General features: G+C 46.2%; 6 protein-coding genes across 7 annotated transcripts; 1 reads left to right on the top strand and 5 right to left on the bottom strand.

Moving 5' to 3' along the window:
• Nucleotides 1-6,863: 6,863 nt before the first annotated feature.
• Nucleotides 6,864-25,575, bottom strand: LOC123080939 (uncharacterized). Its single transcript, XM_044503888.1, has 10 exons — nt 19,469-25,575; nt 18,209-18,303; nt 17,503-17,606; nt 16,904-16,963; nt 16,640-16,730; nt 15,446-16,368; nt 12,433-13,038; nt 10,310-10,489; nt 9,530-9,592; nt 6,864-9,010 (listed from the first exon to the last, which is right to left on the bottom strand). Exons 1-10 carry the CDS (start codon nt 23,131-23,133, stop codon nt 7,094-7,096), a joined length of 7,704 nt encoding a protein of 2,567 aa, XP_044359823.1. The 5' UTR covers nt 23,134-25,575; the 3' UTR covers nt 6,864-7,093.
• Nucleotides 25,576-25,685: 110 nt separating this feature from the next.
• LOC123080937 (putative disease resistance protein RGA4) lies at nt 25,686-33,394 on the bottom strand. 2 transcript variants are annotated; one of them, XM_044503887.1, is made up of 6 exons: nt 33,146-33,394; nt 30,731-31,061; nt 27,194-30,665; nt 26,766-26,813; nt 26,312-26,487; nt 25,686-26,151 (listed from the first exon to the last, which is right to left on the bottom strand). In XM_044503887.1, exons 2-6 carry the CDS (start codon nt 30,953-30,955, stop codon nt 26,017-26,019), a joined length of 4,056 nt encoding a protein of 1,351 aa, XP_044359822.1. In that variant the 5' UTR covers nt 30,956-31,061; nt 33,146-33,394; the 3' UTR covers nt 25,686-26,016. The 2 variants fall into 2 exon arrangements, 1 of the variants encoding a protein (XP_044359822.1); XR_006438592.1 differs by lacking the exon at nt 26,312-26,487 and having other exon boundaries at nt 26,560-26,813; nt 27,194-31,061.
• Nucleotides 33,395-41,440: 8,046 nt separating this feature from the next.
• On the bottom strand, nt 41,441-42,931 carry LOC123075897 (uncharacterized). Its single transcript, XM_044498400.1, has 2 exons — nt 42,563-42,931; nt 41,441-42,384 (listed from the first exon to the last, which is right to left on the bottom strand). Exons 1-2 carry the CDS (start codon nt 42,846-42,848, stop codon nt 41,654-41,656), a joined length of 1,017 nt encoding a protein of 338 aa, XP_044354335.1. The 5' UTR covers nt 42,849-42,931; the 3' UTR covers nt 41,441-41,653.
• A 1,843-nt stretch (nt 42,932-44,774) lies between these two features.
• On the bottom strand, nt 44,775-46,253 carry LOC123075896 (uncharacterized). The gene is made up of 2 exons (XM_044498399.1): nt 45,936-46,253; nt 44,775-45,863 (listed from the first exon to the last, which is right to left on the bottom strand). The coding sequence occupies exons 1-2, from the start codon at nt 46,198-46,200 to the stop codon at nt 45,142-45,144; spliced, it is 987 nt and encodes a 328-aa protein (XP_044354334.1). The 5' UTR covers nt 46,201-46,253; the 3' UTR covers nt 44,775-45,141.
• Nucleotides 46,254-48,516: 2,263 nt separating this feature from the next.
• LOC123075895 (uncharacterized) lies at nt 48,517-49,800 on the bottom strand. Its single transcript, XM_044498398.1, has 2 exons — nt 49,479-49,800; nt 48,517-49,400 (listed from the first exon to the last, which is right to left on the bottom strand). Exons 1-2 carry the CDS (start codon nt 49,744-49,746, stop codon nt 48,679-48,681), a joined length of 990 nt encoding a protein of 329 aa, XP_044354333.1. The 5' UTR covers nt 49,747-49,800; the 3' UTR covers nt 48,517-48,678.
• Nucleotides 49,801-59,736: 9,936 nt separating this feature from the next.
• On the top strand, nt 59,737-60,357 carry LOC123075894 (uncharacterized). The gene has a single exon (XM_044498397.1). The coding sequence runs from the start codon at nt 59,786-59,788 to the stop codon at nt 60,164-60,166; it is 381 nt and encodes a 126-aa protein (XP_044354332.1). The 5' UTR covers nt 59,737-59,785; the 3' UTR covers nt 60,167-60,357.
• The last annotated feature ends 2,200 nt before the right edge of the window (nt 60,358-62,557 follow it).

The raw sequence follows: 62,557 nt of genomic DNA, 5'->3' as shown, positions 1-62,557 counted from the left end.
GCTACCCCGCTGCCAGGGCCTGCCGCCGCGCCCCGCACCAGTGCAAAGCACCGCCGTCCGCCGCCGCCCCGCACCAACAGCCTCCGAGCGGGATGAAGATGAGCCCCGCCGCCACCGGCGCCGGTGGGCTTTGCCCGGCAGCGTGGTCCGGCGGCGGCGAGGGAGAGAAGGGATGAGAGGGGGCCCGAAGCCGGCGGCTAGGTCCCCCCCCCCCCTCGCGTCGCCAAACGGGAGCGACGTGGGGAGGGGAGGGGATGACGCAAGTTTCTGTGACTCCCTTTCGGCTTAATTACAGCAGAAGAGGAAACAGCTAGTCTATTTAGTAGAGGCATCTATATATCTGAGTTCCAGCCGGTCTGTTCTAGGTATGTCAATGAATGTAGCTAACTGAAAGCGTGGCAATACGCATACTTCATACAAACATGTTGTTAGAAGAGGAAAGAGTTCCGCGAAGGAGCCGCCCGCAATTAACACCAAAAGAAAGGTCAGAATACGGCCCGTGCTTATAATCGAATCCAATGCCCAGCTGCTGCTTGGTACTCCCTCCGTTCGGAATTACTTGTCTCAGAAATGGATGTATCTAAAACTAAAATACGTCTAGATACATCCATTTCTACGATAAGTAATTCCGAACGGAAGGAGTAGATTCCTAGGGTGATGCATGGTGTCACATATCAAGTTATCGACAGCACACTTGTCTCAGTGGAAGGCATTTCTCCATGTATTGGGCTTCAGAAGACCAGGCTCTGTTTCAGAAATGATGTCACAGAAAATTGTTAAGTATATTAATGCAGATCAAAGTTTACATAGAAAAAAACGTGCACTGAAGAGATGAACAATTTATGTCGAATTAATATTTACTCCAGTTTTGGGTTGTAGTACTAGTCATGCTGTTATCCTTTTCTTTGGTGTGTGCTCTTACAGTTATCGAAGTACTTGATTAAATACACTCTCTACTCTAGTGTAGTAGTAAGTACTCCCTCCGTCGTAAGTGTCGTGATTTTAGTTCAAACTAGAACAAAATTAGAACTAAAATCACGACACTTTATTTGGGACGGGGAAGTAGTAACTAGTAAGTGTGCACGAAACACGACCCTCTTAATTGTACAGCAGTAGTGGTGGGTATCACCGAGATGACGCATATGAGTTCACTAAGCTAAGAGCATCTCCAGCCGTTAGCCCCCCGGGGCACCTAAAATCGCCGCCTGGGGGTGACCCGGCGAAAAAAATGGGCCTGGAGCGAGTTGGTCCCCAGCCGCCGCCCCCAGGGCCGGCCTCAGGCGCGGGAAAAAAAATTGTGTAGCAAATTTACGCAAAGTTCGGCTAAAACACGCCAAATTTCGGCAAACTTGAACTTATATTCGTGGATTTAAGTCGAATAGTCGCCATTACATATAAAAACTAATCAAAAAAAACTTGCTGAAGGCCGAGAAGTCGCCGTCGTCGCCGCCATCGTCGGCCTTCTCCTCCTTGACTCGGGTGCCCCTGCTGGACCCCTCCCCGGCTGGTGGCGGCGGCGGCGCGTCGTCGTCGTCGTCGCTGTCGTCGATGATGACGACTCCTCCTTCGTCGCGGCCTCGGCGGCGCTGCTCGAAGCGCCGCAGGGCGGCGCGCTGGCGCTCCATCGCCATCTTGATGGAGTCCTGGCCTGCCCATTCAAGGGCCGCGTCGTCGTCGAGCTCGACCTCGCCGTGCTCCGTCTTCACTGGCGCGAGCCCCGGCTCCGTCTTCACCGGCGCGAGCCCCGGCTCCGTCTTTGGCTTGACGAAGCGCGGAGGAGGAGCCGACAAGGAGGGGTGCCGGCCGCCCTCGTTGATGACGATGCCGGCGCTGCGAGTGCGCCGACCGAGCGGCGTCTCCGCCGCGGGCTCGGCCTTGACGCCGAGCAACGTCGGAGTGCCGAAGGAGTGGGAGGAGGAGCGGGAGGAGGAAGAGGAGGAGGACGCGCCAAACCTCCTTGGCGCCCATTGCCAGTCGTGTCGGCGGTGCGCCGGGGCGGCCGCCCTCGCCGGGGGGTACGCCAACGGCGGGTTGTTGCCGCCCTCGAGGTGCGTCAGCACGCCCTCAAGTGTGCGGCCGGGGGCGCCCCACCACAGGTGGCGCCCCTCGCTGTTCTTCACGCCGCCGACCACCGGCGCCCCGTTGGTGGACGCCAGCCGCTGCTGCTGGCGGCGCTCGAAGTACGCCGCCCAAGGCGCGTGGTTGTCGGCGGCATACTGGGGGAGGGAGAGCTCGGCGTCGGTGAGGGAGGCGCGCACGATCTCGACCTCGTCGGCGAAGTATGATGATTTGGCCACGGTGTCGGGCAACGGGGGAATGGGCACTCCCCCATTGCTGAGCCTCCAGCCCGTCGGCCCGGCGCGCATGTCCGGCGGCGCCGGGATGTTCGCCTGGAACAGGAGTCAGGACTCCTGTTCGCGGAGCGAACGGCGGCCGAAGCCGTTGGCCGCCGCCTCGTCTCCGGGGAAACGCTCGGCCATCGGGGAGATGGAGTGGCTGGGGAGAAGAGATCGGCGGCGGCGCTCGGGAGATGGAGTGGCTGGGGGAGAAGAGATCAGCGGCGGCGCTCGGGAGAGGGAGGGCTGGGGGAGAAGAGCTCGGCGGCGGCGCTCGGGAGAGGTGGAGAGGTGGCACTCATCACAGGCGAGCGAGGCCATATATAGCCGCGCCGCGTCCGTGTGTACGCGTCCGAGGGAGGGGAGGTGTCGGCGCGCCGCCCCGTGAACGCGCCGCCCGTGAGGAATCAATGGCAAAGCTGACCGGCGGCAGCCTTGCCATTGATTCCCCGCGGGAAACCGAGGTGTCGGGAGAAGACGAGGCGGGCGGTGTCGCTGACGCGGCTGGCCCGCGGCGCTTTTGCGCCAAAAACGATTCGCCCGGCGCCCCCGAGCGCCCCCAGCGCGCCGGGTTAGGGTTGGGTCCGCCGGCGCCAATTTCGGCCCGAGCCGGCGAAAAAAGGGCCCCTGAGGGGCGCGACTAGGCCGATTTTTTGGCGCCGGCGGCCGAAAAATCGCCTGGGGGGCCTTGTTGGGGGCGCGGCTGGAGATGCTCTAAATCACCAAAGCTAGAACAAACAGATCCAGCTTGAGTATTACTCCCTCCGTTCCTAAATATTCCCTCCGTCCAAAAATATTTGTCATCAAAATGGATAAAAGGAGATGTATCTAGACGTATTTTAGTTCTTTTTTTTAGAACGAAGGCTCAAGGGGAGCCCGACTTTGAATTAACAAAGCCATCAACCGGCCAGGATTACACAAGGCCACCAAGCAAGAGCGACCGAAAGATACAAGGGAGCTGACAGAGCAGTTTACAACGCAACGCACACTACTGCACACATAGATATACACATGAGAGATCTGCAAGTAATGTCGAAGCCCGTAGCACATCGGCACCAAGAGGCAGGGAGCAGAGTAGCGTCAAGGATCAGCCAAAGGCCTGCAAGAACTGCGTGCAGCCGGTTCGTGTGGTTGGGATCACGAAACCTGTCTTCCAACGCCGAAGAGGACCCCAATCCTCTCGCCTAGGCTCGAAGGCGCCGCACCGTCGGGTCGTTGGGCGCTCACCCGAGAGCAAGAGCAGGTGCCGGTCGAAACCCAGAGCAGGCAAATCACACCGTCCTCACCACATCGAAGGCACACCACTAGCTGCACTGGCACCTGCCCGGGGTCACCGAGAGCTGAAGGAAAACCACTGGGAGGATTGTCGAAGAAACAAGCTGCAAGGACCCAAGGTCGAAGCTTGGGAAGCCTCTACTTGGACTCGCAGCCGACGAGCACTCTCCTATCTCGGCACCACTCACCCGTAGAACCAGACAAACCCAAGGCGGCGCCTCCAAGGAGGGAACGACGTGCGGGACGCCGCCACCGCCCAACCCGAGACGAGTTTTGGGCTTTCACCCAGGATCTGGGACAGGGATGGATACGGGAGACCTCCGCGGTGCCTCAAAGGAAGAAAGGCGATGCGCGCACGCGCCCTCACTGCCGTGGTCGGAGATCCAACCAAGGGTTTCCCCCGGACTCGAGATATGCCACCGGCACCCCGCCAGCACCGGAACTGGCAGCAAAAGCTGCAGATCGGACATAGCCGGAGGGGAGGAGTGAGCAGAGGATGAGGAGGAGCTCGACCTTCAGATCTGGAGCGGAGAGACCGCGCCACGACCACCACCCGCCGGATCCGCGCCGCCCGAGCAGCCGACGACTCCGGCCGTCACATCCCGCGCACGCCGCATGTCGCAGAGGCTGCGCCGCCTCGCCGTCCGGGGCCGCTGCCCCGGTGTCCGGGGTCCTTCGCGCAGGAACGAAGCGACGAGAGGCCTCGCCGCCACCTTCACCGCCGTATTTTAGTTCTAGATACATCATTTTTTATCCATTTTGATGACAATATTTTCGGACGGAGGGAGTATTTGTCTTCTTAGAGATTTCAGCAAGTAACTACATACGGAGCAAAATGAGTAAACCTACACTCTAAAATATGTCTATATACATTCGTATGTGGTAGTTCATTTGAAATTTCTAAAAAGACAAATATTTTGGAAAGGAGAGAATAGTATATGTAGAAGGACAGGATGTCTGAATTTGTTGCTGAGATATCACAAATCAATAGAGAAGCAAACTGGCGCGTGCGTACCTTGATGACGGGCATCTAGAAATTTTGACACGAGGCTGCTTAGCCGTTGCTGCAGGCATGCAGGGAGACTCTTTATGTCAGGGCAGTTTTTAACGGCAAGATATTGGAGGGATGAGTATGCTTGCGGCCCGTCTGGTAGGGATGACAGGGTTTTGCATCGTGCAATGTGGAGGACCTCCAACAATGGCATCTCTCCTGATTGAAATTCTACTGATCTCAACTCAGCGCACCCATTAAATATTATTTCCTTGAGGGGCGGCGGAAGATTGAGGACCCCTGTTAAGCTGTCACACTCCCGTATGTCTATTTCTTCTAAACATGGGAAGAGGTTATGCTCCTCCCTGGTCATGGCTAATGACAATGACACCTCTGAATATGCAGGTGACCCTTGAATAATCAGTGATGCTGACTCTTCCTGCTGCAACCTGACTCTCCCCGCCACCGCGTCTCGTGGTGATGTTGGGGAAGCGTCAGGACCGCCGAATCTGATACCAAGTGTAAGGGTCGCGATCGCTCTACGAGAGGAAGCTAGGTTTCATGGCGAAATGGGGAATTCGATAGCGTGTTTATCCTCCCAACCTCCATCACTGCTACAGCTAGTTACAATCGGCCGAGGCCGCCGTCCAATTCCAAGCCAACTCTATCCGAACGTTACAAGTGGTATTTAAACTAGGACGTCCATTCCGGGCCGGCATTCCAGCTGGGCTTCGTCTTCACTCGAGTGGGCCGTGCCGCAGGCCCAGGAGATGGTTTGAACTCGAGTGGGTCTTCGCCTGTTGTCGCTGCTTCCTGATCAGGTGTCAGGGTGGACGCGGTCCAGGCCGGTCCGAGCCGTCGTTTGGACCGGCCGCCGGCGGTCCGGGCCGGACCGGACCAAGCAGCATCACGGTCCTGATTTCGGGGACCGGACCGGCGACGATGAAGCCCGGGGCGGACCGACCAACGGCCACCGGCGACGACTTGCCCGGGTGCGGCGGCGAGGTGTGCGACGTGCGTGGTTGCTCTGGCGAGGTGGGTTACATGCGTGAGCGCCGGCGGCAAGGTGTGCGCTGGGCGGCGCGGTTGTTATTCATGAACCGCAAGCGTTAGCCATTGTCATTGCCAACCATTAACCTGCAACACTCACGCCATCCACGCACGGGACGTGCCGATCTAAGCGGCATGCACGCATCACGCATGGGAGGTGCCCGATCTAATTAAACGGCATGCCCGCACAGGACGTGCAACTGGGGTGCGGCTTTTCAGTTTTCGCTCTCTTTATTCCTTGCGTAACAGCGTGCCTGATCTAAACACGCGTCATCCTCACACAGGATGTCCCCTATTACGGAGTACATGCAAGTAGTGTAGCGCGTGCATGAGCCCACGATTTTGTCTCTGCGGGCCTTGCCTTGATTAGTGGATCAATTTGGACGTGGAATAATGCCATGATTATCGGACCGGACCCCGCCTCTTTCGTTCTTTCTTGTTTTCTGTTCGACAGAACGAAAGGAAAGGAAAACTGGATCGAGGAGGGGCAAGGCAGTGCAGGAGGGGACGCAGCGTCGTGGATCTCACCGGCGCCACAGCAGGGCGTCGCCGGCGGCTGGGCGGAAAAAGCGCGTCACCTTCGGTCCGACCAAGGCAGGACCGGACCGATCAATTTTCGGTCCCCTTTTCACGGACCGGACCGGCCAGTTTTTTTGTCGGTCCAGTCCACAAGCGGGCCCAAAAGACCGCTTGCCCCGTGGTGTGATGCTGCTTGAGGCGCTGACACAGAGGGAGTAGTATAATACTACTCCGTCCTATCAAATAGTCTGCCTATCAGCTCGGGGTTTAAGCGACTAGACTTTGTTTCGGTACTGGCGAACACTTATTTGGTGCACCAAGTCTAATGGAATAGGAGCTATTCCTCTCAACAACAACAAAAATACTACTCCATCCCATAATGTAAGACGTTTTTTGACATATTTTGTTAGCTGAGCAGGACATGCATTACATTACATTACATACATACATACATACATACATAGAGCACACAAACATGAGTAGGTGCATTTGGGATGAGAAATGCTTGCAGTGCCAAGTGCCGGGTAAATGAAAGCATCAAAACTTTATCCAGACTACACTAGCTAGGTTGTACACGCGGAAACAAATCAAGGGAATGACACCTTGCACATGCAGTTGGCGATACAAAATGAGCCTTCCTAGCTAGGAAGTCTTGATTCATCCATGAAAGAAAAAAAATACTTTTTTTTTGAGTCGGAATGGCCTTCATTCCATTAACCAGAACGACCAGCCATGTCGCTCGCAATCAAAGCGTGTACAAAATCCGGCACCCCATCCGGCCAAAAGGCTGAGTATGCATGGCCCATACTCGCTCCGTGAGCAGCTAGAGAGCCAGCTACCTTATTACAGCCTCTTGGGCAAAAATAAAATATCAAACTGAGAAAAAAAAATACTTACTACACAAGACGAGAGTTGAATACAGCTACTTCTCATTCCACCTCTTCAAAACGGGCCTGTTTTGATTCTCTGCGAGCTGGCATCCCAGGTCTTCCCTGAACTCGGTCTCACGCCAGACTGACCTATGCAGCATAACTTCCTTGAGGCTTGGGAGATGCGGTAACCCAGAAAAGAGCCCATAACTGGGACGGCTCCAATCAAAATACTGCAGCAACTCAAGCTTAGGTGTTGCCCCTTCTTCAAATTTCACCGACTTGAGATTGTTTATCCAATGCAGCTGCAGCACCTTCAGGCTCGGGAATGCCTCCCGATGAAATCTTAAACGGACCTCTTGACCAACGAACGAGTGCTTCAATAGACGTAGGGAGGCCAGGTTTGATAGTTTCCCAAGGACTTTTACGGCTGCACCGTAATCCAATATCCTCGACCTCTCTAGCTTCAGCTTCACGAGATTTTTAAGCCCCCGGATCCACTCCGGCAGTTTAACCAGGTTGCCAAACAACTTGAGGCTCTGCAGGTTTTCTGGAGGTGAGGACAAGCCATCCAAGCAACCTGATAAACCTGCCTTTCCATATGATCGCAGTGACAATGACTCCAGGCTGCTGAGACCAGCAATTGCTGCACACAACTCCTGACCATTTGTCTTGTTGATGCCTGTCACTCCTAACTTGCGCAGCCGGGTGAGCTTTTTTATATCTTCAACAACAGCCTTCCCCACTGAGACGTCCACCATACGCAGTGTGCGCAGGGCCTTCAGTTTCCAAATTCCTCTTGGCACTTCAACACCACCTGGATGTCGTCCTGCTGCATAATAAGGTAATATGCCGCAGCAGAACGCAGTGCACATATCACGCCTGTTAGGTTGTGCTTGTGCATCGTCTTCACTTGCAAAATCACGACATGCCAAACAAAAGGCAACTAAATGCGAAGGCAAACTCATTCGCGACTGCTCATCTGCATCTTCATATATATCCTCATGTGTCTCTCCTATGCCACTAGCAAGAATGCGTTGCATCTTCACAAGCTTGATGATAGTCCTTGGTAGCTTTATTATGCCTGTACCCGAAATATCTAGTGTCAGGAGTTGTCTCAGGTTACCCAACGAATTTGGCAGGTAAAATATATCAGCATGTCCCCTTAAAGAAAGATATCTAAGATGTACAAGCTTCCCAATGTGCTCAAGATGATGATCAAATAGATCCCACTCGCCCTCCAAATCCAGCACTCGTAGCAACCTCATCTTATCAGAAATGTAAAACGGCCTCCAATTTCCAAACACTGTCAAAGATCGTACACAGGACAAGTCTACTATATTCTCAAACTCACACTGATCCCCCTTCCAGTTGCTGCTTACAGCAAGATGACGCACTGTGCCTTGGTTATTTAAACTGCAGTCTTCCTCCAACATGAAAAAAAGATTTTCCTCCATAGCCTTTGAGATGGCAATTTCACGAATGAGATCATGGACATGGCAAGAGTCAATTTCTTTCCTACAATAAACTGACCGTTGAGATGGCAGGATCATGCTCCTACTTATGAGGTCCATGAAGTAACCGTCCAATATTTCTTCCGCAGACTTACCACGCACCTCACTTGAGTAACCCTCTGCAAGCCACCGATGCACTAAGCGTCTTCGTGCAATCTGCTGATCTTCAAGAAAGATGGCTAGATACAAGAAACAAGCCTTGAGGTGATAGGGTAAACCATCATAGCTTTTCATAAGGACTGCTTTTATGATACCAAGTTTGGGATTCATCTCCAACTCAGAACTGATATGATCATTCAATTTTCTCCATTCAAAAGCAGTTTTTGGTTGGTTTGCCAAGAAGCCACCTATGGTGACTAGTGCAAGGGGAAGTCCTCTGCACTTCTTCAATATCAGTTTTGCATCTTCAACCAACTCTGGATATTGCTCGTCCAAATTGACGGTCTCTTTAAATACCTGAAATCCACATCAATCAAGTTATTTAGTACTTCTTTTTGGCGAGGAATCCAGGTTATTTAGTACTTCAGGAAAAAATCTTATATGCACTATTCTATAACACATATTTTACCTTACACTGTTGAATATATTGGAGTATGTAATATAAAGATGTGGAAGTGAGACATTGCTAGTTTTGTTAGCTAATAAGTTTCCCTGTCATCCATCTTCTTTATTTAGTACTCCCTCCGTAAAGAAATATAAGAGCGTTTAGATCACTCTCTAGATCTAGTGATCTAAACGCTCTTATATTTCTTCATGGAGGGAGTATATCATCATTATTATTCCTACAAAGATATTTCCTCCCATCAAGCAATGAACCCATCGCCTCGATCTGAATTTCACGCCAATATAGCCAAGCAAAGCAATGCCCTCTCCCATCATACTTCTACTTCTACAGTTGCACCTCTCCTCTGAAATGGTTACAGCTAATCGTATTCTTAAAAATTGGTTTCATCGGACATCAATTACCCTACTCACATTGATAGGGTTCTTTCTTATTTGCTCCACATAAGCAGCCATTAACTTGATATAGTCTAGCCTCTAGTTAATGGTGTTTATTTGTCATAATCATAAGGTTTCAGTGTTGTTACTACATGAGCAGCTCTTTTATGGTGCTCCTATTACACCTTAACAACTCATTCTACAGAATTTATTGATCCACGAGAGTGTTGACCATCTTCCCTTGGTTACTTGTACATGAGAAAGGAAAGGAAACAAGTGAGAAAGGTATAACAAGTGCTGGCTAACCCCATGTACACAGAATAATTGTGGAGGCATTCAAGGAGAGCACCATAGCAACAATATAATCAACAAAAGTGTTACCTGCCAGATTTCTTAGAGAAACGATTCGGGCCTCGTGTCGCTCCCGTGTGGACAACTCGGGTGCCGACTCAGCCCGCTAGGGTTAGGGTTTTGTTCCCCGCCTGTCAATGACTTGGTGTGCTAACACCCTGCATTTGGATCTGGCAGATCGGGCTTGGGCTCCGGGGCGGCGGCCCTTGGTAGTGAGGTCAAGGCACATTCAACGTGGCGTGCTACGGGTGGTGTTGTCTGGTTGATCCAGCCGTGAGGGTGGAGGGGCGGCCGCGAGGCATTGATTTAAGATGGCTGCGTGGTGGTGGTTTCCTACGGCCCGGCTGGCTGACGACAGGGCGATGGGGGTGCAGGTGTAATTGATGATGGTCTTTCTTTGGAAGCTTGGTGGCGTGCCGGCGTCGACTCCGAGAGTGGAAGTTCAACAAGGTGAGTGCCACCTACCTGCGCACTGTGCATTCTATTGACTACCAACCTTTCCAGCTTCTCTTGCGATGTTGGCATCGCGGCCTTATCCTTTGTTGGCCATGCTATTGGGCGGAGAGTGAAAACCCAGGCTGGGTCCTCCAGATCAGTAATAGGTTGCCACTGAGTTGGCACGAAACCAGCTCGGGCGGCCCTGCCCTGCTCGTTCGATGGGCATCACGGTGTTTCGCTCACGCGGCCCTCAATACCAGCTATCCTCCTTGCGCCTCAATCGTTGCTTCATGGACGCAGCGAGCCTCCGGAAGCTCCAACTCCCAAAAACACAAGATCAGGGAGACCTTGCAACTGCAAGCCGCTAGTAGTTGCCTTGTGTTTTCTAGATTCTAGTGCTATGTTGTAGTGTGTTGCCTGCTGTGGTTTGCTCAAAGGTGAGTTGTTGTGGTGGTGCAAGACGTGAGAGGGGGTGTTGAAGTGTATATGTGTATTGCCTAGCCCTTTCCATCAGTTTGGAATTTTGATTGCGTTGGCTAGTGCATGTAGCTTAACACTTGTAGGTTGTTGTTATGACATCATGTATCCTTCTCGCCGTGTCCGGGCTGCGTCTCTGGACCAATCTAGGGTTTACTTTGTGTAATCCTACTCTGCCAGTGGGGCTTTCATTAATATAAATCTAGACAACATGCCTACTGAAAACTCCTTGAAAACCAAACTTCTGAACGTAAAAATAAATGTAACCAGTCACATGCCCTGGTGTATTTCGTTCAACTGCATATGCAGGACACAAAACATGCCTTAGCTTTCTTAGAAGTACGTTTGTAGCATATGAATTTCAAAGGAGCTTCATATGAAACATTTTAATTTCTACAGAATATGATCAAAAGTATCACAAGTTCGTACGTTGTCTGTGTAATACAAAATCAACCAATCAAGCACAAAACACAGGTGCGCCGAATGTTTTGGATGATAGATTTGGGCTATCCATGAGTTTCAAAGACAATAATGTCTTCCTTATCTAATCAGAATGTATTTCCCGGTTACTAAAATTCTTAAGCCCGATCAAATAGATTATTAGTAATATACTTATATGATATTCTGTCAGATCAACACTCATGTAGGAAACTAGGAATATATAATGTCCGATAAAAGTTACGAGCAGTGTTGCCATGTACAAGCAGAATGCTGCTACATTACAAATACTCATATTGCAGAACCTCTCTTTCTCTCTGGAGTAAAAATGTTTTTCAGGTGAAGATTCTTTCAAATCATGTATTGTTATGTTAACATGGCAGGAGATACGGAAATATGCTCAATGTCAAAAATAAAATATCAAAATACTAACTTATCCATTTGTACTTTCAAGATGTATGGTTTCCTTTTATCTAAATACATAAATACAATATAGTTACACTACTTACAAATTTGCTAGAAACTCCCATACCAACGTGAGAAGAAGAAAAAACATGAACCATATAAGTCCAAATTGGCTTACCATATACAAATCTGGAAAAACTCAATGACTTGATTTAAAGAGGACAGAGCCAACGACAAAGCCGAAGAGACAGTGACTAAAGATTCTTATGAGCAGATCGAATATTCATCCATGATTATTGAAGCATGTGTTTTATTGTGGTAACATTTTGGTGGCTGAAAATGCTGAGACGATAACTTCAATAATGAGCAAACAAATGCCTATGCACACCCCATTGTACCTTGTACAAATAGGATGAACCTTTATTTGTGCATCTACTGACTTCTTTGTTGTTCGATAGTGAAACAGGGATATCCTACTTCACTTTGACAGCTAAAATTCCACAAAATTATTGGGTTCGACACAACTATAACTATATAGATTATCATGTCTCCACCGTAATCGAGTTTATCTATTCCGATGCCCTTTGAATTTATATGTATTATTCTAGCTATTGCATATCCAATTTTATAGTGGACTGCCTAGCAAGTTGATTCTACAATTGTGTAAATGTGCTCATAAAGATATTGTTTGTGAAGTTTAAAGCAGTTTAGCATTGACCGAAATAAAAAATTGATAACATATAGTATTCCTATTCCATAACTGTAATAGAAAAAAGAGGGAGAGCGATTCCCAGAACAACTAACTGAGCATGAAACTACTTCATTTGTACCTTTTTGGTGAAGAGGGTACATGCGTCAGCAGGGCCCAGATGTTTGAGCTTGTATATATTCGTTTCATCCTTTGAGCAGTGCTTAGCAATATTCTCTTCCCTTGTGGTGACTATTATGCAGCTTGCTCCCGTTTCTGGCAAATATGGTTTTATAGCGTCCCACTCTACTATGGACCACAGATCATCAACAACAAGCAAATATCTCTTTCCTTCTAAACATGTCCTTAAATCTGCCTCATTATTATCTCTGAATTGCATAATTAAGCTCTCAAGGAGCATTGCTAAATTGAAAGGACGCATGACTGTGACACAAGCACGCTTATCAAACATGCTACTATTCTCTTGGCTTTGATAGATATCTTTCACTAGTGTTGTTTTTCCAATACCACCCATTCCCCACAAGGAGATCACATGAAATTGCCGGAGATCTTTATTTGAGATTAGTTTGATGATTTCCTCTTTTTCATTCCCTCTTCCGATGAGACGAGATTCCTCTAGAGTAGCCATTGCCTCCGTTTGAGTGAGGATGTTCTTGTGTGTCGAGCTGTTAACACCAGTAGATACTACAAATGGGATTGACCCTTTTTCCTTCGAATTCCTTCTCTCCTGGGAAGTTTAAACACAAGGACACAATTAATGCTTATAAAAAGAGTGTAACAAAAAGGAGTATATTATGGTTAAATTTTAGATCCACTTTCATATGTATTATAATGATTAGCGGAGTATATATATACAAAATGATATAACAAGATTATACATACTCTGACCAATAAGAAACATGTGTCCTTAATAGTTTACACTACATAGTAATGGTAACATGTACTCCCATGCCTCATACTCCTAACAGAACTGGATGAAAAACATTCACTAGCATAAACTTTTTTGGCAACATACCCTTTTATGCGAATGTATTGCAATGAATTTCCAAGGCCACAAGAGCTTCAAGCCGTAGGCACTACGGACATGCAGGGAAGAAACAAAACTGCCGCCCACACCCGGCCCACAACCGCAGACCAACGTCAGCACCGTATCTGGCCACTGCCACCATGGCTGTTTCCGTGCGCCCAAAGGGCAATTCCGTTGCCAGAGCACACCCAAGGTTTTGGATTCCGAATGGAACATTTTTCTCGAGGGGGGGCGGTAAACTCGGTTACCAAGGTAACCACGAAATACCCAAAAAAAATCGAGCAAAATTTAAAATTCAAATTTGAATTCAAATTTTTTAAGACCAGAATACATAAGTTTGGAACACTAAATGTATTGTGTAGTAGTACTAGCGCAGCGGTAACAGGTCTGCTCCACTGCCGCGCACATGCAGGTCACGAGTTCGACCCTCGCACGCACATAATTTTTTCAGAAATTACAGCACAGAGTGTGGCGTGCATTCTTCAAAAATCAAAAAAGGAAAAAGGCTGTCGTCGAACACATGCCGCACCGTTGCCGGACGAAGATCCTTACCACTAGGACACGAGTAAGCTTGTGTTTGAGCTAGAGATATATATACCTCATTTAACTAGATGTTAGGAGTTTAAATTCAAAAAATTCAAAAAGTTTGAATCTTAATTATCGTGGGGCAGCGGGAAACGCGGTTATCGGGTGGTAACCGAATTTACCGCCCGGTAACCAAAACCATGGCCGCACCTCCCCGGAGTAGACCACAGGCCACCAAAGCGAGGGGGAGCACAACCACCTGTGAGAAAAGCTCGAGGGGAACTCCGGCCAGTAAGAGAAGCTCACCATGTTTGGTGTCCAACCAACCAGGGGCGGGCCCGGGAATTGAAGACTGTGCATTCAAATTTTGAAAAGTTTTTTTAAGCCTATAGCCTTCCTTTTGGCACGTATAACCGATTATAGCAGCATATTGTACTAGTTCGAAATGTAGAAAAGATATCTCATATTATATTATATTCATAAAAATTTATCATAACTTGGTATTGTTCAACATATAATTGTGAAAATTGTTCAACATATACTAGCCCGGCCGGCGGCAGACTGGCGGCTCGCGTGGGAACAGAACAACTGATGCGTGCATGAGGGCAAGGGAGGCAGGTGCCGGTTCGTCTGTGCCTCTGACCGATCGATGGAATTATTTTTGGGCAATGATGGACGTGTGCATATGTGCGGCGCTACTGGACCAAGTCATGGACTCGTGGTGTCGAGGGAAATAAAGGTTGGGCTATTGGGCCAACCGGCTAGTAGTATACAGAACGTATAGATACTATGTATATCTAATTATTTTCCCAAAATAATAGGTATTCAGCTGAATACCCTTGAATTGAGGTGGGCCCGCCCCTGCAACCAACCCGCTGCTGGCGAGGTTAAGGTCATGGGCCAACCTAGTGCAGGAAGGCCATGTTTATGCCAACCTTGTGGTAAGTGTTTTGTTACGCAACTCAAAGACACCATGGCAAGGTTGCTCATTATGTGCTATGACCTACATCATCTCTCTTGTGGCAGTCTCCATGGCTCTAGCCCCCAGCAATGGCACGAGTGGCCCCCACTTATGGCGGTTCTAATTTATATAATTTATGGAATAAGTATGAGGTTGCTGACCGGCTCCTAGATAACTATAGGAAGCCAAATGACTCCATGTGAGAGTTCAGGACTTGAACTAGAAAACGAATGGAGTATGAGGTATAGTTGTAACCACTGAAATTATTTGCATGGTCTAGATTGGATCTAAGGCAGAGGACATGCAACAGGGTGATGGTAAGGAGGGAGGTGTAGAAACATCAAATGGAGTCAACTATGCACGTCGGCGTTGGTACATTAAGGTTACTATATATCTCAGTTGTAGCATAAGTGAAATGTATATAAATCCTATAAATTATTTCTAAGGAAAAAGATGAAAACATATAATTATTTTGAAGTAAACTATGTAGAATGGTTATTTCACCTAAAACTTTCATGAGAACACAAGTTCAAGTCTGGTAGTTAATTATGTTAACTGTTAGTTGAGACACTGAACGAAAATAACGGAAAGAGAAGTCTTTCTCAGGACTTCAAAAATTACCTTACTGTAGAAAGCATAAAGGGACTGATCAGCAAATAACATCTTATGCACTAGAGCTTCATCCTCTGCTTCTATGCATAAGCATGCAACTTCAACTTGCTTAGTGCATACTATGATTCGGCTTCCTTTCTTGTTGGTTGGGAAACATGTTTTAATGCAATCCCACTCTTCAGTGGTGTGTATGCCATTGAGTACAATTAGGTAACTCTTGTCATTCAAATATCTCTTGAACTCACAAGCCAAACCATCTTCTTTCGTCATCGACATCATCTTCAAAACTTGGGCACCAATAGTTGTTTTTCCTTCTTCTCCTGTCTCTTGAAGAGAATTAACACAGATTTGCCTAACAATGCTTCGAATGAAGTCTGCTTGACTGAAAGGACACACCAGTGTGATCCAAGCACAGCAATCGAAATTCTTGTGTATCATGGGATCTTCGTAGGCACTTTTGATGATGGACATCTCCTGCAGATCACTACTACTTGTGACCCACAACGCTATAACTCGAAGTGCCTCATCCTTGCAATTGGTCAACTCAATGAGATCCATCTTTGCTTTCTGCCGTCGCAGCCTGGCATCCTCAGCGGCGGACATCGTCGCACTGGAGATGGTAGGCTGCCCAACAGCTGAGGTAGGCTTGGAGCTAGAGCCCTTGATGAGGTGGTACCGTTGGTTCCTCTGGCTGACCTCCTCCACCTTGGCCCTGAGCTCCTTCATCTGCTCCGCTACATAACGTCGGGCTAGCACCTTGCGGGAGAGACACCACCAAGATTGCTTGTCAAGACGGACAGCAAAATCCAGGAGGCAGTCCTCGACAGCATAGGACACATCGCGGACTTGCTTCACCCATATCTTCACAACCAGGTTGTCATCCCGCTCGTCATTTGCAGCCATCAGGAAACCTCGCATCATGTCGAGCTCGTCTGAAATGAAGGAGTGGTCACGCTGGACACCAAGCTGCAGAGCCACCTCCTCGGCCACAGCCGACTGGACATAGTTGAGTGCCCCGCTCAACACGGACTTGCCGATACTGATGGCCGTCGCCTCCATTTACTGGATGCTTGTGGATTGATCAATTGTTTGTGACTGATGGAGGCTGTACTGCAAACAAGATCGATTGGAGGAATTGGTGTTAATGGCTGCCCTTGACCTAAATCTGCAGAGGTTAATAAGAAAAGAGGAAACAGAGCATACCTGGTGTTATGAGACGCCACGGAGACCAAGATGAAGACTGCGGCGGTGACACCGTGACAGCAGCCTCAAAACAGTGAATGCAGCGTTGGAGCTGTGAACATCAACACTAGCCAAACTTCAGAGATCTCTCTCTCTCCCAAGAGACCAAACTTCAGAGATCTGCGGGGGGAACTAGAAAGATAATTTAGAATTTAGAGACTGAAATAAGCAAATGGCAGAGAGATCCACCAGCAGAGCAGAGTAAGAAAGACGAAAGAAAATTACCAGCAGGAAGGGGATGCCGTCGCGTCGCCGTGCTCGCTGCATCAGACGGGGAAGGAAGCACTGCGGAGAAAGAGGTGGGCGAGAGAGATAAAATCAGGCCATGGAATGAGATTCCTTTCTTCTTGCCGCAGCCTCCGTCCACCAAAGCAGAGGAGTGGGGAAAGAAGATTCTTTCCTTCTCGCAGCGGCGCGCGCATCATGGTGGCTTGCCGCCGTTGGTAAAGAAAGAGGGATTCGATTCTTCCGGTCTACGTAGTTGGTAGGGAAGAGGGATTGGATTCGATTGCACTTGCGGGCGGGGGGCAGCTCGGCAATGGCGGAGGCGTGGGGCGGCAGCACAGAATCGCCGCCGCCGGCCGGAGGCAATAGGGTGGAAGTCCTCTCGTACGATCCATTGGGTTCGGTTGGGCTCGACAGAAGAGGAGAAGAAGTCGATGACCGGCCCACACAGTGAACGGGTTTGGGTCCCATTTCGTTAGTTTTGTTCGGTTTTTTCCTATATTCTTTTTCTTAATTTCGTCTCTATTTCTTTCTTTCAACATGGTATAGACGTAGACGCTTATATATACACTCACCGCTATGAACGAACGCACGCATACCATACCCTTATGAGCACCTCCAAGAGAGTGAGCCGGGCACATCATCTTGATATTGACAAAGTCGCCACAGATGCCTTCATAGTCGACGGAAACGTCTCCTTCCACTGAACACACATCGCTGAAAGGCTTGAAATAAATCTGAAAAAATACGAGCACCAATGTCAAGTCTAGTACTAAACTCTTGCCGGCTGGAAATACCATTGTCCTTCTAAAAACATACATGTTTCACAAATTATTTTACTATTTATTTTAAAATGTTCGTCTTTCACATAATTTTCAAAAAAACAAAATCATATCATTAAAAAATGTTCACATGTTTAAAAATCTGCTCATGATATTTTTTTAAACAAAATGTGATTTTTTTAAGTTTAATTTGTAAAAAAAGTCATACCTTTAAAAAACATGTTCCATGAAATTTTAAAAAGAAATGTGAAATGGCAAAAAATTGTTCTCGTATTTTTGAAAAATATTCATACCATATAAAAAGATGTTTGTATGATTTTCAAAAAATGTGAAGGCGCTCTGACTGAAACCGTACTCAAGGAGATATTATTATAAAGGTCACACACAAGTGTTTCAAATCAGAGGCCATCACGCACCTTCATGGCATAACTTGGTAGTACATTCTTTGGGACAGGAAATAGAGTGACATGCCCAAATCAAATGTCAAAGAATTCTTGGCAAACGATATCACAACAATACATACTCTTTCCAAACATGATCTCTACCCTATCCAGGCTGTATGCGCAGAAACAGTTCTGCGAAAAGGCAGAGCCGTGCACAATCAACACCAGCAGAACCCTTTCATATAGCGATGGCCCGTGCATATAATCAAATCTCTTGCTTGACTGCTGCTGCTTGGTAGCTTCCCATGGTGATTTTTTTTCCCGATCAAAGAAGGCCACATGGCCCCCATGGAGTCTTGAAACAAGTAGCAAACCATAACAGAAAGCCTACCAACAATGCTTCCCAAGGTGATGGTGTTGCACACCGACAGCTCACTAATCTCTGCGGATGGTATACTTCCACGTCTAGGGCTTCAGTAAACTAGGCCCTGATCAATTATCACAAATGGTGTCACATATAGTAAACATGTAAACTAGCATCAAAGTTGACACTGTAAAAGAATGCACCGAACGAACAGAGAGTATAGGTACAAGGAGTGTTTACTTCCAATTATGGGTGACGGGTTGTAGTACAAGTTATGCTGTTACTGTTATCTTTGATTCCTTCGTGTGTGCTATTATTGTTGACTCAATATAAACTCTAGTGTAGTGTTAACTATCAATTGTACATGTTTCCTGTTACACCAAAAAAAAAATCAAGACCCTCCTCATTTAATTATGCATCTATTAGTTAGAACAACTGATCCAGCTCAAGCAGTAGTATATCTAGAAGGATGTCTGAATTTGTTGCTGAAATGTGACAAATTAATGTGATATTTCAGCTCGAGGCTGCTTAGACATTGCTGCAGGCATTTAGGGAACCTAAGGACAGTTTCTAGTTCTAACAAAAAATATAATTTGCTAGAAGGATGTTTGAATTTGTTGCTGAATGTGAAAGATTAACAGACAACCAGACTGACATGCGTTCGTACCTTCAAGATGAGCATCTAGACATTTCTTCTGGATGCTACTGCTGCTCATACGCTGCTGCAGGCATGTAGGGAGTCTCTTCATACTAGGACAGTTTCCAATGTAAAGAACATGCTTGTGACCCATCTTGTAGGGATGACAGGATTTCACATCCTCCGATCTTGAGTTTCTCCAACAACGATGGCATCTCTCCCGAGTGAGATTCCACTGATCTCAACTCACGGCACTAACAAATGGTAATTTTAATTTCCTTGAGCGACGGGGGAAGATCAAGGATCCCTGTTAAGCTATGACACCCTCGTATGTATATAGATTCTAAACATGGAAAGAGAGAATGCTCCGCCCTGGATACAGCTGACGACGATGACAACTCTGAATATACAGGTGATCGCCCTTGAAGATTCGATGATGATGCCTGTTCCAGTTGCAGCCTCCTATTGAATATGGACTTGAGCTTAGCACAATCAAGAATTTCCATTTTCCTCAGGGATGCAGGGAGTTTGAAGACCTCTACCATGCTTTCACATTGAAATATCTTGAGATACTCGAGGCTTGGCAGGAGCTGAGTCGAGGATTCTAATGTTGCTGATGGCTCAGCTGCAGGAGCTTGTGCGTATCCAACCAGTTGCTTGCAGTACGAAATCTCTAGACTCCTCAAGGATACCAAGCCTTGGAACTCTTTCTCTGGCCAGTGGACAAGCGCAGCACAATCATTGATGTACAACCATTCAAGCCGTACAAAACATGCACATAGCTCAGTTACACCCGACTTAAAGCCACTCAAGTGCATAATTGCCATAGGGAAATCATCTCGATTCCATTTTTCCATGGCGTCCACCACTTGTGTCAAACTATGATCAGCCGCCTCCAAGGTTGATTGCGTGTCTTCAAGGTTCTTCAGTTTCAGATTGGTCAATGATGTCATATGTCTAGCTACCCACAGGAACATCTCTTCCTCATTTCCCTCCATGTGTAACATGCTGAGCTTTGGTGATTTAGCTTTTGTTGTCAGCTTTGGACAAAACTCGATACGGATCTCCTGAAGGCGAGGGAAGGTCCGTTGTCCACATAATGTTGTCATATTTTCACAGTGTATGACAACCAATTGCTCAAGCTGAGGAAACATTAGGTTTTCTCCTTTATATCCTTCGACTGCATGCCAACTCTCGAATCTGCTCAAGCATTTCAATTTCAGAACTTTCAATGCAGGAAACGCTGACCGTGCCATACTATAATCTCCATCAACCGGTGCTTCCGGTAATGCTGTCAGGATAGAACAATTCATAATTGTAAGTTTCTCAAGCTTAGGAAATACCATGTGTCCTCTCTGTGTTCCCTCGGTTGCCTCCCATTTCCAAAAGTTGTCCAAGAAATCCAAGTAGAGTTCCTTCAATGCTGGAAATGCTGACCGTGCCATTGTACCATGAGGTTCTCCAAGCAGTGTTGTGTCCGGCAACGCTGTTAACTTTGCACAGCTAACAATAGATAACTTCTCAAGCCGAGGAAACATTATCTCTTGTCCTTGTACCTCGTTACTTGTTTCCCACCATCTGTCCAAACAATGCAGATCTTGTAGTGTAAGCTCCTTCATATTTGGAAAAGTGAAGGTGGTATCACAACCGAATAGCCATTGCAGTTTTTCACACTGGAAAAGTTGGATCTCAACCATGTTTCTCGACATAGCCATCCATGTCGGAAAGGTGGTGCCTCCGTAGGATTCTATCCTTACACCCAGCAGTCCATCATGAGGTTTCAGACTCTTCAGCACTCTAGCATCATCAGCACAACCAACAATCCATTTTAATGTCAAGCCTTGCAGTTCCTTCTTATTGCCGATATTTGCCGCTTTTGCATCTTCTTCTGTCACATTCTCTAGTTGAGTTAGCTCTAGCTGACCACCAAGGTTTAAATGTAGCAACTCTCCAATGGCACTGCACTTAGAGCCAGTAGGACCTGCTATAAAACATGTAAGTGTCTGCAGGGACATGAGTTTTCGGAGACCACCAGGCATGCTCCTCAACTTCGGACAACAATGAGTGTATAGGTGATGGAGGGCGGTCAAATACTTCATTTGTCTTGGAAGCCGACGAAGTGAGTAGCAGCAAGATATGTTCAATGTTTGCAGGCTGTATAAAATGCTTATATCTTCAGGAAGTGATTCGATATAACTTCTTGAGAGATCAAGGTACCTTAGGTGATGCAGATGCTTTGGTTTCAAATGGAATTGTCCGCCCCAATTTAAAAGGAACCGTAATGCCTTCAAAGAGTTGTATTTTGATAAATGCTGCAACCGAACTCCCATTTCTATATAACAATCACACATAAGTGTCTGGATAGCCAGAGATCTTTTCGCCACAGATTCATTCAAAATAGTTTCTGGTTGTCCACAAGACAGAAATAAGTGGCGAGCTGTATCTGGAAGCCACTCAATCTGACGTGGTTCCTTAGGTGCAAGAGCGCATTCTTTTTCCATTGTAGACAATGCAACATCATGCATAAGATCTTGGATTTTACATGTATGTTTGGGATAATCACCCACCACCGGGCGCGCATATTCATACCGTGAGACTCGGACTTTCTTCACATCCACAAAGAATAACCTTGAGGTCAGCTCATTGAAAATCCATTTGCCAATGGTTTCAGGACTAACTTCTTTTTGGTCCATGATAAAGCCATGTGCGATCCATAGTTGGATCAGTTTGTCCACGTCAATCTCGTAATCCTTGGGAAACACAGCACAGAAAGAAAAGCATTGCTTCATCTGTGATGACATGTCATTGTAGCTGAGCTTCAGTATTGGTAAAATTCCAGACTCCTCGGTGCAAATGTTGCTTCTTCTCGATATAGCCTTCCACTCTTCTTTGCTGGTCTTTGTACGCAGCATAGAGCCCAGTGCGGCTGCAGCCAAAGGAGAGCCACGACATCTCTTTGCGATCTCACCAACCATATTAACTAGCATGACCGGCCTTTCTTCTTCCTTCTGCAGACTGAATGCTCTTGACTCGATAATTTTCTCGATAAAGTTATCCTCCAAAGCTGAGAGATTATAGGCTTTAACTGTACCCATTATTTTTGCGACTCCTTCATCACGAGTAGTTGCCAAAACCACACTGCCCTTAGCACCATGTGTAAGGCGGACCTCGAGCTTTTTCCACTTATCGCTCTCTCGGTTCCGTACATCATCCAAAACAAGGAGGTATCTACGCCCGCTTAGTACAATTTGGAGGCTATCCAATGGGCCCTTCTTAAAAGGTGCTTTAATTATACTATTTTTAAGATGAAAGTCAACAATTCTTCGAGCCAAGGAATCCACATCAAAGCTGTCAGAGACACAAACCCATATCAGCAACTCGAAATGCTTCTGAACTTCAGGTTCATTGTAAATGAGTTGCGCTAAGGTTGTCTTGCCTAGCCCCCCTATCCCAACGATGGGAACAACTGTGAGATTTGGATTGCTAGCTTGACAAAATAGTGTATCAACAATATTCTTAGTATCTTGGCTTCTCGATCTGCTAATGATTTTCTTTGGATCAGAGATAACAAGATCCATCTGCTGCCAGTGCATGGATATTGGTGCTTGCTGCTGATATTTAAAGTCAAAGGCGCTCATCTCAGCCACAAGGACCTCAATGGCCTGCAAGATTCTGCATAGCTTCTTCTTCATTTTGTCACGGAACACAAAACGGTTGTGAGTGACGAAGAATCTTACTGTATCGATGCCGAGCTTGCTGTAATGCCCATTCTTCTTGGCCTCACGGCGGAGCGCCTCGTACTTGAACTCATCAAAGATCTCATTCGCCTCATAAGCCACCCTCTTGACCTCCTCAAGCCAAGCCTTGGCCCCTTCTCTGTCGGACGCGGCATGCTCGGCGTCGGTGATGACGTCCAGGATGGCCTGCAGCTTGCACTTGAGGACCCTGTGCTGCTCCTCCATGCCCTCCATCACCTTGTACTGGTCCAGGAGGTAGCTGGACGCCTTCTCCTTCACAGTGGACAGCAGCGGCCCGACCACCATGGTGGCCACCGACTCTGCCATTGGAATGCTCAGAGCTCACGGCACACGCAGAACACAGGGAATCCCAGTTGCAGTCCAGGGTGGAGAAGAAAACGGTGGTGCGAGCAAGCTAGACGCGGAGATCTTCTGAGGAAAATGGGAGACAGTGCGAGCATTGACTTTCTGGGGGAGAAGTGGTGGTTGCTTCCATCGATCGATTACCTTCTTCTCCGTGTTGGCTGTACTTAATAAAACACTTCCACAGAGGAGTAGAGCACTGCCCAATCAATCAAAAGTCACTGTCCAATCTTAGCTGTGCACTGCGTACTCATTTTAGACAATTAGCCTTCTTAGCTCAGCACCGGACATTGTTTTTTGGTTTGACGTGGAATAATAGGGACAGCTATTCTGACTTTGCACATTAACAGCTGGGGCATCTTTATTTCTTACCACAATATAAACTGATGGTTGTACTCAATGAAATACTCCTTCAGATGAGTCGAGCTTTGATCTGCACTTCTTCAACCAATCGCAATTTATCACAAGTCAACTACCCAATCTTGCAACAGCTCAGCAATAGTTGTACCTCAGCAAGGCATTGTTAATTTCTGGGTTGGCCTATAACAACAGGGACAGCTAACCAAACCTTCTGACGTATGTGCATCATCATGCATTGAACAGTTCAAGACATATGTGCAGCCAATGAAACGTATTACACAGAGAAGAAATCAAATATATCTTTTTCGAGAACATAAAGGATAACTGGATTATCACCTTCTTAGTAGAAAAGGAGGTATTCAGAGAACACATTGGAGCACACCAATAAAAGAAACATAAGCTGTAGGGACCAAAAGACAAACTTGGAACAATATATATTGGTTTCTATTAAAAAATGCAATGTGTTCAGAAATTTCCTTCTTCATTTTATTAGTTCTCTACATTTTGCATTAGCATATCTTTCCTTGTTAGTTCTGTACTGTAAGTAGTAATAAATAGCTAAAAAGGCTAGACTCAAATTATGGCATGATCCTTGATAGTCCAGATTATTGGATGAGAAGTATGCTTATAACAAAACAAAAAAGATTCAGATCCATGGTATGACTGTTATTCAGGTCTTTTGAGTCTATTTGGAGAAAGAAGTACCAAAAAAAGTACGACGGGATCTGGCCCTATACAACTGAATTCTTCAATATGCTCCACCTAAAGCTGAAACACGTCCAGAACAAAAAAGGAGAACATTCAGAGATGACAAAATTTATATTTTGTCAGCTAAAAGGAAGCATATCGGAAAACTGCACACTAGTTAGATCACGATAGTTGGTCTGACCAACGCAGACACGATACCTGAGCCCTGAGGTACAACTGTGCTATCGCCCGGTCATCGATTATTATCCGTGGATCATCCTACGCATTTTTGGTTCATACTAACCAGAAAATTTACTATATGAACACCATCGAGTAAGTGAAGGTAACACTCAGAGACCAGAAACACCATACCTTGCAGAAATTAGGTGTGACATTCCATAACACAACATGTGCACAAAGGAAGTCTTTTCCTCTCTACCTCGTAAGACGAAAAGGGTAGCTATGTATTGTGATCTAGTTGGAATACAATTTTCCGATGTGGCTGAACTCCGTGTGCACTGGGAGTTGGATTAACCTGAAGATACCAACAGAATCGAAGTGAACAAATCTGTTGGTTTAACTATCAGGTTATTAGCCAGAAAATTTCCTGATTCTGGTTGAACAACCAGCACATGATATACTGGACACAGTCTAGTAGTACAACGCTGCAAGAAACTAGAGTTCAGTAACCTGATTATGACTGCACAGATCTAATTGGACGAAATATATTAGAGACATTTACCCCCACCAATCAACCAATCAACCAATCTATTTGGCCGGAAAGTCGGTCTGCCCTGGATGGGGCTACTCCCGTTGAATGGCTGGCAGGTACCGGCCAAGACGTCATTGTGGTCTGCCCTGGATGGGGCTACTCCCGTTGAATGGCTGGCAGGTACCGGCCAAGACGTCATTGTAGATTATACTCACGGCAGCGGAGGAGGTGGATCCCCGCTACGGTGCACGCCGACAGGAGGAGGTAGAGGTGGTCGAGGAGGCGGACAGAACCCTCCAGATTGGAGGTGGATGGGGGCGAATGCGGTGGTGCCGCCGTGGAGCGCCTCGCACAGCCGGTGTGGTTCAGTCAGTCAATGTCAGCACAGGAATCTCAGAGCTCAGAATTATTTTCAATGTTTTAAATAGCGGGCTATGAAAAATAGCGGCGGGCCTTCAAATCGGCTATAGCGGGCTAAATCGGGCTATTTGTGAAGACGACCATTTAGCGGCACCCTGCTGCGCTATAGCCGGCTATTTAAAACTATGATTATTTTCCTCTTTTTTGTGGCACAAGAACAGAGCATTCTGAAGCCGTCAGATATCCATCGCGCGCTTGAAAATAGAGGAATCTCTTAGGAGCAGAGGATTCTTGCTAGTGAAAAAAATTAGACCAGGAGAAGAAACAAAAGGTGATTCATAGTCTAATCAGACGGTAAAATAAGCATCATTGGAAGAAAATATCAGCTACCAAAAAATATTAAACCCCTAATTTTATTACCACATCTTTGGAAACCTAATAATATTATGATAGTTCACCAGAGTATATTCCACTTTTTAACCCCTCAATGTGCCATTGCGACAACCTTACCGCATTCAGAAAAAATGATTCTGGGAAGGGGATTTTTTTTTGTGGGGCTGTAACCTTACACTAGAAGCCCAAAGTCCTTGCCAATATTTCATAGGTGAGCAACATAATTGAATGATACGCTTGTCATGGCCAAATATCAAGGAGGAAACCACTGACAAACAGCACATCGGAGGGGGGCAGAGGTGGAGCTCAGGCCGGCCATCCCCGGCCATGGGTCGTCACAGGAGGCACGTGCCAGAGTTCGACAGGAGACCAGTGACATTCTCACAAATTTCTCCTAGCAAAACAGAAATCATGTAGCATCCCAGCAAATGGATATCTCTTGTAACAGAGATGACGACATGATGGATGCCCTGATGATGCAGAAAAGAAAATAATTAGGCTGCGATGAAAATTGAGCAAATAAAACTAATATTACTCCCTGCATTTGGTTGAGAATTTCAAATATTTTGCCTACTTTCATCGCAATTAAGGATAATATGTACATTTTTTCTGAGAACGTTGTTCAAGCACCTTTTCTCTTTCAGAAAGTAAGACAATAGCTGTACACGTCATGCAGGAATCAATTGCAAGGCTAGCAGGAGGTAAATCCTGGACCAGCAAGTCCAAGATAAAGGAGTTGTATATATACTGAGAATTAGCACACAAATATGAACGTTCCAGGTCAGTTCTATACATACTAGCTCTGACTGAAACAATACTGAAGGAGACGTATAAACGTCATGGCAAACTTATTTGGAACAAGAAATGCAGAGACATACCTAAACCAAGTGTCACGGAATTCTTGCCATAAAGCGCGAAATACTCCAACTTTATCCAGACATGAGTCCTACTCCACCTAGGTTGTGTGTGAGGAAACAGTTCCACCGTAACTCAAAATATATGTATGGGGCATCATCATCTCCTGCCACTGTTTGATAGCTTCACACGGTGATGGTGTCACACACATGTCGGCAGCTCAACTAACCTCTGCAGATGCCATTTATCCATGTCTTGGGCTTCGACAGAATAGGTCCTGGTCACAAATGATGTCATGAGAAAATTTCTAAGTATTAACGTAGCATCAAAGTTTACAATGAAATTAAAGTGTGTGCTGGAGGAACAAAGGATTTACATGAGAAGGACATCTGCTCTGATTTTGGGTTTTGCAGTACTTATTACCATTCATATCAAACAATTAAATGATACTCACTTGTACATGCCTTCGCAACACATGTTTGCTGTTACATGGAAAAACTGAGACACGATTCTTTTAGTTAGGTATCTCGCTAGCTGGAGGGAGCAATAAATCCAGCTCTAGGAGTAGCGGTAGTATATCTGTAAGGAACTAAGAAAAAAAGGGGGGATGTCTGAATTTATTGCTGAAATGCAACAGCTAAAATAGAGGACACTGACCTTGATGATGGGCATCTAGAGTTACCCCCTCGAGGCTGCCTAGGCGTTGCTGCAGGCAAGCAGGGAGTCTCTTCATACCAGGACAGTCATAGACCTTGAGCACTCTGAGAGACGGGTACACTCGCGGGCCATCCGGTAGGGATGACAGGGTCTCGCAGAGCCCGATGGAGAGGCCCTTCAGCGACGGGAACTCTCCCGAGTGAGATTCCACTGACCTCAACCCGCCGCACCGATAAACGCTGATGTGCTTGAGGGATGGGGGAAGATCAAGGGCCCCTGTTAATCCGTCGCAGCCACGTATGTCTATCTCTTCTAAGCATGGGAGCACCTCTGAATATACAGTTGGTGAGCCTTGAACGATAGATGATGCTGATGGTTGTCCCTGCTGCTGCAGCCTCCTGCTGAATATGGACCTGAGCTTCGCGCAATCGCGAATCGTCATCTTCCTCAGGGACGCGGGGAGTCTGAAGACCTCTACCATACTCGTACAGCCATATATCTTGAGAGACTCCAGGCGTGGCAGGAGCTGACTCGAGGATTCTGATGTTGTTGTTGATGGCTCGGCTGCGCATCCAACCAGTTGTTCGCAGGACATAATGTTCAGACTCCTCAAGGATACCAAGCTTTGGAACTCTTTCTCTGGCCAGTGGACAAGTGCGGCACAATCATTGATGCACAAGCGTTGGGGCTGTACAAAGCTTGCACATAGCTCTGTTACGCCTGACTTAAAGCCAATTAACTCCATGTCTGCCAGAGGGAAATCGTGATGTTTCCAATTCTCCATGGCGCTCATCGCTTGTGTCAAACTATTATCAGCCGCTGCTGCCGAGGTTGTTTCCGAGCCTTCACAGTTCTGCAGCTTCAGATTGGTCAGTGAAGTCACATTTCTAGCTATCCACAGGAACATCTCTTCCTCACTGCCCTGCATCTCTAAAACACGTAGCTTTGGTGATTCAGCTTTTATTGTCAGCTTTGGACAAACCTTTTGTTGTCCTGATGATGCTTTGATTTTTCCACAGTGTGCAACATACAACTCCTCAAGCTGAGGAAACATTATCTCTGCTCCTTGAGGTCCTTCGACTGCATCCCATCTCTTAAAGCTCCTCAAGTATCTCAATTCGAGAACCTTCAACATAGGAAATGCTGGCCGTTCCATTCTACCGTAAGATTCTCCAAGCAGTGTTGCTTCTGGTAATGTTGTCAGCTTTGCACAGTCAAGAATATGCAACTTCTCAAGCTGAGGAAATACTGCCTCTTTTCCTTGTTCCATGTTACTTGATTCCCACCATCCCTCCAAACATTCCAGACCTCGAAGTGTAAACTCCTTCAGATTTGGAAAACTGAAGGATGCACCAGAACTGAATAGCCATTGTAGGTCTTTACAATAGGAAAGATGGATTTCAACCATGTTTCGCGACATAGCCATCCATGTTGGAAATGTGGTGCCTCCGTAGGATTCTATCCTTAGAGACTGCAGGCCATCATGAGGCTTGACACACTCAAGCACCCTTGCATCATCCCTAGAACCAATAGTCCATTTTAATGTCAGTTCTCGGAGTTCCTTCTTCTTTCCGAGATTTGCTGCTTTTGCATCTTCTTCTGTCACATTCTCTAGCTGATTTAGCTCTAGCTGACCACCAAGATTTAAATGCTGCAACTCTCCAACATTGCTGCACTCAGAGCTAGTCTGGCCTGCTACAAAACACGTAAGCGTCTGAAGGGACAAGAGTTTCCGGAGGTCACCAGGCATGCTGCTCATCTTTGGACAATCATGACTGTAGAGGTGACGGAGGGCAGTCATATACTTCATTTGTCTTGGAAGCCGACACAGTTCTTGACAGCCAGAGATTTTCAATGTTTGCAGGTTATATAGAATGCTTATATCTTCAGGAAGTGCTTCAAAATCACTTCTTGAGAGATCAAGGTACCTTAGGTGATGAAGATGCTTTGATTTTAAGGGGAATGGACTTCTCCGCGTATGGAGCTGTAGTGCCTTCAAGGTGCTATATTTTGATAAATGCTGCAGTGGGTGTTCCATATAACTATCACACAGAAGTGTCTGAATAGCTGGAGATTTTCTTGCCAGAGAATCATTCAAAACAATTTCTGGTTTTTCACAAGACAAAAGTAAGTGGCGAGCTGTATCTGGAAGCCACTCAATCCGATTTGGTTCCTCGGGTGCAAAACCACATTCATTCTCCATTGTAGACAGCGCAACATCATGCATAAGATCATGGATTTTACATGTACGTTTGTAATAACTACCCCCCACCATGCGTTCATAGGATGTGGCTTTTCCTTGCTTCACATCCACAAAGAATGAACTTGAGGCCAACTCGCTGAAAATCCGGTTGCCAATGGTTTCAGGACTAACTTCTTTGTGGTCCTGGATGAAGCCATGTGCGATCCATAGTTGGATCAGTTTGTCTACATCAATCTCGTAATCCTTGGGGAAAACAGCACAGAAAGCAAAGCACTGCTTCATCTGTGATGACAAGTCATTGTAGCTGAGCTTGAGTATTGGTAAAATTCCAGACTCCTCGGTGCAAATGTTGCTTCTACTTGATATAGCCTTCCATTCTTCTTCACTTGTCTTTGTACGCAGCACAGAGCCCAGCGCTGTTGCGGCCAAAGGAGAGCCACGACATCTCTTCACAATCTCATCAACCATATTAACTAGCACAGCAGGCCTTTCTTCTTCCTTCTGCAAACTGAATGCTCTTGTCTCGATAATTTCCTTTATGAAGTTATCCTCCAAAGCTGCGAGATTATAGGGTTTAACTGTACCCATTATTTTTGCGACTCCTTCATCACGAGTAGTTGTCAGAACCACACTGCCGTTGGCACCATGTGTAAGGCGGTCCTTGAGCTTTTCCCACTTATCACTTTCTCGGTTCCAGACGTCATCCAATACAAGGAGGTACCTATGCCCGCTTAGTACGTCTTGAAGACTATCCAGTGGGCTTTTCTTGGAAGCTGCTGCTTCAACTACATCTTTTTCTAGATGAAATGCAACTATTCTTTTAGCCAGGGAATCCACATCAAAGCTGTCAGAGACACAAACCCAGATCAGCAACTCGAAATGCTTCTGAATTTCAGGTTCATTGTAAATTAGCTGTGCCAAGGTGGTCTTGCCTAGGCCCCCTATTCCAACGATGGGAACGACCGAGAGATCTGCATTGTTGGCTTGACCAAGTAGTGTACCAACAATATTCTTAGTATCTCGGCTTCTCGATCTGCTGATGATTTTCTTCGGATCGAAGATAACATGGTCCATCTGCCTCCACCGCATGGACTCTGGTGCTTGCTGCTGATACTTAAACCCAAAGGCGTTCATCTCAGCCACAAGGACTTCGATGGCCTGCACAATCCTGCACAGCTTCTTCCCCATCCTGTCGCGGAACGAAAAACGATTGTGGGTAGTGAGGAGCTTTACTGCATTGAAGCCAAGCTCGCCATAGTGCCGTTCTTCCTGGCCTAGCGGCGGAGCGCCTCATAGTTGAACTCGTCAAAGACCCCGTTAGCCTCATAGGCCACCCTCTTGACCTCCTCGAGCCAAGCCTTGGCCCCTGCTCTGTGGGACGCAGTCTGCTCGGCGTCATCGATGACGTCCAGGATGGCCGGCAGCTTGCGCTTGAGCACCCTGTGCTGCTCCTCCATGCCCTCCATCACCTGGTACTGGTCAAGCAGATAGCTGGACACCTTGTCCTTCACGATTGAGAGCAATGGCCCGACCACCATGGTGGCCACCAGCTCTGCCATCTGAGCTCGCAACACACAACTGCAGTCCAAGATGGAGGAGAAAAAAATGGTGGTGTAGATTCCTGATCCACTGGAATACTCTATTGCGTATCTTGGTCGCCTGGGTCTGCAAAACATATATACTCAAAGTAAGATTACCAGGATGTTACTATAAATGATGCATTAATAGCATCGCTTGGAATGTAGCGGATTTACTGCCTGTGGATTAAAAGGCTGCATTCAGCTCAAAACCCTGGGTTATCCAGCAAAGTAGAACTGCAAACCAAAGGGGGGTCATGTAACATGGTATCGTAACACATAGGAAAATAGCATGGTGCCTGAGCCCTGAGCTAGTAAATTCCAGAACATCTCCAACTCCAAAGGTAGTTCCTGGGCGTAAATGACACATAACAACCCATGCAGCAAGCAATGCCTTACCTGGTGCCTCACTACAGCTAGCAGTTTGTATCCCTACAGGCATGTGAACAGAACGATGATACCGACACTTGTCTAGTTCTCTGATGGTTCTATACTTTGCATTAACTGCTTTCAGTTCAACATACAAACGAACAGCATACTCCTGGGACACATGTACCTTCTCTGATGTAACAGAGGAACTGTGACACATAGGTAAATAGGGAATAGCATGACACTTGAGGTAGTAAAATTCGAGGATATTCATAGTGAACATACTCCTGGGGCATTAATGCCATGGAACCACAACAACTGCAGCAAGCAATGAAATATGTGGTGCGGTGCCTCATAGCACTTAGCAGCTTGTATCCCTACAGGTATGCGTCTATGTGAACAGAGTGGATGGTACTACTTCTCTGATGGTCCTAGGCCTTTGCACATTAAGTGGTTTCAGTTCAACGGAAAATAGAACAGCATACTGCACATTTCCTTGTATTTGTAAACACTCAAAACCCGGTTCTACAGAAAACATACAAGCTATTATTTCCCTGCATTTAGAGGCTGCATCTAGCTCAAAATCCAGGGTTATCTAGCAAAACAGAAATGCAAACGAAAGGGAGATCATGTAACAACATGGTAACTGTTAAGTCTGTAAGTCTGTAACACATAGGCAAATAGCATGGTGTCCAAGCTAGTAAAGTAAAGAACATCTCCAAAGGTAGTTCCTGGAAATAAATGCAAAATAACAACCAATGCAGCAAGCAATGACTTAGCTGGTGCCTCATTACAGCTAGCAGTTTGATCACTACTTCTCTGATGATTGCAGTTCCATACTTTGCATTAACTGGTTTCAGTTCAACGATACAGTCTGATGGTTGTAGTTCTATACTGGCACTTCTCTGATGGTTGTAGTTCTATACTTTGCATTAACTGGTTTTGGTGAAACGCACAAATGAACAGCGTACGCCTGGGACAAATGAACTGTCTCTGATCTAACAAAGTAATTGCGACACATGTGCAAACAGAAAATAGCATGACACTTGAGCTGGAAAAATTCGAGAATATTCAGAGTGAAGGTACTCCTGGGAGGTGAATGCCATGGAGCCACAACAACTGCCGCAAGCAATGAAATATCTGGTGCCTCATAAAAGGTAGTAGCAGTTTGTAACTTTAAGGGTATGTGTCTGTTCGAACAGAATGGATGGTACTACTGATTCTCTGATGGTCCTAGGTCTTTGCACATTAAGTGGATTCAGACTTTCAGTTCAACGGAAAATAGAACCGCATACTGTGCAATTTGCCTGTATTTGTAAACATTCAGAAACCGGTCCTATAGAAGAAGATACAATACAAGCCATCCCCAGCATACTATACGCCCCTCTGGTTTCAGAACAGTTCCACAGCACTGTGCTTGTAGAAGTTGAGATCGCACAATTGCGTCGTGTGAATAAGAAAAACAAAAGTGTGAGGCTTGGAATCACATGGCAACTAGAATAAAAGGTTACAATTTCATCGCTCTCGAAGCTAGAACATGCCATTAAATGGCCACACTTTCGTAGGGTCCAGGTACAACAAGAGTGACACTAAAATTCTAGTTCAACCATATTCCCAGGCACCAACATATACCAGTGTTAATACGGTTCAATCTGTCTTGATTATTCTGTGAATTCAGTTCATAGAGCCCTTTGTTTTCAGTGAAATGATTTCATGAGAAGATATCGGGATCTCAGTCGCATCTTATCAGTGAATAATTGGTTATGATTGCTTCTGAAGAAAAATGGAAGCAGAGGATAGTACCTTCGCGCACCCAACGGTGAGAACCTTGGCGCTGAACCCGGCGGCCGTCTCGTGCCGAACCCGGCGGCGCTGCCTTGTGGTTGGCCCAGCGCCCGGCTCGCCGACAAGCTCCAGGGGCTAGGTGAGGTCCGGGTGTCGACACTGTCGAGGAGGTCGGAGGCTTGCTCCCTACCCGGCGGCGCCGCGCTCCGATTCGTCCGGCGGCGGGCGGCACGAGATTTTTGGAAGGGGATTTTTGTGTGGGAAGCACCATATCCATCCACGTATGTATATACCAATCAAAAAGAATCTTATCTTAGCCAATGTTTCCAAGCTGATAACATTATTTATTTTGGACCCCTTAGCCAGAGAGAGGGGCATTCGCGAATGATTTCCTCGCAGTTTTCTTAACACATTAAAATTAAAGTCGTTCACATACACGAGCATACACTCATCTCTATGAACACACGCACGTATAGAGCACCTCGAAGAGACTGTGCCGGCATAGCATATTGAGATTTTACGAAGTCATTATAGGTGCCTCACAGTCGATGGAAACGTGTCCTCTCACTGAACGAACATCACCAGAAGTCTGGAATAAACCCAGGAATAACCACGTGAACCCTGGTTTGCTGGAATACCACTGTCCTCCTAAGAGCAACTCTAGCAGACCCCGCATCCGGCTCCGACCCGCAAAATAACCGCCAAAATGCGGGTACGGGCCGGAAAGCCTGCCCGACCAGACCCCGCATCCCGCCCCGGCCCGCAAAATTTTTTAGGGGGCACGGCAAATTCCCGACCCCAACCCGGGAAAACGCGGGTTTCGCCCCCGCGGCTGCGGTGCCATGCATCACAGAGAAGCAGTTAGCGGGAGGGACATTTCAGCCCCGCGCTCTTTTCCCCCTCCTTCCGCCGCCGCCGGCCCTTGCTTCCGCCCACCCGCCGCCGGCGATTCCGGCCATATCTGCGGGCGGAATCGCTCCGCGGGGCCGCCCACACCCTCCCGCGCCGGTCCGCTGCACCGCCCCTCCAGATCCGGCGAGAAGAGCCTCCCCCCGTCGCCGCCGCCGCTGGGGACCGACCACCGACAAGCGCACCCCCCTCGTCGCCGCCCGGGATCACCCGCCACCGGTTAGTCTCTTTTTTGTGATTTTTGCGAGCTGTGTGGTAGATTGACGCGGCGGTGTGCGTGTAGATTGAGTTGACCCCGTGCGAGAAGTTCTTGTTATCCGATTCGGACGACTCGGATGTGGAGACCATGCTTGCGACCTTTCGGCAGCTAACATTAGTCATGGCGCTTGCCGTGAAGGAGCATGAAGACAAGTATACCGGAAGAGGAGACGAGGATCTACTGTCGGGCGTCTGTGCATTCCTCGGAATCGCCATCTTGGGAACGAGATGTTGATGCAAGATTATTTTGCGGAGAATCCTACCTATCCTGCACACCTCTTCCGCAGAAGGTACCGAATGCGCCGATCCCTCTTTGTGAAACTTGTTGAAGCTTGCGAGGCAAATTGCCGGTATTTTACCCAAAGAAGAAATGCCGCGGGCTTAAAGGGATTTAGTGCATATCAAAAAATCTCCGCAGCGATACGGGTGATTGCATATGGCGTTCCGGCTGACTATGCCGATGAGTATCTTCGCATTGGTGAAGATAGCACAATTGAGTCTATGCGTAGATTTGCGAAAGTGATCGTCCGTGTCTTTGGTCCTGAGTATCTTCGGGCACCCAATGAAGATGACACAAAGAAATTGATGGCGGCTAATGAGAGGAGAGGTTGGCCTGGCATGCTAGGTAGCATTGATTGTATGCATTGGAATTGGAAAAATTGCCCCAAGGCTTGGCAAGGAATGTATTGTGGCAAGTCTCGTGATGCAACAATTGTGCTAGAGGCCGTTGCATCCGAGGATTTATGGATTTGGCATTGCTTTTTTGGTATGCCGGGCACTCTCAATGATATCAATGTTTTGCAACACTCTCATTTGTGTTGCTAGGCTTGCTAGTGGTGATGCTCCTGCTTGCAACTACACTATCAATGGGCATGAATACACAAAGGGGTACTATCTTGCAGATGGTATATACCCTCCTTGGTGCATATTTGTCAAGAGCATCAAAGAATCCAAAACAAAAAAAACAATGTGAATTTGCAAGGGTGCAAGAGGCAGCCCGAAAAGACATTGAAAGAGCATTCGGTGTTTTGCAATCTAGGTTTGCCATTGTCCGTGGTCCTGCTCGTTTTTGGGATAAGAAAACCTTGAAGAACATCATGACATGCTGTGTTATTCCGCACAATATGATTCTTGAAAATGAGAGAGGAATGAACTTAGGATTCTTTTACGACAATGTGGGTAGCCGTGTCAAACCAGCAAGAGACCCAAACCGCATTAGAGCTTTTCTTCAGACATACAAGGAGATTGAAAATGCTGACACACACTTTTAACTTCAGGAAGATCTCATTGAGCACCATTGGCAAAGGGCTGGACAGTGACTAATTTTTGTATTCATTTGTATTTGTATTCATGACAAGTGACTAAGTTTTGTATTTGCATTATTTAAGTTTGCTACGGTGATTTGAATAATTAATTGTAATGCGGATGATTATTGTTTTATGTTCGATTGAATAATTCAGTTTGTTTTCGATTGTTGAATTATGTTGGATTTGATTTTTGCGGGCTGATGATATGCGGGATGCAGCGGCGCAAAGAGCAGAGCCCGCATAGCCAACCCATAAAATAACATATTCCACGAATATACCTTTTTACGGATCCGTTTTGGGGTTCTGCATCTGTGCCAGCCCGAGCCGGCCCGCAAAAGCTGTTTTGCGCGAACTGCAAACGCGTTTTGCGGGTCGGCGGGATGCGAGGTCTGCTAGAATTGCTCTAACCAACCAACCACAAGTTGCTTCACGATTCCGTGGCAGTTTTAGTTGAGGGAGTGGGGAGAGGTGGCAGTTTCTTCAGCGACATGGAATTTTCTCCCCGAGAAGGCAAATCTTTGTTTAAAATCTACCGTCGTTTGGTCTTGTTTTACAACTAAAACTGCCAACAAAGATGGTCCGCTTACCATCTCCCCTACAGCGAACATTCGCCCGGTACAATTACCATATTTTTTAAAAAATGGACATGTTTGGTTACCTGCATCTTTTTGCTCCTTGCATACTTGTCCTAGTTAGGCATCAGACAAATAATCATGATCTGCACATCGTTTGATTACATGCATGTAGGCTGGCTGCATTGCGGGATCAAATTTTGCCTAGCGTTTGGTTGCCTGGGTTGGCTGGGCTGATACAAGTACACGGTGTCTGATTGTATACATTGGACATGATTAAGGGTTAACAGCCACATGACACAGTTACATTAGAGTGCCTCGACGACTGTGCTGGATGGTGGTCGCGGCTTCGCGTCCAACGCGACCAGCATTGGCGCGGTCGCCTCCGCAGAGAAAAGGGACGAATAGGAGGGCACTCTTGTATAGGACGAGGAAGAGAAATTCAGTGTGTGTCATGTCGGCGTCAGTGTAGTAAGACGCGGAAGAAAAAGCTGAAAGGAACCACGCGGGCGATGACATCAGTGTAGTAGGACACGGGCGAGGAGGCCGAGAGATTTTTTTAGAAAAGACTAATTAAAAGAGATGGGTATCATTAAAATAGACCACGCATATGCCTATCTTTTTCAGTTAGGCACATGATGAGTAGAGGAATGTATCTCGTACTTTACAAAACTATCCAAACTAAATTGATGCATTAATTGGGATTAATGGCAATGCATGCATTCTTGACCACTAGATAAGTAGTAGCATTGCATACATTGGTGAGTTCCTTTTTAATTCTTGCATGCAAAGATTTAATGTGCCTTGGAATCTCAAAAGGAGATGGAGATGAACCCTTCAAATCGAAAAAATGAAAAAAGTGAGATAAGCCCTATAAACCGAAAAGGAGGGAGTACTGCCCTTTTCTTAACGCGAAACTTAGCATCTTTATTGCTTGAGAGAAAATTTGGTTACAATCAGCCAAGTGGCCGCTTACAAGGAAGGGGGGACATTCGTCGAAGGAAGGATGGACATTCCTCCATCCAACACTCTGACAATACCAACGAAATGGCACATTTAGCACAAAGATCCGCAAGGCCATTAGCATCTCTGGAATCATGTTGAACCCAAAAAGAAGCAAAATTCGAAGTTCTTTGCCTAATTTCATCGAAGATAGGCGTCAACAAGGACTTGGTATTGTGATGGGATGGCCAGAGATTAACGACCTCTAAACAATCGACATCCATGAGCACATGCGAGAACCCTCTAAGTTGAGGGAAAATAACTCCCTCTCGCAATGCGTGCACTTTGGCAATAAACAGATTGGTGACACTAGCAAGGGGCTTTGCACCAGGCCCCCTATGAATGAAAGGTGTGAGCAGATAGTGCCACCCGGTGCTCCCATCTGTGTCATGATGTTGATAGCTCTGTCTGTGTTGATCTTGACCTATCCAATATCAGGTGGACGTCAACACTAACCACACTGAATGCTACAATTATCTCTCGGAATTTCATGCAAAGCCGAATCATGCCTCGCCCGCTTTATTGCCGACATAGGGGCATAACCTTCCTTGTCGTGAGTTCAACAATTTCAGGTATTCCAGATCGATGCATGATGGTAATTATAGCTTGCATCAATCCGACTTGTAAAACATGATGTCAACCACCAGGTCTCTTGACCAAGTATCTGGATGCAAACGTGGAAGCTTCAGACCAAGAACCTCCTTTGCCGCTTCCCAGAAACTTTTTGCATGTGAACAGTGAACTAGAGCATGCATTAGATCCTCCTCTTCTGATTTGCAGAGGTTAGATAAGGATGTTGTTCTGATATGTCTATATCTCATGGTGGCATAACTAGGAATAATCCCCCAAAGTACTCGCTACCAAGAAACCCAATCTTTTGGGATGACCACAAGCTTCCATAGAGTGGTCCATATATGTTTGTTTGACGTTGAAGTTGCCGCTATCGTCCCTTCTATAGAACACGATGCAAATTCTGATTCGCAAGAGCATGATAAGCCGATTTTATAGAATATTCACCAGACCGCTCTAAAGCCCATGCCAAAAAAATCCTTTTCACCGCCTGCCCAAAGTGGGGTATTCAGGATTGCCTCGGCGTTAGGTGCAACAAAATTTCATCTAACTAGATCAACATTCCATCCTCTCGCTTGAGTATCAATAAGATCATGGACGAGCTCAAGAGGGTCATTACCTTGTCGTTCCATTGGCTTAAGAGTTGTCTTCGTAGGAATCCAACGGTCATTCGAAATAGAGATGGTCTTGCCGCTGTGAACACATTTGACAAGCCCCATCTCAAATGTCGAACAACAACCGATGATTTCTTTCCATGTTGCAGATATCAATGAGGGTGCATGGGCCTGCATGAAATCACCTTCAGGGAAGTATTTCCCCTTCACAACTCGTGAGCATAAAGAATCCAAATGGGTTGGAATGCACTAGCTATGTTTACCCAGGAACGCCAAATTGAGTTTATCAAACTCTTTGAACTCCATCCCGCCTTGAACCTTAGGTGTTGTGAGTCTTTCCCATGACAACCAATGTAAGGATCGTCTGTCGATGTAACTGCTTCAAAATCTCACCATGGAAGACGCGAGCGGCCTGCAAACCTTCTTCGTAAGCAGAACATGACATCTTGTAGGCAGGGATGCCCTGTATACCAATTTCAGCAAAAACTCCCCTTCCTGCACATGCAAGATAATGCTCAGCCCAACCCTGCATGGCTGCATGTTGTCCCGACTCCTTTCGCCAAAGTGATCAAATTAAAGGAGCCACTAGTGATCCAACCGACCGCCATCGGCAAGGCAAGATAGTTCAGAGAGAGCCTCAATATGAATCCACAACTCCCGTTTCATAGCTTCCCGGGCTGGTTTGGAGGTATTTGGATTGGAAATATATGGAGCTTTTATCCTTGTTCATAGCTTGTCTTGAGGACTCAGCATACATATGTAGAATCTCATTCAAGTGATTTGTGCTTGTCAACTGAGCACTAAGGAAATTGGGCTATCATCTACAAAGAGTAGATGATTAACCCATGGTAATCAAACACTCACATGAATTGCATGATCAATATGAGCTCCCACACAAAGTTGTTCTTCAGTGAGGTAAACCCCTTGACACAGATAAGAAAAAGAAAGGGAGACATTGGGTCGCTCTGTCGGAGTCCCGGATGGGGTATAGAATGGGCATAGTGTGCCATTCACCCTAACATAGAACCTTACTGACGAAACACACTTCATGATCAAATGCACAAATTTATCACATAAGCGAAACTTAGTGAACATGGCTTCCAAGTAGTGCCAATCGACCCGATCATATGCTTTGAGCATATCTTGTTTCACCGCATAAGTAGCTTTCCTACATTTTTTCCTCTTCTTCATTGCATGTATACTCCCGTACACGCCACCAGGACGTTGTTGGTAATTAAATGTCCTGGTACAAACACGCTTTGCTCAGACCTTATAATCTCATCCATAAGAATCTGAAGTCTGTTAGTGCTAGCTTTGGTTGCAATTTTGAATAGAACCGGATAGAGAGCAATAGGGTATGTATCTTATTTCTTCCTTCATTGCACGAGGAGTACGTGCCCGATCATACATACCCATAGGCCAAAGTGCTAGTAGCATGTATGAGGAGACGACACAGTCATCGAGGACATCATCTTTGCTCTCACCAGTGGAGGAGATGTCTCTGTTAATTATGGGCCGCTTGTTTCGAGCCACAGATTTGGGGGAGTCCTAGAGAGAAGAAGTCTCCTTCTTTACATTGGATTGGTCTGGAGTCTCACACTGCAACATTCAGGTCCAAGCCCAACTACGATTAGTGGTACATTGGCAAGCTCGACAAAGGCTCTAGGGTTCCTGCACCTCTTCGTATCTACCAGCATGTGGTAGGCCAAGTGTGGTGAGAACCACTCATTGCGCTTGAAATTCCAAGACCAAAAATCTTGTTTCCCACTAGTGCATAGAGGAATATTGAGGATCACAATAGCGTCAGATTGCAAGAAAATTTGATGGACTCGACTCCTGTCCCAGTTCCCCATCGTAGCATCAGTGAGATCGTTGACTACCATCTGGGGATTATGCACTAGGGATAACAACGGCCTCATAAGCTCGTCCCTCTGGAGCCCGTTTTGGTCATAGATGTGGGTGGAAGAACCATCCCCAATTCTCCGGATGAGTCCCTAAAAAAATACATCCTACCCTCCGATGATAACTCTCCATACCATCTAACAAAAAATGAAGATAAAGTTGGATGGTGGAAGTTATGGAAAAGTTGATGTTCATTCGAAGTTGCATATGTTCATGTGGTGACTTGCCCATGTTTCACTTCCTTCGGAGAATGTACGCCTACGCAGAAGTACGAGTGCGTCAAGTTCCTGCTCGCTCTGTGGTGCTGAAGATTCCTGGTGATAATCCCTTGTTGAGTTTTCTATGGCGCGTTGTGTTTGGGTATTGTCCGATAAGCAACCTTTGGAGCTTGTGATGTTGACCACCGAAGTAAACCCAAAGGCATGCCTTTTCACCATGTTTGTTACTCTTCCACATGCACAACTTACACGCATAATGATCACGCTTTGGGTGATTTGGATGGCACGGGGGAAAGCGATCCACGAGGGCATTCTTCAAAATTGAGGGCATTCTTCAGAGCCCCTTTTCCAGCCATAAGTTTGTTAAACGATACATATTGGAGCTGGAAGGATTGCGGTCCATCAGAGCACCGAGGCTATCTGTGATGTTGGTCCAACCTGCTAGTTCTAGTGTTTGGCAATTCCCTCCGTCCGACATGGCGTTGGAGCATCAACTTTGGTTCTTTCGGAAGTGAAGGATCCAGTCACTTTGGAAGTGTTGGCTTGTCGCGAGGGTCTTGCCCCTGCCATGGACCTTTATATTCAGAATGTGCAAGTTGCCTCGGATTGTCTTAATGTCATCAACGACATTGCAGCAAGGGTGGGAGCGAAATATGAAGCGGCCACCAAGGAAATAACAACTCTTAGGTCTTTTCTTTACCTCGGCAACTTTGTTCATGAAAAAAGAGACTCTAATTATGAAGCCCACGACCTAGCTAGGTTTGCATCATCTTTAGATGAAGGTAGACATACGTGGCTTGGTCAGCCGTACGATCCTATTTGTACTCCCTTGATCATTTGTTTTTTTTTGCGATGGTATTCCCTTGATCATTAATCAATAAAGCCTAGAGTGTTGTGCAAAAAAGGCAAAGGCTCAAGGTTATCGCAAAACAAAACAAAAAAGGCAAGGCTCAAGGTAGTATGTAAGAACAATGATTTTTTTTCTTCTTCTTAAAAAATGTTAAGTTACTAACATGGTATACACTTTGCTTCAATTATTGACTTGAAACTTATTTCACAACCTTAATCGTGTGAGATTCACGCATATATACTCCACAACAGCATGATGGAGATGATTGCACTCCCTTACGGTTGATATTTGTTTATTTCTCGTGTAGATCCATGAACCAATGGTTTATGAGGCGAACGTCTCGATGGCGGCGTCACCATTACGGTGGAACCGGGAGACGGTGCAGTCTGTGGAGAAGAGGCTGGCCGAGAGGTACTTGGGCGCGCCGCCCATTATGGGCATCTTGGCCGTGACATTGACCTTGCTGATGTAGTTTGAGTGGTAGGTCTGGCCGAGCACGCCGTCCACCGCATTCGTAAGGGTGTGGAACTTGAACCCGAGATCGAGGTGCACGAGGCTATCCTTCTCGGTCTTCCCGTAGTTGTGGATCCGGGAGTCCTCGTCAGTGATGGGCACGGCATTGGCGGATATGCTGAACACGCCGTCGAGCTCCACGACGACGGTGTTCACCGTGTCGGTGCGAGTGACGGAGAGTCCCGGCATGGCCCTAGAGACCCATTGGGCATTCTTGCCGGCCTCCACCTCCACGGGCACCCCGTCGAGGGTGATCTGAACATGGTCCTCCTCCTCGTCCCACTCGACGACCTTCTTGGCACCTACGTAGAGACGGTGGTCGGCGCCGCCATGGACGAAGGTGACACCGAGGGCCTGCACCCACGTGAAGTCACGCTTCATATCGGGGTTGTGGTTGCCAATGAAGTGTGCGTTGATGTGGAGGTCCTTGTCGGAGACGATGCAGAATTCCTGGTCCTTCTTGCCGTGGAAGTAGAAGGTGTTGCCGTCGCCGCCCGTGAAGCGTGGGTCCCCGCACGACGTGCCCGGGAACATGTCGCACACTGCATGATATGCCGTAGTTTCGTTAGATTCATCTGGTAGTCTATTATTGATGCAGCAGACATTATTAGCATGTTCTTCCTTCTGTCTATAGATTTGGGTTAAATGGAATATATAGAAATGAAGACTTGAAACGATTGGAATTTGGAACCGAAAGGAGAAAAAGAGCGTAGAACTTACTGCAGAAGGTCATGCAGTACTCGCAGAAGGCGAGGCACTTGTTGGGGCAGGTCTTGGGGCAGGAGACGACGCAGGGCGGGCCGCGGTTGTCGGTGCAGGCCACCTCGTACTTGCGCTTGTTGTTCTTGGCGAACGTCACCGTCTCGAACTTGCCCGGCGGCATCTTGGCGCCTTTCTTCCCCGGCCCGCCCACCCTCGGCTGCACGGGCTGCGCCGACGCCACCGCCAGCGTCACCGCCAGAGCGATGACCACCAGGCACCAGGCTGCCTGCCGCCTCCCCGCCATCGTCGCCGACGAGAGCTAGCTAGCTAAATGTAGCCAAGTGTATGCTGGGTGAATCTATGGGTGGGTGGATAATGGACGATGTGTGTGGGTGGGATCTGTGTACATTGTAGGTGGAGCAGAGGGATTCTTATATTGGAGATGGAAGGGTGCGACTTTGGGGCCGGGATGGCCGGAGTTAGCCGGAAGTGCAGTGAAGTGGAGGTGAAGTGGCGTAGGGGGAGACAAAGGTGGTGACCGACAACACAGCTACGTTAATTTATTTCCTTACAAAAAATAACACGTTATCGGTTGACTTTCTTTTGTGCATGTTACCATGCGTGCACTGGGTTTCAAGCATCGTCCCTGGCGTACAGTAGGCGTTGACCGGCTGGCTACAAACCCACATGAAATAGCTAGGGTCTGCTGCTTTCCAGCTGCATGCATGCATGTGGATTCATCGAGAAATTAAAAAATCACGTACGGTGCAAGCTAGCGCGGCCGAGCTACGTTACGATCGACCTAGTGGCGTACGCTTGCATGCTGTTCTAGCCAGCTTGTTGCTCCCGCTCTCTCCGGCCGGCCTCGAAGACCAGGGCCCAACTTACAGCTAGCTGTTTGTAAGTCGACTCAACGTGCCGGCCCGCGCCAGTTGCGACCTCCGTCGACGGCCTCGGGTCAGCTGCATGCCTGCAACGACGAGATCCAAGGTCAAACCCCATTGAAACCACCTTCTTCTAAACAATCTGCTTGGTTTATTTTCTTTAAGAAAAGACACCAAGAAACATCTTAGATCTGATATAAATATCAAGAAAACAATAGACAGTATAATGGACAGATTACTAGACACAGAACGACCAGTAAAAAACAAAACTACATTGAAAATCACACTAGTATTGTTCTTCCTTTGATTGTGCGCCTAAAATTGCACCGAACCAGCAGTAAAGGAAAGAGACACCTACAAACGCCTTCGTCATACCACACTTTGAAGATGACAATAGACACTCGCCTTGCCCCTTGAGATGCGATCAAGAAATCGCTAAAGCAACTTCGGCTGGAGTATCACCACGCGCAATACAAGATTGCAATCCATTACCACCATTTCAGATGTTAGAGAAACCGGACCATGTCGGAGAACAACCGAAAGAAGATGGCGTAGTCGCTGCACAAATAGCCAACCAATAGCTCTCCTTGAAAGACACACCAATTCTCACAGGCTCTACATCGACGGTGGATCAGACGTCGTTGAGATAGGGAGGGACTAGAGAGACCTTATTAACACGTCATTGAGATAGAGAGGGCTGACATTGTCAATGTTGCTAGGGAAACAAAAGGCGAATGGAAATAAAATGAGATGGATGGGTCCCAACACCTCTTGCCACCGCCGAGGCCCTCGGATGGGAAGAGGAGGGGTACCAAGGCAATTGCATGTAGGAAAGCTTTGGCGATGAATACACATGTGCTCTTGACTTCGGAAAGGAACAGAGAGAGCGGCGTTGTTGTAATGCAAAACTGGGAAGAATCAGCTTGCTTTAATGATTGATAATGTTTTGGGGGAAACCCATAGAGACCACATGTGCAACACAAGAACACACTCTATCTTCTTTCTTGTATGCGAATTGGGCCTAGTGTATAGGTGGGCTGGAGTTAGTCACTCTTTTCTTTCACCACAACGTACCTAGGCCTAACGTGCGTGTACTGGGCCGGAATCGAATCTAAATTTAGGTTCAACCGGAGTCTAGCCCATTGTTGATGGAACCATGGCTCATACCCAGTCTTCCTATGACTTCATATGAAATGCAATTTCTGTAAATTCCCTCTTTTCAAATGCATCTTGAATTTTAACAAATTGGTGAATTTTGGATAACCATCCGCAAATGGAGACAGAGAGACAAAATGGAGTTATCACCAAAGTAATATGTCTCTCCATCACAACACTCATGGAGTCACTAGAAATAATGGGCTTCATCTTTACTACTCAAATTAATTACAATTATAACAAGTTCATTGAACAGCAAACTGTCATATATAGTTATATAGTCCTATGACACTTGCAAAGCTAATTGAGAGATTCAGCATTCTCGACTCATGAATTGTTACTACTCGATGGAGAGATCCAACATTCCCATGACATAAGCAATAGGAAAGCACCATTACAATTTGCATCGTGAATGTTTATCTTTTTCCTTGGAAGGTTGTTCATTTTTGGCACAAACAATGCTACACATTACATTTGTCACATATTATTTTATTTCTGGGCCAATATCCATCATTGGTAGGCCCATTACATCAGAGTGATGTTGTCTTGATAAATAGTTTAGTTGGCCCTGGTGGTGACCATGGAGATGCCAGCGTTATGACCGAACCTAGCAACCTTGCAGTCGGTGGCGAAGATGTCGGAGGAGACGTAGCTGGCTACGCCACCCATCACAGGCATGCTGGCGCTCACGCTGAGCTTGTTGATGTAGTCAGAGCGGTAGGTCTGGCCGAGGACACCGTGAACATCGTTGGTGAGGTCGAAAAACTTGAACCCGATGTCCAAATGTGCGAGTGTGTCGTCGTCCGTCACACCATAGTTGTGGACGCGGGAGTCCTCCTCTGTAATGGGCACCACCTTAGCCATGATGTCGAACACACCCTTAAGTTGGACCCTCACGCCATTGGTGACGGTGGTCCTCATGACTGTGAGGCCAGGAACGTTGGTGGACTGCCATTTTGCGCCAATATCAGCATTAATGTTGATCGATTCCCCGTCGAAGGTCAACTCGAGGCGGTCGACATCGTTGTTCCACTTGGTGGTCTTCTGGGCACCCATGTAGAGGCGGTGGTCAGCGAAGCGGATGCCCAGAGCCTGGATCCATGTGAAGTCACGGCTCATGGTGGGGTTGCGCTTGCCGATGAAGTGAGCGTTGATGTGGAGGTCAGCATCGGAGAGGACACAGAAGTCCTGGTCCTTCTTGCCATGGAAGTAGAAGTTGTTGCCGTCGGCCCCCGTGAAGCGGGGGTCACCGCAGGATACACCAGGGTAGAAGTCACACACTTATACAAAAAGTTAACTAATTAATTGAAGCACCCGAATTAACTAGTTTGTGTGTAAGATAATATTCTTACAGCAGTAGGTCTTGCAGCCTGGGCACATGACGATGCACTCGTTGGGGCAGCGGCTGTCGCAGGTGGCGACGCAGGGGCTGTAACCGTCCTTGGGGTTGTCGCAGGAGAGCACCTGCTTCCTCTTCCCGAATCGCCCAGGGGTGATCATGTGGGAGTTCTTCGGCAGTGGGGGACGAGGCTGCGCTGCGGCCGACACGGCGGCGCACAGCACCACCAGCACGGCCGCCGCGGCCACCACTCCCATGGAGAAAGACCCCCTGGCCATTGCTACCTTCCTGAGCTAGCTAGCTTAGATGATCAGTGTGGCTAGTGGGTAGCTAGCGGTGAGATTGATGAGATGTATCGCTGTGTTGCATGGGAATTTATAGGACGTGGCAGGGAGGGAAAGAAAGATGCTGATCAGTGTTGCGCGGATCCCAATGCATGATATGCATGTGAGGGATCGACCCTGGGACGCACGTAAAGCGGCAGGCATCGCGTAGCATCGCATCCATCATGAGATCCAGCGCGTACGTAGGTAATTAGATTCTTCTACAAATTTTACATTTCGTTGTTGCATGGAAGCACCACAGGAAGAGACATCACCAAAAAAATTGTGAAAGTTGAACCTATACAATTTTGCATCTAGATAGAACACTCGAGCATGTTTACGCCCGAACAAATTTCATTTGTTTTTCTCGTTGCGAGTATTTTCATTGAATGTACTGTTCTTGCGAGTGCATGTCACATCGGGAGTAGAATTCAGTATCCAATTAAACATATTCGATTGTTACCCCCATTGAATAATATAAGACGGCCCTGACCATAAAGTAAATCACAAAATTTAGATGATGGGCAGAAACTCGTTCTTCTAAAAATTGGTGACAAAATATTTGCTAGGTGTGAAGGCAAAAAAATGTATGGATTACACATCACATAATTTATCGTGCAATTTCCTTTTTTCTATTTTTTACATCTCTTAGATGGTCTTTTGTGTAAGTTCACATCACCGCTGAATATATCCAGTCTCGTCCATTTGTTTTGCTGCATATCTGTTTTCGGTGATAGTTTCAGTTTTTCAAATACAAATCATCCGGATGAGACTAGGTATATTTAACGAACAATGTGATGTCCTCCATGAGCTTTTGCTGAATATATTCTCTCGTCCATTTGTTGTGTCACGATGATGTCATCTTCTCCGAGTTGTCACATAGACTTCTTAGAAACCGGACCATCTCCGAAGAAAAGTCTAGGTTTTTTTTATGGGAAGGCAAACTTTATTAATCATATGACCGTTACATCATCTGCTAACAGTTTAACAATGAACTCCGGCGGGGCATCAACCCAAAAAGATGGATTTTTATCACGTCCCCATCTAGCTAATTCATGAGCTACAAAATTTGACTCTCTAATACAATGCTCAATAGTCACCTTCCCAAAATCTTGTAAAATACTTCGACAATCATCAAGCAACCGGCGCCGCAACCATAGAATAGCCTTCATTGAAGTTCATGGCATCAATAACTGTACTATTGTCCGATCTGACCACTAGGTTAGAACACCCAGTATTCCTTGCCAGTTTCAATCCTTCCGCTAAAGCAGCTGCTTCTACCGAAAACACATCAGCTACATGCTCCAACCTTGCCGTAGATGCCGTTATAAATTTCCCCCGATGATCATGGATTACAGCTCCGCACGACCCTACATAATCGCCCTCGAAAAAGGATGTGTCCACATTTAAGATTTTCTGTCTAGAAAGAAAGCGCGGCAACTTGTTTACTTTTGGTACAATCTTTACCTCCGCCGCACGCGCAAAATTCGGAGCCAGGGCAATAACAGCCGGTGCAGTTCTCTCAGGTGATAATATGTCCTCAGCTCGGACAAGTTGCCTCCGTTGCCACCATAGATACCAGCACATCGTCGTAATAAGTTCCGGTAGCTCAACCGGACCAGCAAAGAAGAGAGAATGGGTCAGATTTTGAGGTGAAGTGATAACCGTTGACTCATCCGTTGGCCATTGAAAAACTTCTACACTAACTTATACCATTGCATGAAAATGACAAAAATTGGTCCGGTTTCCTAAACAATTTTTTTCAGGCCTAAGTGTCATGGGCATATGTCGTTGGATCTCTTTATCACATCATGGAGTCACTGGAAACAATTGACTTCATCTTTACTTCTACACATAATAATTACAATTATAACAAGTTAATTAAGCACGACCCATGCCCATGACACTTAGGCCTTGTCCAATGCAAAGTGCATAGTAAAATAAACCGAGCTTTCTGAAGAAACAATGCTTATCTCTATAGGAGAGGAGCCTAATTAAGCATCTACCCTCTACAAATAAAGTTCGAAGAAAAAATGGTTTATTTCTCAAAAACCTCCCTGAAATACCTTACATTGTACATGGCCTTACAATGCTCGACGGAGACATTCAACATTCTTGACTCGTGTATTGTTATTATTCAGTAACAGAACTAGAATAGGGGAACCCTAAAAAAGGAACTAGAATAGGGCAGGAGAACAACTATAGAGCAATCTGCCCATCGCATCACATATTATAACATAAAAATGAACAGATAGGAAAGCACCATTATAATTTGCAGCTTCAAAGTTCATTTCATTTTTCCTTGGAAGGTTGTTGATTTTTGGTACAAAACAATGTTAAAAATTGTACTTGTCACATATTATTTTATTTGTGGGCCTATATCCATCATCAGTAGGCCAATTACATCAGAGTGATGTTGTCTTGAGAAATAGTTTAGTTCGCCGCGGTGGTGACCATGGAGATGCCGGCGCTACGACCAAACCTAGCGACCTTGCAGTCAGCGGCGAAGATGTCAGAGGATATGTAGCTGGCTATGCCACCCATCACAGGCATGCTGGCGCTCACGCTCAACTTGTTGATGTAGTCAGAGCGGTAGGTTTGGCCGAGGACACCGTGAACATCGCCGGTGAGGTCGTAGAACTTGAACCCGATGTCCAGATGCGCGAGGCTGTCGTCCTCCGTCATGCCGTAGTTGTGGACGCGTGAGTCTTCCTTCGTGATGGGCACCACCTTAGCCATTATGTCGAACACACCCTTAAGCTGGACGCTCAAGCCATTGGTCACGGTGGTTCTCGTGACGGTCAGGCCAGGCATGGCAGTGGACTGCCATTTTGCCCCGATGTCTGCAGCGATGTTGATCGATTCTCCATCGAAGGTCAACTCGAGGCGGTCGACGTCGTTGTTCCACTTGGTGGTCTTCTGGGCACCCATGTAAAGGCGGTGGTCGGCGAAGCGGATGCCCAGAGCCTGGATCCATGTGAAGTCACGGCTCATAGTGGGGTTGCGCTTGCCGATGAAGTGAGCGTTGATGTGGAGGTCAGCATCGGAGAGGACACAGAAGTCCTGGTCCTTCTTACCATGGAAGTAGAAGTTGTTGCCGTCGGCCCCCGTGAAGCGGGGGTCACCGCAGGAGACACCAGGGTAGAAGTCGCACACTTGAACAAAAAGTTAACTAATTAATTGATGCACCTCAATTAATTAACTAATCTATGCAGGCACATTAGTATGCTTACGGCAGTAGGTCTTGCAGCCTGGGCACATGACGATGCACTCGTTGGGGCAGCGGCTGTCGCAGGTGGCGACGCAGGGGCTGTAACCGTCCTTTGGTTCGTCGCAGGTGAGCACCTGCTTCCTCCTCCCGAACCGCCCAGGGGTGATCATGCGGGAATTCTTCGGCAGTGGGGGGCGAGGCTGCGCGGCGGTCGACACGGCGGCGCACAGCACCACCAGCACGGCAGCGGCGGCCACCACTCCCATGGAGAAAGCCCCCCTCCTGGCCATTGCTACCTGCCTGAGCTTATGTAAGTTCAATAAGTGTGGCGCGGCTAGTGGGTAGCTAGCCGTGAGTTTGATGAGATGCATGGCTCTGTTGCATGGGGATTTATAGGACGTGGCATGGAGGAAAGATTCTCAGCCTCTCAGGTGTTGCTCGCATCCCTATGCATTGCGTGCATGTGGGTATAGCATCTGTGTGGGAGATCGAGCCTGGGAGAGACGTACGTAAAGCGGCTGGCATCGCTTAGCATCTCACCCATCAGGAGATCGAGCGCGTCTACAACTTTCATATTCTGATGTATAGCATGGAATGGAAGCACCAGAGGAGAAAGCACCAAATTAATATATATGTAATTATATTCGTCTACAAATTTAATATTTTGATGATGCAGCGTGTAAGCACTGTATGAAGAAGAGTAGAATGCACTGGATATCTTTCAAATACACAGAACACGGCATGCAATCCGATGGATCTACCTTTGCCGGTCTGATTATTAAGGTAGATGGAGATGATAGGAGTTCTAGCAATTATCACTGGGAAATTCACTTATGATGATGAAATTTGCGGAGCAGTCAAAAACTTGTATGAGAAGCAGGAAATAATAGCTATCTAGGCCAAAGTGATGTTAATAAAAAAAACATGAATTTGCAGCATTGTAGATTCAATTATGTCAAAGGAAACATGCATAATAACCACGTGACCTCCTTAAATAAAGAGTAACTTCACCATGTTGAGCCCTGTACAAAGTGCTTCTCCGAAATGTTGCTTGGTACAGAAGAAATGCTTTGCATTTACACGTAATGTTTTTTAATGAGTAGTTTGGAAACTTATATTCGTGCAAGGATTTTTGTGGTACTGCATACAAAATGACATTGGCAGCGAAAAGAAAACCTAAAATGAAGTCCATTTTTGGGCATCTGGTTTTGCATTCTGTGTAACTCTCAAAATTGCATTGCAATAGTATCTTAAAAATATCATCTCAAGACATTTTTATACCCCATTGATTGAATATTGCAAGGAAAATATTTATAAATTGTAAAGACTAAATGATTTTTTTCTTGTTTATTTTCTCTCTTCCATATGCACTTATTCATTAGGACTACATTCAAAATATTCCTCATACATTGGTCAATTTTATTGGAACCTCCTCCCGACTCCTCCCGTGTCGCCCCTGCGCGGCGACCGGGGGGAACCCTAGCGCCGCCGCGTCCTCGTCCCTCCCCCGACCTCTCCTCCTCGCCGCCACCAGGCAAAGCCCGGTCAGCGTCGGCGGCGGCGGGATCTCTTCTCCCACGACTCGCTGGATCAGGCGTGGGCGGATCGTGGAGGTTGTTGGCGGCACGCTGGAGGCAGGGCGCGCCGGCGCGAGCTTGGGGGCGACGGCAAGGCTCACACTCGCGGTTTCCCCTGGTGTGCGTGGGAGTCCGCTCGGGGTGCGCGGCGGTGGCCCTCGGCAAGCGGTGGCAGGCGCTGGGCTCTCGGCGGCGCTCCGGCGTGTGCAGGCGGCGGCGCTCCGGCGTGCGCGGTCGGCGGCTCCGTCTCTGACCCGGACGGCACGTTGGATGGCGGTGGCCCGGCGTGCCCGGCGATCTGGATGCGGTGGTGCCGGCGGCTCGCTGATCTGCCGGTGCTCCAGGGTTCTGCCTGGTCGTGCTGGTGGTGAGGGCGGCCCGTGCACGAGAGTTGGATCCCTTCGAACTGATCTGGGTGAAAACTTGCCTTCGGCGTCTGCTAAGGCCAGCGGTGGCGGCGCTATCTGCGTCGTTCCCTTCTTGAAGGCATCGCCGTGGAGAAGTTCAAGGCCACTCTCTGCTACCTCCGGGGGGAAACCCTAGATCGGATGATCGGATGACGGCGGCGCTCTGGTGTCGTTCCTCCCTTGGGGGCGTCATTCTTGGAGGTACACACGTGATCGAGGGCCCAGAGGACGGATTCTTTGGTGGAGCGGTGATTCATCCTACACACTGATGGCGACGGATCTTGACGGCGTGGCGCAGTGCAGATTCATAGTTTGCTGTGGGAGGATGGACTCGCGTAGGAGGACGAGCTGTCGGGCGTCGTGGTGGCGTCGATGGCAGAGAGACCTGGTACGGTACATGCAACAGTACATATCTGAAGATGGATTGGTGGCAGGTGGCTGCGGCGGCCTCATACCCGGCAGGCGCCCTGGTTGAGGAGTGCGCCGGACTGGTAGGTGCCCCATACCCGGCAGGCGTCCTGGTTGGGACCTCAGGTCTTAGATGTTTAGGTTTGGCTGCGATGTCTGTTTGGTATTAGTCCCAGACTATCTACGCCCCTTCATCAATTGGATAGGTGTAGCGACAGTTGTTGCTTAGACGGTGGCTTTAGTCTTGCTGTTGTATTGCTTTGTAAGTTCTTATGAGAATAATTAATAAAGTGGCCGTATGCATCGCCCAGATGCAGAGGCCGGGAGTCATCCTCCTTTTCTAAAAAAAAATTGATCAATTTTATCACAAATAAGCATCGAATATTTGTAGTTTCTTATTTCACAACGAACTGAGAGTATGTTAGTGTTTCATGGGCATGTTATTGTTTTGAAGTAATTCTATTTCGATCATCAACATTTCCATTCATGCTCTTTTTTTGTTACCAGCAAAGCATCTAGAAGAGTAACCGGAGTTTCTAGATTGCAAAGATTCTATTCGTTTATAGTTCACACATAAATCAAAAACTGAATTCGAACTGCCGATACAGATCAATCCCAAGCTGCTCTAAAAAAATCCAAGTACATGAGGAAATAGTCCCAAATAGAGAGGCAAAACTTACATCAGTTGGTTTGTCTCAGCATATTCCACGCGTCTTCAGTGACAGGTTATTCGTGGTCGTTTGCACCCTCGCACGCGGCACTGGGGCAATACTGTAGGTGGTTGGGGGAACGAGCAAGGGTGAAAGTCGAACGATAAACAAGTAGCTAGGAAGCGAGCTCCCTGATCAAATTGTCTTTTTTGGGCTTCAGTATGCGCAAGGACTATATCTCGCTCAACGCGAGTCGAAAGATAGTCTCGCCTGAAGCTTTTTGTTCCAAGCGTATTGCTGGGCCAGCCCATTTCCAGAGATTGTCCTCGCTTGCTCGCTCATGTTTTTTTTTTTCTTCTGATTTCTTGTTTCTTCACGGGTTTCTTCGTTTTTTCCGTTTTCCCACCAGTTTCTTCCTTCTATTTCGGTTTTATAGTTATTTTTTGCTATTTTTTTTGGTTTCCTTTGCTCATTTCTCCGGTTTATTGGTTTTTTTGGTCTATCCTATTTCCCCACTCGCTCGCTCTTGTTTTTCTTTGTTTCCTCATGCGTTTTCACGGTTTTCTGTGGATTTTCCATTTTTCTGTCTTTCTGGGGTTTTCCTTTAATTGTTGCTTCTGTTTCTTCAGTTATCACCACTTTTTTTTCTATTTTTCTTCAACACATGCCTATATTTTTCATACACGTATATCCATTTTACATCTACATCAGAACTTTTTTTTGTATGTCTTTATATTTTTCAAATACATGATTAACATTTTAATTAAATTTTTATGTTTGATGACTACTTTTTCAAACACATTGTCCAATTTCAGGATATGTCAGTACATTTCTAATACATGTTTAACATTTTAGAAATGTCTGATCAATATTATTTCATACATGATCATCATTTTTCAAAATTTTCATTTTTTTTGAATTTTCCGATATATGTTCTATATTTTTGTGTACATTCGGAACATTTTTGTACACATTTGACATTTTTCCAGCACTTGTGTTTGGTGATTACTTTATTTATACACATTGTACATTTTTGTATATACCAGGAACATTTTTTGTACACATTTAAATCTATTATTTAATTAAAACAAGAGGCAAACAAGCCATTACGTTCTTCCACATATATTAAATTTTCTCGGTCGTCAACTTTATATATAAACGGTGAAGATTTAAAGATATAGCGTTACATACAAATAAAGTTATATACAAACAATTTGACATGCCAGATGGAAATTGTTCTGACACGTCATTCATCCAAGTCACATGTTTTTTCTATTAAGAAATTTTTGTCCGAACCATAAAACAAAGTTTGACCAAGACAATGAGACTTGAACAACTAAAAAGTACGGCTGTCATATGATTAAAAGTTAGGCTGGCTTATAAAGTACCGCGGCCAGCTTCCGCAAAAAAAAGAAATTCATGGCTGCCAGCTTCCATAAAAAAAATCACGGCTGCCAAACAGCTGAAAAAAAATGGGGCTGCCATGCAAAAAGGAGTCCGATCGCAATACTACTATGGTGCCATCTATTATTTGGAGAGAACAAAGGATCTGATTTTAGCAAACTAGTCAATTCAAACATTTTTTTGCTTAAAGGAATGAAAATCTCTTGAATACGACATTAGCACGTCACGTTGGCATAACAATTTTATTTATCCACAGGAAAGAAAACTTTCTCTACCCACGTGAAAAAAAGTATGTGTACATACATAGCATAAAGTCTGGGACCAACTATCAATAAAATTTTGTTTAATAATAAAGTGCGTGTACAATAGGACGTTAGCGGCAATAAATCATGAATGAACAACTGATACTCAAAATACCTGAACATCTAAGTGCCAAAATCGCATGTTTTGTTGTTTAATAATAAAGTACGCGTACAATAGGACGTTAACGGCAATAAAACATGAATGGACAACTGATACTCAAAATACATGAACACCTAAATGCCAAAACCGCATGTGTTTTTACAAATAATTATTATGCGTGTTCTAATTACAATGGTTTTTGAGTAGCTAATTACAATCGTTGATATTATATATAAATCATTTTTCAGTAAAAAAATAGTTCGAGTAGGAGCACGTGAAAGCATATGCAATATACATACAAAATAAAAATGTGTCATCGTTCTCAAATTATAAGAGGCATACATACAATAAATTTTTTACATTCTTATAACTAATACAGGCAAAACTGCATTTTTTTGGACATTCAAGAATAACATCACACTGACTGCAAAAATACATTTATGCCATATGTCATTTAGTTTTTGACATATTATAAATGGAAATCGTAAGTAAAAATTCTGGATTGGAAACTACAAAAAAAGTAGAATTTTATCGCCAAAAAGAATGTCATCGGGCTTACCCCCAGAATCCAAGTATATCATGTTGATTCAAGAGTGATTGCCTCAAGAAGATATGATATTAAGGAGCTAATGGGACAAATGACCGAGGAACATAAAGAGTAGAGAGTAAGGATGCATTATACATATATGTGATTGTGAAATTTATTCTCTTGAGTTCTGTTAAGTAATCCACATTGATGACACCACACACTTTCATGAAAAACGTAGAACACTATCCATCAAACGATAGATGTGTGGTGGTAAAATGATGAGTATAGAGTCAATAGAAATACAAGTATGATTTTGATAAGGATATTAAGAACGTAGTGCTTTGAACAAAATACCAAAAATGATTCTTTGAAGCTAAGTAATGGGTCTCATTCGAATTCAACTTTGTATAACTTTTTATCTATATTTCAAGATATGAAAAGGTCAATGTATTGATGAATATATCTGAATAAGAATCACCGTTGGCTGACGGAGGCCAAAAAAAAATCATATTCAGATTTATTTCTTGGCTAAAGTTTATTTATATTATGAAATGACAATATGTATAATATCCTAATAAGAAAGATCGTTAGCTGATGGAGGAAGAAAAAAATACATATAAATTATAATAAAATACAAATATCACAATATGTAATAAATCTACAGGCAAGAACACACCGTCAATGATGAGGCGCACGGAGGAGGAAACAAATCAGGTTCAGATGTATGATAACTTTTTATCTATATTTCAACATATAAAAACGTCAATGTATTGATGAATATATCCAAATAAGAACTAACGTTGGCTGACGGAGGAAGAAAAAAAATTCATATTCAAATTTATTTCTTCGTTGAAGTTTATTTATATTATGAAATGACAATATGTGTTTTATCCGAATAAGAAATATTGTTAGCCGATGGAGGAAGATTTTTTTTCCATATTTCAGTTATTAAAAAATACTAAGCATGACAATATGTAATAAATCTACAGCCAAGAACACCCCGTTAATGCTGAGGCACATGGAGGTCGAAAAAATCATGTTCGAATTTAAGACATCCTTATTTAGTTTATTTCTTGGTTGAAGTTTATTTATATTTTTAAAATATGATACAGACTTATGCATTCTTTGGCGACACTGTGAGCCGATTATGAATACAAAAATAGACTAGGAGTGACAAGAATGTTTGTTGCATAACTTACTAAATTTAGCTGCTTATGTAATAAATGATATTTTTATTGTCAGAGAAATTAGTGTCAAATCATCGGTTATTTACTTAACACACTAACATTTAGATAAATAATGTGTGGAAAGTTGTTCTTATGAACAATGATAAAAAAGACTGTAGATGGGAAAAAATGTCTATTGCATATCACATAATTTATCATTCATTTATTCATTTTCTGTTTTTACATATCTTAGATTATCCTACATGCAAATTCACATCGATATGTTCTATCCATTTTTTGGCGAATTATTTCATTAGTTTTTTCTTTCAATTTTTTTGAAATAGATTATTTTTAGCTAAATCTTGCGTAAAAGTGTCACGCGGGTAGGCGCCCAAATACAATTATTCTTGTGAAAGTTCCAGTTCAACAATCCCGACAAACCCGTGTGATCGCGCTTGTTAATTCTTATCTAAGAGTAGTTAAAACCTCAATGCAATCACCAACACCGGCATGGTCAAGGGCAGCGAGATGATACGGAAGGAGGTGAAAGAGGACAAAATCGTCGATGACTATGTGGTGCACAGGCAGATTGATCATTTCACGCACTATGCCCTCAAGCATGATTTTTTTTTCGATAAAGGACATTTCATTGAATAGATATATCAAGGTGATACAATCACATCCAAAGAAAGCCCGGCCTCTGCATAGCTAGATACACACAGCCAAAAAGTCGAGAGTATCCTAAAAATAAAAATAATTCGGTACAATGCGAAGCAAATAAATCATGTCGAGCCTAAGGAGCGGCAGATCCTATCCGTAGATCACACCGCCATCCATGGGGGTAGAAAACCTCCCTAGCCAAACGCTCCAGCCGTGTAGATACCATCATAAAAAGGTCCCTGTCCTCCGGCCTCTGCAGTACGGAGCCATCGTGTACAAACATGAATAACCTGCATAGGAGATGAGACACATTTATTATTAAAGATCACATCATTCCTGGTAAGCCACAGTGCCCAGCATAAGGCCGCCGCTCCCACAAGAATATGTGCAGAAAATTGTTTATCAATACCTCGCAACCAGTTGCCGAACATGTTCCGTACACTACGTGGTGGGTATAAATTGGAAGCTACTTGAACTATGGCCCAAACTGCCCAAGCGAACTTGCACTCAAAAAATAAGTGTTTAATTGACTCGTCATGTTGGCAAAAGACACATGCCTTAGAACCATGCCAGTTTCGTCGTGCCAGATTATCTCTAGCTAGGATGACTCCTCTATTTAGAAACCAGAGGAAAAATCTTCACTCTTAGAGGAATTTTGAGCTTCCACAATTTCCTGTTATCAACTGGAACATCACAATGAACCATTGCATCATACATGGATTTGACTGAAAAATTGCCATTCTGATGCAAGTTCCGTCGAAAGACGTCCGGCTCACCTGACAGTTGAATGTCCTCCAGACGAGTGAGTAATTCATTCCATGCTGCCAAGCGAGGGCCAAGAAGGTCCCTACGGAAAGAAATATCAGGGTTTTCTTATCCTAAAACTTGTTTGATCGTGACAAATTTATGTCTAACAATCCTGTATAAGCTCGGATATTGCACCATTAGTGGGTTGTTCCCTAGCCAGATGTCTTACCAGAATCGAACCTGAGAACCATCCCTAACCGAGAAGGTCCCAAATTGGAAAAAGAATTCCTTGGCCTTCATCACACCACTCCAAAAATGCGAATCCCCAGGTTTCCAATGAACTTCAGAAATGGCATTGGATCCCACATACTTGTTGCGAATGATTTCCTGCCATACTCCATTCTTAGTGAGTAGTTTGTAAACCCACTTGCTGAGAAGAGCAATGTTTTTAATCTCAAGGTCTTGAATTCCCAGCCCCCTAGACTTTTAGGTCTGCATAATACGCTCCACCTAGCCAGACGATATTTCTTGGATTCATTATCGCACTGCCAAAAAATCTGGATCTAAAGTAGTCTAGTCGCTGGAGAACCCCTTTCGGTAGGTCAACATTCACTTCAGGGGAAATAAACTTGACCTTTCGTTGGAGAACCCCTTTTGTTATTATAGGTCAACATTCACTTCAGGGGAAATAAACTTGACCTTTCGTTGTATTGGAAAAAAATTCCACAAGAAGAAAAATCACGTTGACTTCTTTTAAAAAAGACAAATTTCGGTCAAAATAGTGTGAATAATGACCTATAATAACAAATAAATTTTTTTCCCCTGAAGTGAATGCTGGTTTTCTATTCGTGAAAATTACATACGAGTGCAAAAGAAAGTCAAGTTTATTGTAAAAAAACTTCCAAACTTTTTTGACTTTTTTTAATTATCATTTTATTCCATATGAAGTCTATTAGCATGATTGGTTTGATGCCAAAAGTTGGCATGCCAATATTTGGCAAATGCCAAATGTTAGCTAGTGATTGGTTGGCTACCAACTTTTCTTCTCAACCTCACAAAAAGTTGCCAACATTTGGCAAATTTTGATTTTGCCAAATGTTGGCTTGCCAAATATTGGCAATGCCAATTGTTGGCATCAAACCAATTATGTTCTATATACACCCAGGAATCAAAAGGGTATTTCCCCACTGCCGAAGTGCATGTTTACTCCACCGGATCGTTCGTCAAATACTACCATACAGAACAACAGCCGCCGCCTCCTCCTCCTCCTCCAAAAAAAAAACAGCTAGGGTTTCTGCCTCTCGCCGGCGCCAGCGCAGGTCCGCCTTGTCTCCGGTGGCCCTAGGGCCATGGAGGCGCGGTTGATCCTGCCAAGGGCTAGCGACAGGGCTTCGTTTTTAGTCGTTCCTTTCAGTTTTGTTAGGGTTTGTATTCTGCTCAGGAAGGCGAAAGGGCGGTGGCTCCCTGAAGATGAAATAAAGGTCTCCCCGCCTAGCCTCCGTTCCAGCGGTGTGTCTAGCATCGTTGGTGGGCGTGTGGAGGTGTGTCTCCGGCGGATCTATCTTTGATGGATTTGCTCGGATCTCGTTGGTGTTCGTCTACGTTTATGTGTCCTCGGATTGGATCCTTCCGATCTACATTATTCTTCATTCGTGGCGGTTGTTGTTCTTGTGCGCTGGTCCTATGGGGTCTTAACACGACGACTTCTCAACTGTTTACTACAACAAGTTGTGCCCGAATCCGACGATGGAGGGGCGATGACGGTGGCGCGCCTTCGGCTCGCTTCAGTGCTTGTAGTCGCTGCGAGGTGGTCTACGGATCTGAATGTAATTTTTGTTATTTCTGATGTTTGTTGTAGTACCTTGATTGAAGATGAGTAGATCGGAAGATTTTCTGCAAAAAAAAAGATGCATAAAGCTGGAAGAGTGATTGGCACACGCAGCACACGCCGCAAGCCGCGCTTCCTAACTGTCTGGAGCACTATAATTCATACCGCTTGCCATTTGTGAAGCAAACCAGAGGGAAACCAGTCAACCAGCCGGATCACCTTATCACGTATTTCCTCCGTTTCAAAATAGATAATCCAATTTTGTACTAACTTTGTATTAAAATTAATATAAAGTTGGGTCATCTATTTTGAAACGGAGGGAGTACGTACTACTCCTCGTGAAGTAGAAGAAAAAAGAAAACCCGCCCCATCAGTCCCCGGTCAGTCACGTTAACTGCCGTTCAATCACGCTGGTTTCATGCATTGCACCAACTAACCACCAGCCGTAGTTGCGCAATGTCATCGGTGTTGCCACTTCCACCACACCATATATACTTGGCCTCCTTGCTCAAGAAATGGATCCGTGACTCGGTGTCCACACTATACCTGCCATGGCCCCGACAACATTCCACCACCTCCTCTTCTTCCTCGTTGTCACCCTCGCCGCCGGCAGCATCACCAGCGCAGCCGCCGCTGCGGGCGACGACGACGACGTGCAGCTGAGGAAGGTTGCCATGTCGCAGGCCGTCAAGGTGCTGTCCCGCTACAGCCCGGAAACCACCGACCAGGAGACGCTGAAGCGGGCGCTTGCGGTGGTGAACCGGGAGGCGCAGCGGTACTGGAAGCCCATCTTCAACAACGTCAACAGGGTGATGGACAGCGGCGCCGACGGCCGCAGCAAGGAGGCGGCGTTCGCCGTGGCCAAGGAGCTGCTCAACCGCGAGCTCGGCCAAGGCCCCAACGCCGTCAAGATCGACTTCGAATATGCGTGACATGCATGCATGCATGCATCGCCAGTTCGCCACCTCTGCCTTTTTCTTAAATTCGGCCTTAGCGTGCCCTGTCTCTGTCTGTAGTGTTGTTCGTCCTGGTGCCCTGCGGCCTGTCGTAGTCGTCTGAGCCTTCCACCTCCTTGTCGACGCCTGTTGTGATTGTGCTTGCCCGTAACACATGTGTTTTCTTAGAGCATCTCTAACAGACGCGCAACGCGCGGCACGCTAAAAAAAGTTTACAGCGTCGGAATAGTCAGTTTTTGCGCGCCGCGGAGTGCTGGCTCCAGCGACCGCTGCATAAAATTTCGCGCGCCGCTCCAGCAGACGCACTATATTTTTTACTACTCATCGTCTTCTCCTTCGACTCCGACTCGATACTAAGATAATTGAAAAATGATACATAGATATTTCATAGCATAGATAGATAAAAAAAAAAGATAGTTCAACTACTCGTCGTCGTTGTCGTCCTCCTCCTCCTCCGACTCGGTGATGTCCTCCTCCTCCTCCGACGTCGCAATGAAGGCGTCAGACACCGATCGTCGTTGGAGTCCCAGGTCGACGCTTCTCCTAGCTCGATGTTGAAGAGCGCGGCCGCCTTCCGCGTATGCCTGTCCTCGCGATAGGCGGCTTGCTCCGCCCTCCTCTCCTTCCTCTCCGCCCTCCTATGCGCATAGAACTCACGCTTGTGGACAATGTCCCGCGGGAAGCGTTGGCGCCACAACGCCATGGCTTCCTCGTCCATCTCGGCGATGCCGAGACAGCGCTCCCGCCTCTGTTTGTCGCGATGATCCTCGTCGGTGATAACCCGCGGGGGAGGCGCGAGCTCCTGCTCCCGCTCCCGCGTCGGCACGTCGGGAAAGTTCATCTCCCTACGAGGCTGCCGAAGGCCCCACGCCGCCGCGTCGTACGCGTGGGCGGCCTCTTGGGCGGTATCGAATGTGCCCAGGCCGAGGCGCATCTCACCGACGGATCTCAGCGGAGAAGGAAACGGAGGGGCGTGCACGGATGCCGCGGTAGCCTGAACTTCCCCGGCGGTGCGGCGGCATGGTGGCGCGGCGAGGCGAGAAAGAGAGCGGCAGAGTGCGCGTGGCGAGGCAAGGGCGCGTGGGAGCGGTAGAAGGGTGCGTGGAGGAGGCGGACGCCGCGCGCCAAAACTAGCGCGTGCCGGGCCGCCTTTTCGCGCACTTGCAAACTTTCCCCGCGTGCCGGAATCTCCCGCGCCCGCTGGAGCGTGCGCAACCACTCCGCGCACGCTAAACCGAACGTTTCCCCTACGCGCGTGTTTTTTACCGCCGCTGTTGGAGATGCTCTTAATTATCGTGGTTGGTAAGAAGGTTGTTTTATACTTTTATTACTCCATGTCTGCTCGATCCTTTGCCTGTATGTTTGTTTCTTCGACTTTGCATACATTGTTTGTTCAAAGTTGGTTATGGATCAAATCCTGTGACTGTGACCTGCAAGTTGAATCAATTTTAAAAGGAATCAACCAATACCCAAATGCGCCTAAAGCCTGAATATACTACACAATTTCTATTGTAGTATTGCTTAATCTAGGTCGTCGGGTCAGAAAATGAACGGGCCAAAATAAATTGATTTACCTAAAAGGACTCCCTAAAACACAAATCCTATGATTATGAAATTTATATGCGGAAACTGCTGTTCTATTATAACTAGTAGAATGCCCGTGCGTTGCCACAAGCATTTCAGTAATTTTAATGGTTGTATAAGCATAATGCATGTATAGAAAAGATAGCCAATAAATACAATCAGAAAATAAATAAAATTAATTTTCTGACGAGACTTCCTCGCGATTGGGACAAACTCTCCCCTATAAATTTCGCCGGCGAGTCTGTGGATTCGCCTCCCCTGTGTCTGCCGCTCCAACGGCCGGTGGCAGGGAGGGGAATCCCAGTGCCTTCGCTCTGGTTAGTAGTTTAATTAGGTTAGGAATTTCTATTCCTTGAAAGTGTGGTGCTCAGTCGGATGGCGCGCTACTTCCTTGAGTTTGTCTTCCGGACTCTGATCCACCTCGAGTTCGTTCGTCTAGACGTAGTCAATGGAGTTTCGGCGTAGATTCTTGCTGTCTCCTTGCGGCGGTGAGGTTGGGGTTTCTCGTCATGTGGCAAGATGTGAAGGTGCTTCAAATCGATGCAAGGGTTCAACGGTGACGACTGCGATTCCAGGGCGCTGGTCCTTAGGGGCATGTGTACGAAGACTTCCCTCCTGTCATCGACAAAGGTCAAGCCGGCTCCGGTAGGGGAGCGACGACCGTGGTGCGTCGGCAGCTCGTTTTGGCGGCGGTAGTGGTCGTTTGGGGGTGTTGGAATCTCAATGTAATTTTTAGTATGTTTGAGATGATTTGTACTTTCGGTGAACTTTGATAATAGATCT

This window comes from Triticum aestivum, chromosome 3D, assembly GCF_018294505.1.
Source record: "Triticum aestivum cultivar Chinese Spring chromosome 3D, IWGSC CS RefSeq v2.1, whole genome shotgun sequence".
In the NCBI taxonomy this organism is placed as follows: Eukaryota; Viridiplantae; Streptophyta; class Magnoliopsida; order Poales; family Poaceae; genus Triticum; species Triticum aestivum.
Note: the sequence above shows the minus strand (reverse complement) of the source record. Positions and strands in the feature narration are given on the sequence as shown.

Bases quoted from the DNA above. Each gene is read 5' to 3' on its own strand.
- LOC123075897 (XM_044498400.1), bottom strand. From the start codon at position 42,848: ATGGCGGGGAGGCGGCAGGCAGCCTGGTGCCTGGTGGTCATCGCTCTG. The intron at 42,385-42,562 runs GTAAGTTCTACG...CATATCATGCAG, and splicing joins GTACTGCATGACCTTCTGCA to TGTGCGACATGTTCCCGGGC.
- LOC123075896 (XM_044498399.1), bottom strand. From the start codon at position 46,200: ATGGCCAGGGGGTCTTTCTCCATGGGAGTGGTGGCCGCGGCGGCCGTG. The intron at 45,864-45,935 runs GTAAGAATATTA...TTTTTGTATAAG, and splicing joins AGGCTGCAAGACCTACTGCT to TGTGTGACTTCTACCCTGGT.
- LOC123075894 (XM_044498397.1), top strand. From the start codon at position 59,786: ATGGCCCCGACAACATTCCACCACCTCCTCTTCTTCCTCGTTGTCACC.
- LOC123075895 (XM_044498398.1), bottom strand. From the start codon at position 49,746: ATGGCCAGGAGGGGGGCTTTCTCCATGGGAGTGGTGGCCGCCGCTGCC. The intron at 49,401-49,478 runs GTAAGCATACTA...TTTTTGTTCAAG, and splicing joins AGGCTGCAAGACCTACTGCC to TGTGCGACTTCTACCCTGGT.
- LOC123080937 (XM_044503887.1), bottom strand. From the start codon at position 30,955: ATGGCAGAGCTGGTGGCCACCATGGTGGTCGGGCCATTGCTCTCAATC. The intron at 30,666-30,730 runs GTGGCCTATGAG...CCGCTAGGCCAG, and splicing joins GGCTCGAGGAGGTCAAGAGG to GAAGAACGGCACTATGGCGA. The intron at 26,152-26,311 runs GTGCTTGAACAA...CTGCATCATCAG, and splicing joins TACTTTCTGAAAGAGAAAAG to GGCATCCATCATGTCGTCAT.
- LOC123080939 (XM_044503888.1), bottom strand. From the start codon at position 23,133: ATGGCAGAGTCGGTGGCCACCATGGTGGTCGGGCCGCTGCTGTCCACT. The intron at 17,607-18,208 runs GTATGTATTGTT...ATGTGTGTTCAG, and splicing joins AGAGATCATGTTTGGAAAGA to TGGAAGGAGACGTTTCCGTC. The intron at 16,731-16,903 runs GTAATTTTCTTT...TGATGTTCACAG, and splicing joins ACGGCATCCCCTTCCTGCTG to CTCCAACGCTGCATTCACTG.